Below are 61,093 nucleotides of genomic sequence, written 5' to 3' on the forward strand. Positions count from 1 at the left end.
CCTCTCTATTTGTAGTGCTTCGGGGTCTTCCCGAACGTGGACGATTTCGAACAGAATTCGTTGCTCAGTACCGTTGCCACAGTCGGCCAACGACACTCTGACTGACACCAAGTCTCAGAGCAACATTTCTTTGCATATTGCCATCCTGAAGCCAAGCAATAGCCCTTCCTCAATCTTCGATAGTCAGTTGAAGTCATACCATTGTCGAATTTGGAGTGTGCACCGTACACGAACGCAAGCTCCAATTATACGGAAATTCAGCATTGGGAACATGGAATACACGTGCGAAGTGCTTTGTGAAAAAGCAAGTTATGGGCACTTAGCAGACCTTTTGCTTTCGCCCTAATTTACGTGCAAATGTAAGCATGTTTTCATCATTAGAACTAGTCGACAGTGTCAATGACAGTGGATTTTAATTCATTTATGGGTTGCTTAGACCCACTTTCGTCAAAATGGAACAATGCTATGCGTGACATTATGGTCTAGCTAATATAATCGACATTCAGAAAATAATGTCGAAAATATCATCTGACCCTTAAATTCTTTGTAGTAGTATATATTGGTATTTGGTGTGTGAATTAGTTTATTGAGAGGGTTACTTTCTATGTGTATATGTTCCACCAATGTTTAGACGGGCAATAAATGTCTTGTTCAGTATATTTGTAGTGACGTAAGTTTTTTTCATAAAATTCCTGTTTTACCATGACTGGCATGTTCCCCATCTAACATTTGTGGGATAATCTTGACAGGGAAGGCGGGATTTAGCTCAGTCAGTTGAACGCTCGCTTGAGGTGCTTGCCTCACAGGATCAAACCACCACAGTGAATCCATTCAACTGATTGGGGGTTTTCTTGTTCCAACCAGTGTCCCACAACTGGTGAAAAGAACTGCAAACACCGTAAACTGTTAATAAATTAAATGTAATTGGGTAATGAACTGCAGATAGCGTAACGTTTTAATAATGTAATTGTGTTATTACTAAATTTTCCAACCAAAATGTGTGCGCATGGGTGAGGGGCTGAATCCAAAAGGTATTGGCATTTATCAGCAGTTTTTTTGATGAATTATACTTTTCACAATTTTCTATGAAATCGTACCCTTAGTAATAGTTAGAGGACGAGAAACAATACTTTATTGGCGTATAAAGGTAGTGTCGCACGAGACAAAGGCGTTAGCAGAGCGTTTTCTCGTGCGACATTACCTTAATACGCTGATAAAGTATTGTTCTCGTCCTCTGTCTTAGAGCAGAGCCAAAATCTCGTGCACCAACACCGCTTATAAAGTGAATGTCTGAAGTACTTTATCGGGATATAAATGTACTTCACGTGACCAAATATGAAGCTCCCATTGGACTAGAAATTCAACTGTGCTCTAACAGGAGTCTCGTCCAAGAATTATCAAAAATGTGTTATGTGTCCCCCCCCCCCCCACCCCAAAATCCAAGAGACAGAAAGAGGAAGACAAATTGCCTTCACTTCTGCATTAGTGAATATTAATCCAGTAAGCAGAAATGCACACAAAATTAAATACATTTGTATTTTTTTTTCATTTTTATTAACTTTGGATTTTTTTTACAAGCTCAGCTTAAACAAGGCGGTTGTAAAAATAAACATATTTAGACAGTTTTATTTATAATCAGACGAGAGAACAGCATAAAAGGTTTCAAGCACAATCCTCTTTCATCGTATAATAAAAATGCTAACTTAAAAAACATTCAAACATGAAGACAAACTACTGGCATGTATATGTTTTAACATTCTTAACTGCAACTTACTCAACCAATATCACAAAATATTTTTAGTTTTGTTTTATCCACATGTATTGGGTGTTCAAAATAATCATACATGTAATTACAGAAATGGCACGAAAGCATTACAGAATAGGTCAAAATATTAATGTCATGTTCTTTTGATTACCAAAATGTCTCAAATGTGAAGTAGAACTATGTCATAAATGAACCAAAGCAGGGCTAGTTCTGGGTAAGCAGAACATTTCATAAAATTATTTATTAAACTTCAAAAATAGCATAAAACCAGTTATTTTGTAACAAAATGTCAATTATTACATTAACTTATTTTCCCAAATTAAAATAAAATTTGCCAACTCCTTTCAAAATTCGCAATTGGCAATTAAGTGCTAGAGCTAGACCTGCAAAGTATACCAAAAATTATAGTGCACTACAAGACAAATGGCACATTATGTGACATATTTACAGCAATAATTGTCTTTCTGGGTGATAGAATATTATACATTTTTAAGCGGATATTATTTTAAGTTAATATTTTATGGACCATAAATGAAGGATAATAAACAAGTAACCCATTATAATAAAGTTTATATCCCAAGTGAAATGAACTTGATAATACTGGTTCTGAGTTTATTAGTCTATTTCCTGATCTTAAAATATTCAGTGTATAAAAACTGTAAATCATGATGCTACACACCATTTGCAGTACTACTATTTGGTACCTTTAGATGTACCGGTAGCCATTTTTATTTTCAAGCTAATTCTTAAAAACAAAATTCAATTTATTAAGAAATGACTAAAATAATTTTTACCGCGCCCCCTCCCCCCACAAAAATAAATAAAAAATCACCCACAGATTTAAAAGCTCAACCAAAACGTTTTGTTAGCAATTTAGCATTGGAAGTGTTATTTCAAATTCATGACTTGTTGGACGTTTACCAAATCATGATGTTTATTTAGGGCTGACATCATTACTTGCAGAAGAAAAGTATTGCTATGAACTTATTTTCAAATATTATAGTATATGGTTTCACAATCATTTGTACTGGTTGTATTATTTAAAAGTTAAATAAAGTTCTATTATACATACCATTATTGTAATGAGCATTTTATTATCAAATTAAATTCAAACAAAACTATAATTTCCAAATGTGTGGTTTTCACATGGTTGTGGTTGTTACAATGTAAAGTAAAAAAAAACCAAAACACTCTCCCACCCAACAACATAGACATGAATTTATTACTGGAAATAAAGTTTGTACAGATACCCATATATCCTTGTATGGTACATTAACTACTGCCATCTATGAGATGAATATTAGGTAATGAAATTACGTCCATGAATGTTAATTCAGTTTTGCTCCAAGATCCTATAACATAAATCCCTGCAACTGACCACAGCAATCAGCAATTTTGTGGAGATTGCCGTAGAGTTCAAAATTCTCAACTAAACATTTTTTTCTTCACGGCATATGTTTTTTTTTTGCTGTACACATTTTCTTAATTGCCCACAGCAATCGGCAGTGCTGTATAGTTTAAAATTCTTCACTGCACTTTTTTTTCCTTCGATCAACTATATTAAAAAACAATTCACGGCATGTTTTTTTTTTTTTGCTGTAGACATTTTTTAATTGCAGGGGTTGTAAGATTTAGTTGTCTATCAAGTTATAGTCAAAATGTTTTGATGCATCATACAAGTCTTGTGTCCATCTGTTTAGCATATTGCCCTACTCAAGAACTCAAAAGTCAATTTAAGTAGAAGAATGGTATGTCATAAGAAGCATAGACATGGATGATCAATTCTAAATATTTAATATTAAAAAATATACATGAGACTGTAGCTTACGTTAATAAATGCAGAGTAAAAGATGAATTAACATTTTACAGACCATGGTAAATGGGTTTCATCACCCATCTTGTTAAAGCATATTTCCTAAGTCAATAATAATAAAATATTTTACTTGTGTCCCAATGATGTAAACAATATTCCAGTATAAATTAATAACCTTGAAGTTCTTTTTGAGTTTTCACCTAAGGACACATAAAGTTGTTTTGTAGGTTGAAGTGAAGTTTCTTGATTTTATACGAAATAAAATTAAAATCTAGATCTGTTCACTCACAATATCCACTGGTCAAATATTCTTTCATTGAAGGGATTATACTAAGTTTTCAGCCCAAGCATCCTGGTTTTTTAAAACACTATTTACCTTTAAATTTTTTTTGATATAAAGCATTATACAGATCATATTTTTGGAATGGCCTTAAGCCAAATTATTTCAATAAATTTATTAGTACAAAATTATTTTCAGACAAAAATTAATATTGAGATGCTACAAAACAGATGTCCAGAAATGCACTGCTTATAGAGATATTTATATTCTAAGCTTGAAAATGTAAGTAAATTGTAAATTTAATAAATGTAAAAATATTTTATTTACAAAAAACCTTTAAAAATGGCTACAAACTCGGGATATATAGTCCCTTTAAAAATTACTAGATGCAAAAGCCTGCAAACAAAATGTACATGTATGTTCACAAACCTGAGAACGTACCAACTACACTTCACTACAAGCATACTGTAATAATACCAATGAACTAATAATGTCATGAGGTGATATAACACAACTGCTTTAGCATGTTCAGACAATCTGCATACAATAACGAAATCACTGCGATTCCCGTGGGCATACAAAATATACAAAACACACTTTGTATGAAGGATAACATTATATGACATGGACATTATCAAATAACATACGACACAGACAGTGGTTCATTGCCTTTTTGCAGTCCGTGTACTCCTTGGCCTAATAGTGTAAGGCATCACTAAACCCCTAAGGGGTGGGACGTAGCCCAGTGGTAAAGCGCCCACTCGATGTGCGGTCAGTCTGGGATCGATCCCCGTTGGTGGGGACATTGGGCTATTTCTCGCTCTAGCCAGTGCACCACAACTGGTATATCAAAGGCGTCGTATGTGTTATCCTGTCTGTGGGATGATGCATATAAAAGATCCCTTGGTCATGAAGTGGCGACAGCGGGTTTCCTCTCTCAATATCTGTGTGGTTCTTAACCATATGTCCGACGCCATATAACCGTAAATAAAATGTGTTGAGTGTGTTGTTAAATAAACTCTAGGTAGTCTATGTCCCAGGGGCTCAGAATCATTGCATTATCAGAAAACATTACAGAATTCAGATGTTATTACCTTTGTGTTTTTCCTATGATCAATATCAGGGTCCAGTTGTTCAAAAGTTAGTTAGCGTAACCATATAGTTAACAGAAATATTAAAAAACCAACGACTGAATTGATACAAATAATACTTGAAAATAAATGTTGAACAATCAAAGGTACCCATACATAGTGCAATTTAAAGTTTGTTTTGTATTTGTGCAATAATAATAAAAAGGAAAATTATTAAAACCAGGGTTAATTTAACTGTTTTGAACAACTGGGACCAGGTGTTAAGAGAGATGTTTTATTTAACCATACACTCAACACATTTTAATTACAGTGATATGCATGGTTAAGGACCACAGAGATAATTCGAGAAGAAACTCACTGCCATAGCAGACCTTTTCTCGAACACCGGATCAAGTGTCCCAACTGCCAATTATCGCACATTCAATATAAACAATGTGCTTTGTGCTCAACATAAAACATTTTCTCTGTCTCTCTCTCACACGAAACAATTCATATTCCTAGCCCAAGATACCAATAACACTGAAAACCACTGTTCTAATAATATACATACATTATCAAGTACAACATTTATTAGTCAATCTCAAATTATTCATCATCACAGTGAACAAGAAGGCACATCAATAATATTGGTTAATTGTAACAATAAAAACAAATTAAATAGTTTAAGGCAATCTCAGAAATGATCACAAATTCTGATTTTTTTTTGTGTGGAACTGATGAAGTTCCATTTTTGTGCATGTAGAGAGGACTGGCCTATGTAGCATCTTCTCCATTGAGGGTGTTGGTGTGACAGTCGTAATTACACAAGTAAATCTCATTTCCATGTAGAGTGATTTTATTTATTTTATTTCCCAATACATTTGTTTGGGTTGTTGCAAATTATGACGACGACAGACTCGGCTTTAAGTGATCATTTCTGGTACAGCTCCTATTACAAAGTTTTCCATTCGGTTGTACCCTGTGTCAAACAACACTTTAACTTAAAACTATGACATCAAAACTCAAACCAGAATTATTATTTTTTTAAATTACGGACTGAAAAAGGTTTACAAAAACTGTCACAATTAATAGCCAGTTAACATAACATGTATTCAATATTATTATTAAGAAATACCAGGTTGATGTAAATACAAACAAATCTGTTTCACAAGTTATGTTTTCATGACTTTCAGAAGTGTAAAGGTCTTCAGCATTTTGTAAGTGCAAGGGATGGCACGATTTTTGAGAAGATCTAAAATATACATTTAATTCAGCATAATAAACATCTGGTTATCGGTTATACAGTACACATTTCTGTTACTAGCATTACAGTGCGATTAGTTTTGAAGCATCTATGGCATGGAATGTGTGTATAGATACAGGATGTCTTTCGAGCCAGCACACTAGAACAACTATAACACAACACACTGTAGCAGTATTTAGACTATACACCATAGTGCTTAATCATCATTATCTTGTATTTTCATATAGGCTAAAGCTATGTTTCCATAGGTACATTTTCCATGTACGTATTACGTGAAGACGTGAATCTGCATCTGTGTTGACAATTTTCACACCGATGCACATATAACCATTCATGAAGACAGAATTACAGAAATTAATTTCAAAAGGACATGGTAAGAACATTGGTCAGCTTAGCTTCAATCAATCTTTTTGCTTCGTCATGGTTAGAAAATACAATCAAATAAAATATACAAACCCATTTTTCATTGTACTACATGTATGTACACAAGACTTCTTGCCTATATTGATGATGATGATGATGATGCTTTCTTCTGTACGACATTATTTCTTGCTGGATTCTACGCTTCTGTAATCTCGTGAAAAATTATTCGAAAAGCGATTCTAAATTTATGTACACAAATCACACGCAGTTTGCAGATAACATGGAAATACAGACACGGCAGACACACTATTCCAATAATTCAAGGATTTACGTATTTCATGTTAAACACGGACAGGATAAACGTACATATGGAAACAGCTTAATAGGCAGTGGCATATTATGTAACTCTTAACTGCCTGGAGCGACCACTGAACACCACTGAAAGCTGATGGATATAGCAGGTGGCCACAAAGGACAAGAAGCACCTGTGGTGGATTGAGAGACAAGGACTGGGAAGGGAAATAATACATCACAAGACATACTATTAGAGCAGCAGTAAAATTAATGAACCTCAAAGGAGAAAAAGAAAGGGGTAAGTGGGATTAAAACTAAGAAGAAACTAAAGTTATGAAGACAATACAAGGTAATGCATACAAAATGTTGGGAAGACTTTAAGACTTCATTTTAGTACACAACTAGAACCCAAACAGGATGCACCAAGGCAAACGAGGCACCAGACAGCAGCATGTTAATTAAAAAAGTAATGTTAGTGATTGTCGATGATAATAATTTTTAAGCTAGCTAGAAAGCACATGCATTCACCTACATCCATACATTTACAAAGCTAATTGTACGAATTCTGCAAACAGAATGAAAACTTATAAATGTAGTAGTGTTGGTATAAAGTGTTCCTACTGGCAGTAGCTAGTGGGACTTTTCCTATTAGCTCTGTTGGTAGAGTACTGGACTCTCAAACTGAGAGTCCGTGGTTCAAGTCCCCTCAGTGGAGGTTAATTTTTTGTTTTGTTACATAAATACTGTACATTATGTCATGGTATCTGATGTAAATCTTGCATCTGCGGATATACACATGTACAAGAGGCCTTGAACCATTTACTTGGCATTTTCCCCTTCACAGGTGAATTTATAGTTTTATTTACATTAATACCTGAGATGTCCCCCTCTTTTCTTCTTACCTAATATTTAAAATATTCCAATTCAAAATTAGCAATTTTTACTAATTGGCGAATCAGCAATCTGGATGTTCTTTTTTCTTATTTTACAATATTTGTTCACCGAGTTTTATTGTAGTTTTACATACAGAAAAGTCAAATAGTCTTAGATTTTATTTTGGGTAGTTTGAAAATTCTACGATAGATCAATGGGATACAATGAACAACCAATGCAAAATTTATAGACATAGTTATTTTTTTAAACAAATTTATCTTTAATTCTATTAACAAGTAACACAATGTTTTGGAAAAGTAGCCTATACAACTACAGCTAGATTTCATTCACCAGTAAAAGTATTGGGAATTCCAACTACACTGCTCACAACCCAACAACTTACAAGATACACATACCGGTATAAGCTAAGATTACATGTACCTCAGTCTTTGGTAATTAGAAGACACATTAAATGGTTTTATATTTACTAATTAGACTTGTAAATGACTAAGATACTGGCAACTAACTCTACAATATATCACTGGCCAACAAAATATTTTATTTACACATGCAACTTCCCTAACATTATTAAGACAAATACAATGTAAGGCTTACTAAATTGGAATAATATCAGTGTGTGGATGGCATGGGATGATGTCACTTATTTTTTATGTCTGCTGAGCTGTGTGGGTAGGGATCATTGTCATTCTTGGGTGGTTTTTGTTCTTGTTTTTATATACATATAAAGCCAATTACATTATTATACTTTCAAAGATGAAAATGACCTTTGACCAATAATCTGGGGAACTCTGCAATATCTTGACCAGTAATGGATTACTGTGAAGTTTTCATCACAAAACAAGAACATGCAAGGACATAGTTAATGAATAGAATGAACAGTTTTTGGGTGGCATTAAAATGTGAAGATTCCAGATAAATCTATAGGTTTTTCATTCATGTATTTGTATTTTCTGGGTGATGGGTGTATTTGGATCCCACTTCCTGAAATAATTATTTCTGAAACAGGTTTTATAAAATGTCATGGACAAATTGTGGGACTACCAAATGTTAACATGTAAACAATATTCCTGATATGGATTCCTTCTTTAAAATACAGACTTTCTATCATCGATTCCAGACCTCGACATGAAGAAAGTCCAGGAGAATGATTATTTGCTCCCCATACTGAGATTATGGGGAGTCATATTGATATCACATAAATTTACATGCTATATATATATATATATAACTTTCCTTGAACTAGTCTCAGGGGAGTGATAGGGAGGCAAAGAGTGACAACTTCTTCTAAATGTGGAGGTCTGCGATTCTATCTTATCAATAAAGCCTAGATCACATTATACGACGCGACACAACTCAGCTGTCAAGCTGAGTTGTGTCATGCTGTGTATATTGAAAAGCCAGTTATCTCAGATTGATTTTTAGTGACCAGACAGCATTTGACATGACCAAATATATTCGGTCACATACGATGGCCGCCATATAGTGTGGATGGGTCATGATTGACGACGAAATGCAACCATCCAGTTGAGTCGCATCATACAAATGAGTCATGTTGTATAATGTGATCTAGCCTTAAAGGCATATTGTCACAGACCACTGACCTATTAAATGGCCCAACAAAGTATTACGTGAAAGATATGTATTTGATTTGTCCCTAAATGTACTTTATTCAATGATCTATGTAACCAACATACACATGTACTCCACTTAGTAATGATATTTTGTAAAAAATTATTGAATTATGGCAATGGTCCATAATTTAAACATTAATATTGCCAAGAGGATTGACATGGATTTCATTCCATCATGGTTTAGTTATGGTGATTCAATAGCCAGATTTGGTTTCCAAACATTGATATAATTTTTTATTTATTATCCACTTTTTCGAGAAATAAGGTCCTTAAATCTGTGACAGTATGATTTAAGATGTTAGCCAAAACACTTGCATTGAACACATAGGCACCCTGTAACACAACGAGACAGCAGCAATAGCACCATAATGGGAATATAAAGCTAGACAAATAAACTGCAGGTTACTACAGGAGCCATACACGTTTCGTATAGCAGCAAACACGCTCGTGTAATAATTACTATTTATTTGTATAACCATGGGATGCTGAGCAGTAATCATAAAATAATATATACTCGTATACCATTTCCACTTCAGTGTTCGCATCATCTTCACAAGCCAAAGGTCTCATTCCATACTGATAATCAATACGAGGACAGAATAGAACCTTTGGCTTGCAAATATGGGTTCATGAATATGACATTAACAACGTCATTTGCTTCCGAATTCATGTAATGCATTAACTTCAAACTAGTTACATATAAACAGCATAGTATAAAGCATTTTAAAACATTCTTCTTCACAAAACAGTGCATTAAATGAAACATTATTTTTTAACATGTACATTTTAAACATTATATATCATAAATGTATCACAATATTTCACCAAACATCCTACATGTAATTTCTGAACACAAGAAGCTAAGCAGACTAACCGTAATACTATATTAAAGCCACTTGATGCCCTAGCAGTGGGCAATATGCATTAAATATGCAGCACAGTAGGGAGATAAATTTAATTTTATCATGACAAATACATGTACAGAATATTATACTTCAGTTTCATAATAAAATTTATCTAATGAAAACAAGAGCGGTACATTATTTATTACCTACATATACTTTTAAGAATGTAATATTTCCCCATAAATTTCAGCAGTTTTATTAAGCATAAAGATGGAATTGCAGGCCTCTGAGAATTTAAAATCTGCGTCATCTATTTATCGGTTATGCAGTAATAGAGGATACTCCCCGAGTGTCTTGTGATATCATAATTTATCAGCACGGATTGATAAAAGTATGCAATCCGAGGCTTGCCAAGGATTTTTATACTTTTATTAATGAGTGCTGATAAAATATGATATCGCAAGACACAAGGCAGGTATTCTTTTTATCATCCATTATCATTCTTTTCATTTGTGACAATTGTAAACAATGTCAGTAATGTGGGTTGAATGCCACTATATTTGGCAGTGGTAGACTCAGATAAATAAATCTATGTAACCCACTTCTCTTTACACAATATTAGATTTGCACGAGCAACATGCGAATGAAACAATTATATCAGAAGCCTCTAATCTACTCAGGGCTTCTAGAATTTTTTTATAAAATCCACTAGCCATGGGATCGGTGATTTAAAACATTTACTAGCCATAATTAAAAATTCACTAGCCCTACTTTACTTACTTTAGTTAATACAATTTTACTAAATAATAGTAACAATCACATGTCACTTAAAGAGGGAGATAGAGCTTGAAATCACTAACATTGGGGGTTTGAGGTGGGGGCATGATATTCATATTTACCAAATAGACTTAACTGCAACATTTGACAAAACTTTTTTTACTAACCGTCGGGCATGGCAATAGTAGTTATTTACGATCACTAGCCATGGGAGTGTGGTTACCACACTCTAGAAACCCTCTCAGGCATGGCAGTAGTAGTTATTTACTAGCCCAACATTGAATATCACTAGCCACGGGAGTGGGGTTACCATAATCTAGAAGCTCTGAATCTACATCAATTTAACCCAGTGTTGCTGGTCATATTTTACCGAAACAACGTTTAGAAATAATCTGTGGTTAAAACTTTCTAAACAATCACAAGACCAGCGAAAAATCACCAAAAGTAAACTGGCCCTTAATTAATTTGGTCGTTCAATATGCCTGTCTTGATGGATCACTTTTCAATACTTCCCTACAGTTAGGCAACTACTTCTATACAGGTTTCACAGTAGACGTTTTAAAACGTATAACAACATGACAATTGTTGTCAAGTCAGTAAAACCACATAGTAAAACAAAACAAAAATACCAAAACACAATAATAATAATGATAATTTAAAAAAAAATAAAAAATAGAAGCACCATCATTTCATGCATACATGTACATATGGAGGCAATGGAATATATAATTTGCTCCAATTACTCATACACATCTTGCTAAAAATAATTAATCATCAGCAAAGTACTAATTAAAACGAATAAAACTGAAATAACTAGAGAAGAAATCTGTGACATATAACACAATACTTGCCATTTTGTCCCTTTACAATCCATGTAGACACCATAATATTTTACATTTTAATCTTTGCATTGACAAGCATAAAATGTTAAAGATACAAAGTACTGAAATATGAAAACAAAAACACAACCTATGTTGAGAGGTATCTCTTACACTTTACAGAACCAGTCTCCAGAGTTCAAATATAACTTATTTCCAGCAATCAACATTTTTAAAAACACGGGATATGGACATGAGCCAGCTGTTCTGTTTCCATGTTTTAACATCACAGACTCTTGTTTAATTCTATTGTAACTTTACACACACGTGTTACAGGTTTGTTGATTAATTAATGATGCTTATGCGTTCATTTTTATGGGTTGAAACTAAGAGTCTGCCTTACTGAAAAGTGAAATGTACAGCAAAACTGACTGGCCGTGCCTAAAGTTGTACCTCCACATTGGTTTTATTTAAAAACTAGACAGAAAATATTTTTTTTAATCAGTGACTACAAACTTTTAAGTCCTGTATAATTATAGTAACATGGTCTAGAGATGAAAATGGCCCTTCTAAGTACAACTACCACCTATAGTTATATATCTGTACCTTGGAGACACTTCTGTCATTTAATGTTTAGTTTGCCATTTTGGTGATGCCAGAAATGAATCAAAACAATGTTTTTTAAATGAGTATGTAATAAATATGAAATTAATTATTTTTCAATTTGTGCTACATTATAAAAGTGACAAGTTCACGTGTGTGTGTTTGCACATTTGTGTACGTGTGTACATGTGTGTGTGTGCGTGCGTGAGAAAGATTGTATGTGTAGGTTATACTGTAAATGTACCATTTGTATATACATATATGAGCATGTGTGTATATCTAGATACAGGTATATGTACAGGCATGAGTTTGTGATTGGGAGAAGGTTCAGTTGAAATTGTTTGTTCTATATCGGTGGGTTTGTGAATACCAAAGTTAAATTTTATCTGAGGGTGGGCATATTGGGAAAATGTGGCCAATTCCCTCATATGCTATAATTTCTGGTACAGCATTAAATAAATGCTGTTAACATTGGATATTGGAAACAATACACAAAACATACATAAACACATACTAATTTAAACATACTACATGTGTGTACTGTTTTTGTGTGTGTTATATGTGAGTGTGCATGCGCATACATTCAAGTAATTACATGCGTACATGCATGTGTGTGTGGTGTGTATGCACGTGTGGTGTGTGCGTGTATGTGTGTGTGTGCATGTATGTGTGTGTGGTGTATGCGTGTATGCATGTCTGTTGTGTGTGCGTGTGTGTGCATATGTGCACTTGTGAATGTATAGATTGTAATCGAGCCATACAATACTGAAACACTATTATGCATAAACCAAAACAAACAATAAAAAGCAAGGCTCTGATGCTATAGTGGGTCTCAATGACTATGAAGTGTATACACAATGTAGGTAAATGGGCTAAATCCATTCTAAGAATCAGCAGCTCACTTTAATATATACATATATGTAGATAAGCAAATCAAATGTATAAATATATGTAATGCATTACAACTAAACACATACATGTAGATATATAGGCCTATATGAAACACTGACGATAAAAAACAATACCATAACCCTGACAACATCACAAAGTTTCTTCGTACAAAAACTGTAAAACGCCTGTAAGTCACTGTAAGTGTAAGAAAATTCAAACATCTGGACTGGTGCTTATAAAACTGTTAAGAGTCTAGACTAGATTAATAGAGCGTGAGACAGTAGTAATGTCATGACGTCAAGCAAATTGTATGTGTGTGACATTATTAAAGATTGAGTCTAGACTTTAAAAGTTTTGTAAGCACGGACTGTGTACTGGGCAGTGAGCCATTCCATATAAAAGTTTCCATTCAACCCATCCAGAACACAGTGACATATCGTGCCCATGACCCACATTTGAATTTTCTTATTAGTACAAAAGCAAAATAAATTACAACAAAAACCTAACATATTTTTTTAAAAACCCCAAGTTTTCACATATACTTTTCTGCTCTTGATAATCATACAAAGACTGTTCTCAATACAGTCATTATCGCCCACTTCTGTAATCTTACGAGCACATGATAACTCACGGTTGAGAACATATTCTTAAGACTAGTAATTGTCACAAACTATCATTTTTAACAATCAATATCTTCAGTTTAGTGGTCCACTCAACATCGAAATAACATTATTATTTTCTAAAAAAAAATTAAAATTTTAATCGAGTGGTAACATGATAACTGCTTTGCTTACTTTAACAGGTGTTTGGTGTGTTTAAAAAATACACTGATAATTTTGCTGTGAAAAATATTCATAGGGAGTGATTAAATGTTCCCTACACTTTTGTTTTCCAATTCACCTCGAAGGCGGCATAAATTTCTCTCTTTGAACTAGTCTAATGAGAGTGATGGGGAGTAATGGCTCTCCTTAAGTAGCAAGGTCTACAGCAACAAGACTCCATACATGTATAAAGGCTGTGGTATGTGCTATCCTGTCTGTGGGATGGTGCGTATAAAAGATCCCTTGTTACTAATGGAATAATGTAGCAGCTTTCTTCTCTATGACTGTGTCAAAATGACCATATGTTTGACATCCAATAGCTGATGATTAATAAATCAATGTGCTCTAGTGGTGTTGTTAAACAAAACAAATTTTAACTTTTTGTTCCATAGACAGTCCTGTACACACACAAAAACTTTCTATATAGCTATATTTTAGTCATTTTGATTAAAAAACGTAACCCTACTAATTTTAAAATTCACTAAGTCATAAAATAGTTTTGATTGATGAGACAAAAAGTTTTTGCTTTCAGAAACATTCTTTCAGCAATTAATTTTAAATAACAACTTTACTATGTACATGTACATATATAAAGCTTCGTTAATGTGACAAACACATCAGAATCAATGAAAAGGACGGATGCACAAAATACATATAAAACATTATTAAAGTGATCCTGCATTTCACTGTCACCAACCATAACCCACAATCAACATGCTATTCTCAACAGCTGCGTCGAAGACAGATTTTCAAGGAATACTTTTCTCCAATCAATAAAGGCATCAAGGAAACAGACAACTTAGTACATCATGCATGTACATATTTAGATAAGGATTCAGTTACTCTTAATAAACACAATTTGGTTTCCTGTGAGGTCAGGTCAGGTCATAGGGTTTAACGTGCACATTCAGAGTAAGCTGTTTTAGCGCACGCCTGTCATGGGTGCATGTGTCGGCCCATGCCGCCTCCTCCGTCCAGGACAGGAAAGGGTTTGGGGTGGGTGGGAGAGCAGACCGCCCATGCTGACAAATGCAAGAGAGCACCAGCAGCCTGACCAGGGTCGGTAGCGGGCGGGTGTATTTGTGGTGCTATTCAATTTTTAATGTCCTGTAGGATGAAGTCCAAAATATAAAGATTTGCACAGTTTTCATGAGGTAATTTTGGCACATAATTTGGATCAGTTCATCAAAAAGAAATGGAGCTATTCGAGTAATTGTGACTTGGTTTGCCGAAGTGTAGCTCATACTGGAAGTTTTCTGTGACCAAACACAACATTTCAGTCGGTCAGTTGAAGGAGATTATTTTATACAGAAAGATGTATGAACTGGCAGATTAATTTTGTCTTCTTTGATGTTTAACCAGCAGCTGATCACATTGATAATAAAAACATATTATATCAATTAATGATGAATAGATTAACATTGGCTACTTGTAATAGTTGGATCTACAATGTACTATAAGTGTATATAATCCCACATTTCGAGAGATGCCTTCTTGTAGGGGCATATAATTATTAAATACCTTTCTAACTCATTAGCATCAAACTAAAAAAAAAAATGTACATCTTTATGAAGTCCCAATTTTTCTTTATGATGGTCGATTTAAAGTACATCCATACTTCTTATTTAATTTAGAACTAATATAAACAAATTTAATTTCATTTAACCAATAATATTAAAACAAATTTAATTAAAATTCCATACCTGTAGCTCTATACTGTGCATACTACTATACACTATCTTGCACCTTTAATAGACTTCCACACCAAACAAACAATGCATTTCTTTAAAAGACTGACCATATAGTAGTAATTACATGTGTAGATCTATTTCAGTACCTGACACATTTTATAATGCTAATAATTAAAGATCCGAGTTGGTGACAGGTAAATGCAGGAATTCTTCTCAAAGATAAAATATGTACTCTAGCCATTTTTAAAGATACATACATGTACATACACAAGATTACCACAAACATTAGCCTATAAATAACTGTTGTCTGAGTATCATATATATATATATGTATGATTTACCTTTTAGAATCTGCAAGACTGTCAGCCACTGAATTTGTTTTTAATGAGATATATATAATTGAAATTTATTTTTAAAAATACATTTGAACAAAAGTGTAATGGCATGAGACAGATACAGTAACACATGACTTTATGAGCTCAGTCAAAACACACCATTAACAAATAAAAAATTAAATTCCAACCACTGTATCAACTCCCAGAGGTTACAATATTTATAAACCAGCGATGTTCAACATCAGTTGCCAATTCTAAAACATATTAAAGACATTTTATGTTTGTTCTCAATAGTAAACAGCAGGCCAAAGTGTCTGATGTTAAATATACTTAGTAGTAGATCTATGAAGTAACATACGCACTGTCATATGCGAAAATAGGCACCCACCCACCCACACGGAACCACACACATACACAAAAGTATGCACTCATGTACAGTAGGCTAAGAGCACACAAATGGATAATAAATTATCCTTTATATATGTTTATGTTATCAGTGTAATTAAATGAGTATTTGTGACCTATCACTTTGGGGGTAACAACACATGTACATGTATTCATTTTTTGAAGGCAAAAAATATCATCTTAAACGATATTTACAATTAAAAAGTCACAATATTATTAACCAGAAAAATCTATTAAAAAGACAAACAAAAACGGTGTCAAATAATCACATATCTATGATTCAGCATATAGTACCAAATATATTTCCATTTAAATAATAATATAATTTATTCCACTGAACACAAACTGGAAAATAAAAATATACTATCTGTTGATTATATATTAAAATACGACATACATGTACCGGACAATGGATGGATAAAGTATGTTTTTAAAAAGACGAAAACATGCATATTTGTTGAGCTAAATTACACTGTAAAAGGTTAAAGCTGGTTATCTTAGTGCCATGGTGCCATCTTTTCCCACTAGCAACTGCAGACCAGACGCTGAAAATACAAAGAAAATATGTGAAATAACATAATGTATAAATGACTTAAATGTTAATAGACATTACTGAAGTAAAGTGAGGGAATGAATGGATGGATGAATGACAGAAGAAATGAATGAAGAAATGACTGAATGAATGAAGAAATGAATGACACCTCAAGATGAACTAAAACACTGGCTATTAGATGTCGAGTGAAAGCACAAGAATGACTTCAATGTCAAGTTTTATATATAAAAAACATTTGAAAAGGTTTGCTTAAAAAAAATTGTTTGTTTTTTGTGTGCAGATATGTATATTATGCACTATAGTAATTTTAACATATTTAAAATATTTCAATCCTACATGTTTTAGCTTACATATAATAAATGTCTTGGATATATGCTTAACTATATACAAGTTGGTAAAATCATTTAATGCATCGTATATAATTTATCAAAGTTAACTGACAAGTTGACAAAAAACACTAGTACCGATTTTATCCTTTTAAATTAAGACTCTTCTAAAAAAAAAAAAAGTGACCTCATCTGCGAAAAAGAATACAGGTCTACAGATATGGCAAGCCATCATTTACAGAAAACATTTAAAATGAAGTGGAATTTTAAAATGGCAGTGTCAAACATGTTAATTGATGGAAATTATATCAACATCTAAGCATTTAATACAGAACACCAAAAGTAAAGCATGTTTTTGTTGCATATTGTGTTTATTTTATTTTTACTTAATGATAAATGATAGTTTGAGTATATAAATTGCTCAAATTACTGGCATTAAATTCTTTAAACTCTTTGTCTTTAAAAAAATAGAGACAACTACCATATATTATAACAAAAATATTTGCCAGTTTTCCGTATCTGTACCCTTTTTGGCAGACTCAGTCATATGGAATCAGAAGATGTTGGTTTTGTTTAACGACACTACTCTTTTCAATTAGCAGCAAGGAATCTTTCATATGCACCATCCCACAGACAAGATAGTACATACCACAGCCTTTGTTACAACAGTTATGGAGCACTGGCTGGAGCGACTGTTTATTACAAGTGAAAAGACATACAGATCTAGGTCAGGCAGTGGTTATCAATGGTTAAACCATAAGACATACAGATCTAGGTCAGGCAGTGGTTATCAATGGTTAAACCATAAGACATACAGATCTAGGTCAGGCAATGGTTATCAATGGTTAAACCATAAGACTTCAGGCTGGTAGGTGCTGGGTTCACATCCCAATACCAACCCAGAGCAAGTTTTAATGGCTCAATGAGGTGTAAATCCATTCTGCAACTGACCTTTCTATATTATATATAATTGTTAACCCACTATACTAACAGACAGCCCAGATAGCTCAAGTGTGTGCCCAGGACAGCATGCTTGAATATAATCATTAACTTTGGAATATAAACACGGAAATAAACATTTGGTAATTTTGACATATAGTCTCAGAGAGGAAACCTGCATTTTTCCATTAGTAACAAGGGATCTTTTATATACACCATCATACAGACAGGATAGCACCTACCACTGCCTATGATATACTGGATATGGAATCAGAATCATGGATTAAATGTTATTCATTTATTTGATAACTTCTTTTAAAATATACATCATAATCAGAATTTCTGAAATAAACTAATTAATGGAATAATATCCAGAAATACACTATACAATTAAATATATGTGTGTGTATACATGTTTTCATAGCTCCTGAAAACTCTGATAAAATGTATCAATTATGAAACAATGTAGAAGCCAGCAATTTGCAAGCAAGCAACTGGAGTTAGTAGTATACAGTTAAAAAAAATGAAAATATCTAGTATTATTCAACAACCCCCCACCCCCAAAAAACCCACAACAAAAAACAATTTTTTTTATTTGAAAACTGGTGTAAAATTAATATTTACAGATTTGTCAAGTATATTTGTTTAATATGGAAAATAGTCATTATTTAATTGTTAATCTATATTATTGCTTGAGCTTTTGACAAAATAAAAACACATTAACATGCCAAACATGTACTGGTTAAAATTGTCCATATTAAAAACAAGATTGACAAATTATATTTATTAATTAACTTTGTGTTCCATTAATCTTTATTAAAAGCATTTATAAAAATAAATAAATAAAAAAAAAAAAAAAAAAAAAACCCCCCACAGCAAATGGCAAACTCCTGTGACATATAAATATATATAAATGTATATTTATTATGTCAATTAGCTAATGTACTAGTTCCTAGTTTGTTACTAAAGTTCGAACCTTATTATTAACAACTACAATAATTTACTCTCCTACCTTTAATTACTGTTAGATTTTCTCCACTTTTTGTCCAAACATAAATCATGAAAAAAACTATTGACATGGATTCCACATATTAGACTGAAACCTAATCACTATTATCGAGTTTGTTAAAATCTCCTAGGACAGAACACATGCAATTTTTCACTGTCATTTTGCTTTTTTATGGAATACTCTTCAATACGGGTGGAAGCCTCCTAAGTATTTGATGTAATTAAGCATGATGAATGCATTATACCTTAGCGCATGTCATGATATTATTAGATTACGCCACATCGATATCATCCCTCTTGAAGAGTATTCCATAAAAACACAAAATGGCAGCCAGCAAAGTAAATTTCAGTAATTTAGGTGAGTCTGACATAGTTATAATCTAGCATATGGAATTAGTGTCATTGTAATGGAGTTTTTCATGATCTATGTTTGGAAAGGTGTGGTGAAAATCTAATGAAGGAAATGTTTTTATTTAACGACGCACTCAACACATTTTATTTACTGTTATATGGCGTTGGACATATGATTATGGACCACAAAGATATTGAGAGAGGAAACCAGCTGTCACCACTAGCAGCAAGGGATCTTTTATATGCACCATCCCATAGACAGGATAGCACATACCACGGCCTTTGATGTACATACCAGTCGTGGCACACTGGCTGTAGCGAGAAATAGCCCAATGGGACGGGGATCGATCCCAAACCGACCACGCATCAAGCGAGCGCTTTACCACTGGGCTACATCTGACTCCTGGACAATGTAATGATAATTAAAGGTACATGTAGGACTCAGAGAGTGATTTATCATAGTTGTTAACAATATGGTTCAGCCTTTACATGTACACATGTAGCTGTTGCTTTAACAAAAACAAATTTGTAAAACAAAATAATGTAACTGCTTAAATAAGTAGTTTGTAACAGTAACGTAACAATAACATGTGCAACTGTCTGTGAAAAAAGGTACAGATCGGAGAAAAATAAAGATTTAAAAAAAAAAATGGTGAGGGGGGTTTTACAGTTTTTGATAGTAAAAAGAAGTGTTTTGTTTAACGACACCACTAGAGCACATTGATTTATTAATCATTGGCTATTGGATGTCAAACATATGGTCATTTTGAGTCATAGAGGAGAAACCCACTACATTTTTTTCCATTAGTAGAAAGGGATCTTTTATATGCACCATCCCAGACAGGATAGCACATACTACAGCCTTTGATATACCAGTTGTGGTGCACTGGCTGGAACAAGAAATAGTCCAATGGGCCCACTCTATTTGTTAAAGTTGGCTTTAACTATACCACCAGAGCACATTGATTTATTTAATAATCAGCAGCAGCTATGGATGTCAAACATTTGGTAATTTGCTGACATATAGTCTTAAAATACTGTAAAGCTAGTGTTTCAGAATCATTACAAAAATATAATAAATTAGACAAGAAACACATTTTGTTTTTCATCTATGGTACATGTAATATACATGTGGTATTACATGCTTACATGTTGACAACATTTTCAAGGAACAAGGGTCCAAACATGTTACACTGAAATTCCATTATTTTAAATGTTTTCTATGAAAGAAATGTTTTATTTAACGACGCACTCAACACATTTTATTTACGACATATGATTAAGGACCACACAGATTTTGAGAGGAAACCCGCTGTTGCCAATATATGGGCTACTCTTCCAATTAGCAGCAAGGGATCTTTTATTTGCGCTTCCCACAAGCAGGAGAGCACAAAACATGGCCTTTGTTGAACCAGTTATGGATCACTGGTCGGTGCAAGTGGTTTACACCTACCCATTGAGCCTTGCGGAACACTCACTCAGGGTTTGGAGTCGGTATCTGGATTAAAAATCCCATGCCTCGACTGGGATCTGAACCCAGTACCTACCAGCCTGTAGGCCGATGGCCTACCACGACGCCGAGGCCAGTTGTTTGCTATGAATGACGTCATGCCGTATCTGTATCCCTTTTTGCAGTTACAGTCGCATATAATTGAATTAAACAATGAAATAGAAAATTTCCAAACAAGTTTTTTCTTGGTTTTCTTTTTGTTTTTTTCTCATAAAAAAACACATCATCATGCTTCTGTGTCACAAATAATATATCATAATTCAAACCCAGGCCACAGACTATGTAAGTCTGTATCTCTGTAGTAAGTGAAATTTATGTTAGAATTTTTTTTGCAGATTTGGTAATATTGCCTGATGTGAAGGAAGGAAAGGAGATGTTTTATTTAACAACACACTCAACATATTTTATTTACGGTTATATGGAGTCAGACATATGGTTAAGGACCATACAGCTATTGAGAGGAAACCTGCTGTCGCCACTTCATGGGTTACTCTTTTCGATTAGCAGCAAGGGATCTTTTATATGCACCCACAGATAGGATAGTACACACAGCCTTTGTTACACCAGTTGTGGAACACTGGCTGGAACGAGAAATAGCCCAATGGGTCCACTGATGGGGATCGATCCTAGTCCGACTGCACATCAAGCGAACATTTTACCACTGGGCTACGTCTTGACCCCCATACATGATGAGAAATTCCAACACTGAGACAGTTTGATGTGCAAATTTCACAAGTACACAGTGTAATACTAGTACATAACTCTCACAAGAACAATTTAATCAATGACTGACATTGCCTGAAGCACACACTAACCTGCAAAATAATGCATGTGTATCACTTTTACAACTTGAGGTTGGGCATGAACAATGCAAAATTACGGTAGTACACTTTATGTATTTTGTTTTCTGGCTTCCAGTATTAACCTCTATCCTGGACAGATATATGAAACAGCTGATGTGTGTGAGTACAGAGCCCTGTTAAATGAACCGGTCTTAGTGTTAAGATCACCTTAAGTGTACAAAGTAGTCATGCACTTAAGGTGATCTTAGTGCAATAAAATCACTTTGTGGAATGGAGCCAGGGACAGCATGCTTGAACCAATAAAGTTAAAATCTATTTTATAAAATAGCTTGTTTGGAAATCAGGAAACCAAAATTTTTTAATGTTGTTTTATTAAGTTTACTTCATAAAATTATCTTCTTCCTCTTCTGAACTGTTTACCTGCTGCCTTTTCCTACTCATTGTCTCACTGGAACCCCATATCAACACAAATACTTAGTGCATACCGGTATATGTGTGTGTGTGCTGTATGTATGTGTTGTGTGTACATGCATGCTTGTGCAATGAGTTTGTTTCCATGTATACAGTCATGACTATGTACTGAAATATAATTAAGACATCAATTACTGTAAAATACTTTATTTTTGCGGGATCAAATTTTCGCGATTTAATGAAAATGGGTCAATTTGCGAACATTTATGTTCGTGAATCCCCCAACCCCCATCAATAATAAAACGAAGTACAGATGTCAATAATTTTGTTTTAAAAACGGAACTTAGTTTTGCCGGTTGTTACGCTAATCTGTAGAACTAATCCTACATGTACACACGAGTGCTATACACAGTAGAGATCTGCTGTAATTAAACTGTGAAACCATAAACCAGTTTTCCTGCTTTAACCAATCAAGACTTTATTGTTTACAAGTTAATAAGCTTACAGAAGCTGCTTACCACGTGCAGTTTTTCTTAATCCGTATAATTGTTATAAAAACAAAAACCGAAAACAAACGAAACGAAATTTGAAGGCACAAGCTACTAGTACTCAGTAACTTAAGTTTGATTAAGTTTGGTTTTAGGCTTGCAGGCCTTTGCGAAAAATAAAAATAAAATTGTGAAACATCTGAACATAGCCCAGTCCGGATTTTTTCACTTCCACATTTTTAATATACTTTGATAATGCATGTCCACTTCTGTCGTTAAACACGTGTAGACTGTCCGATGAACTGATCGCTAGCACATGTGAAGGAAAACGGCATAAAGCTTTTTAGTGTTAGTATTGTTTTATTATCATGTATGTACTTATCATCATGTTCTTGATTTAAAGGAGAGGACAATTAAGGCATTTGGCCTGGTATGCATATTCAATGATATATAATGCACATTATTGCTTAATATCAACATGTATAATCGTATAGTTAATTAATAAAACGGTTTAATGTGACGGCTATTATATATAACGGGTGCAGCCATTTTGTACCATCTCAGTGAGTACGCCCTCTGGCGAGCTGGTGGTTACATAATACTTAATGCGTAACGTCAGGAATGAGCCTTAGAACTAGAGAAACACAATCTACCTGGTTTTTGCGGGATGATAAATAGTCATACATTGCAATGTTCTGTAATAATACACATCCCAGAAAGCCAGCAATAAGTATATCCAGCACTATAGGCCCTATATATTATTTTTCAATACAAAATAAAATACCATTTTCTAAGTGGCTACACAACAAGTCGAAACAATTAACAATGTTTTGCCCATGCATTAACCTACGTACTGAAATGATATACGGAGTGTTTTCTTAGTTAATTGGTCTATGTTGTTAGTTGCTTCTACCTGTGATTCCTGATTGGCAGGTGTGTATTTGATTGGTAACCAGACAAGCCAATTAACTGACGCTGTCTAGACACAAAAATACATACCGGTATTGTGGAATATTTCATGTCTCCCCTAAAATTGTAATGGACATGGTTTATTACTGTAAATAGATCTGTAAAACTATTGATTAAGTAGACTTTTCCATCTAAAACCACAGAACTGACCAATTACGTAGTCCCAAAGAAAAGAAAATTATGACTTGGGTATCGTGGGTTGTCGTTTTTGCTCCAACGTAGCATATCAATAGGCCTAATAGTGTACATTTTTCCTTTGGATTATTAAACAGAGAAACATACTATAACCCCATTTTGTTCCGTTAATGCAACTTGAAATATATTTAGTTAAATAGTTTATTATATTACCGTATTTGACCGGAAATAAGCCCATGTCTTTGAATAAGCCCCCCTCCGTTTTGATAGCATTTAAGAAATTAGGCCCTCATTTGTAAATAAGCCCACCCCCAACTTCGTCACCTTATAAATAACACGAAATTGCAAGTTTGCTCAAAGTTCATTTAAAAGGTCATACCTCCTGCAGATAATTAAACACAAATGTAACTCAATATTTTACCACCAGTGAGATTTAGCAGTCTAACAATAACAGTGTGTAACATTGTTTTCAATTTCATGCCTGCAGTATTTCTTTGAAGTATCCAAGCCCAAGTATGAACTAAAAACCAATGTCTATTTTTACCACCACACTGGGTCCGCAGTTAATGCTAATTAAGCAAAGACCATATTCTGATTGGCTAAGAACAATGACCTTAGATTGACAATTTTTTGTAGAGTAAGCTGGCTGCCTGTGTCAGAAACGTGTGTATACGCTATTGAATTTGTTGTTAATTGCTGTTGTTTTAAGTCTTCACAGCATTAAATTTTGGATGTAAATAAACAGCACTGGTAAGTAATTGTAACATAGAAGGTGTGTTTCTGATAATTAGATACTAGTAAAAAACCCACAATTTAATTAATAAACAATTATTATTTATTAATAACAAATGGAACACTAATTAAAGCCGCACACCCTAGTTCCATCCAGCGAAAATAAATTATAATTTGGTTAATCTACAAACCTGTAACACACTTAGATCACGTTTTTATCAAATGGAGTGAAAAAGCAGGTTTTATATCGATAAATACCATGGGAATCCCCATGTCCCAATTGCTTGAAATAATTTTGAAAGTTAGTATTCTGATGTCACCGGTAGAAGCACAACAATGCCTACGTCACGACAAATTTCACAGACTTGGGGTGCGTTCGTTTCACCTCTCCTGGACATGTTCCAACTGTTCTGTCCTGGTTGTATCCCCTCTCCAGATATCGTAAGACTTAGCAAAATTATTGGTTTTAAGGGTTTGTAACGTTTTGTATTGAGACACTTACTTGTCTGAACTTTATTGTTACTGAAAATGTTCACGAACTGTGAAGAAAAATCTCACAAATGAACAACAACAAATCGGATGTTGATTGCGCGAACCGTGCACGAGAAAACAAACCGAACCAAAATGATAACGGTCACGTGATATACCAACGTCTGTGACATTAAAAATAGATTGGACCTCGCTTGCTTAACGTTTTTTCTCGACAACACGTTTTGTGAAAAAATGCAAAAAATGCATTTCGTGGTTCTACAAACATCAGGATTACCAAAAAGCACTTCAGGTGAATGGAAATGTGTATTCTAAATAATAAAATGTAAGTAAAGTGCAATTTTATTTGTGAAAAATGGGGTTTAATAGCGAAAAACAACGCCGTAATGGTTAACAAATAAACTTAACTAGGGTGTGTCCCTTTAATAGATATGCTACTGAACGTTTTTTGTTTTCTTCCTAGTTCATTTAATTATTATTATTTATTTTAATTATTATCTTCTTTTTATTCTCAACAAAACTGGCCCCTTGTCTGGGAATAAGCCCACTACAAGCTAAGCTCACAATGAGTTGTCTTGGCCCCCTGGGCTTATTTCCGGTCAAATACGGTATTACTACGTCATTTATGCTGTTTTACAAGTCAGGTTGATAAAAGAGAAGTGCCGTGTCAAAAATTACTGCTTTTGTTTACACTGTACATACAGAAAATGGTCAGGAGCTGCCGTCACAAAAACAAAACAAAATGGCTGTCCCCAGTTAGCAGGAATAATCATGTTTTTTTATTAACTCTAAAATTACGCGTTTTTCATTTGCTAAAGTGTCAGTATGTGTTGGTGGTCCGGGTATGCATCTTTCCAACACATAAAGCTCTTGTTTGAGTTGACCCTACCTTTAAAGTTTTAAACAGCTTTTGTGTTTTGTGGTTTGTTCCGTGACAGGAGGGAGCACCGCTTTGTTACTACTTAGCCTCGTACATAGGAAACTAATGTGGTATAGTTGAACGAGACTACATATTTTTATTATTTTTTGTCGGCCTTTATTTTCGCATGAAATATATTTTCACGAATTTCATTCACAAGCGAAAAACACGAAAATAAATTCCACGCGAAAATAAAGTATTCTACAGTAATCAGGACTGTGCTCTTTTGTCTACGATAGGCCACATTACTGCTTTTCCATAGTATGAGGCTTTTTCCATAGTATGAGGCTAAGTATGCAATCATACATTAAACTGTGTTCATTGAATCTGCCCCCCCCCCCTCCCCACCACCACATGTAGTTAAAAATATGTTGTATACAAATAAAACAATTTAACAGCTGTGTTTCATAACACATCTGCAATTACAGACTATCTATTTAAGTAGTTGATACAGAAGATTTTTTACATCTTGAGAATATAATTTTTTAAATATCCACTTTCATTTCCAAAATGTTTTAACATAACTGGGCTAAATGTAATTGTAAAACTTTTATCTTTTTAAAGGCTCTAATTTTTTAACATATAATATATTCTTTTCATGGGTCAGCTAGGCATTACCATTAAAATATTTGGTGCCAAATCACATGAACTTATATCCTGTAAACATCTTATATAACCAAATAACACCTGATGTTCAAACATTTATTACCATAAATAAATAGTCATACTTACATTAATTATTACAAAAATAAATGCAACATTATACAAGAACGGTAACCAGCTTACCACATATCAGTGAACAATTAGAAATCGCCATGAGTTAATGGCAAGTGTCAATCAGTTGACTAATCACAGATGGATGGGTTCAGAGCAAGTTATTCTGATGTCTGACTTACGAAATAAAATCCCTAACATAAAAAAATCATTCTTGCTTTCTTTTAATAAACTGAAAATTGTATTTTTTAACTTTTAAATTATTTTTGCCACTTTGTAGATCTAAAGCGACAAAATTTACTGCAAAGATACTTGCCTATATACCTTTTAATAACTGAAAATACGATTGTTTGATTTATCATTACACAGAGAGTTTAGCTATTACTAATAAATCAATTTTGTCAAGTAATACAGTTGATTATGAATTAACATCACTTGAAATATTTTAAAGGTGCAATTCCTCTCTGACTTTCCCCATCTAACACTTATTACTACAGTCACAGTATTTTGAGGGATGTGATTTGTTCGTCTATAAACATCTTACAAAGTGTGACCTTTCACCACTTCCCTGGTTTTTTCAGCAATAAACGTTTGGAACTTGCTATTGTTCTTTGACTGTCTATTCAATATTCAAGTCAGGATCTCTGAATTAATACTCAATCATGCATGTCCACATTGACAAGGTCTCTCAGCAGGGTTTTTTAACAAATTTTGACTTGTATTTGATTGAATGTGACTGTTTCCAACGCTGACAATAGCACTGATCTGGTTAAAAAAAGAAAAAGAAAGAAGAAAAAAAAGAAAAGAAAAAAAAAGAAAGAAAGAAAATAAGCATTACCTAGAATAATTATACGATGAGAAGTAATATGACAAAAGTAAAAAAAAAAATTGTTTTGTTTAACGACACCACTTGAGCACACATTGATTTATTAATCATCAGCTATTGGATGTCAAACATGCTAATTCTGACAGTCTTAGAAAAGAAACCCGCTACATTCTTTTATATGCATCATCCCATAGACAGGGTAGCACATACCACAGCTTTTGATATACCAGTCGTGGTGCACTGGCTGGAGCAAAAATAGCCCAATGGGCCCACCAACAGGGACTGATTCCAAAATGATGACCCTGTACCACTGGGCTTAACATGACAATTAATTTAATATAAGCATTAGTTAACTCTAACAGCAATGGAATCCTATATGGACATGTATGTACACTGTTCTCGCTGGGTGATAATTAATGGGGGGGTTGCAAACCCCTGCCCCTCAAAAACAGTGACAAGAGGTTTGTTTCCTTTGACGTTGACTGCAAAAAAAGAAGAGGTGCACACAAAAATAAAGGGGGAGGCAAACCATGAAAGAAGGTTGGGAAAACATGAATGTGGGACACAGTGCCTCCTTATAAAGGATGGGCGAAAACAATGAAAAATTAAGAGTTTTTGAGTTATTAGCAACTGCAGTATAACATGTTTGCAATAAACATCGTAGAATTAATTTTATAATAAGTAACCAGTAGAATATTAACATAGCAAACATACAGATGTTTGTAATAGCATAATTTATTATCAAAATCATAGAAATTATATACCAAAATTGTAACCGAGAGACAGGAACAAGAGAACACTTGGTACTGTAGACCAAATTTCAGTGACTATTAGCAACATGATAGTGGATGAGGATTTGTTTTTAAGATCAAAATTAAAGGAATTTACAGAACTGCCAGTTAATACACTTTTTAAGCTATTTGACTCCATATTATTACATACCTATTCAATCTTACTATAGTAATAAAGACATTTTCAAACTGTGTGATAAATTTATTTTGTATCACACATATGTGCGATATGGACCAGAACTTTTAAATGGGGAATTCCCTTTTTCTTTTTACTGCAGTTAGCGCCTTTTATTTACTGATGTCATATATTATTTACAAATGACGTTGTGACCTGCAGAACGTTCAGAAATTAAAACTTGCAAACTTCATGATTACAGGAAGTTTATTATACAGATGAGTATTGTAATTTCGAGACCCTAAAGTTTGACTAGTATTCGGACAAATGTTTTAGACTGATTTTTAAATACTTGATGCGCAGCAAACCAGTAGACGTTATATTGGAACAGTTGTAACTTGCGATCAGTCTAAATTAAATGCTCAGTATATATAGAGTCGAGCCAAAAGTTTTAAAGAAAGGAGCGGCTAAATTATCTACTGCTATTTTATTTCTAGAGGAATATATATTAGACATAATATTTTACAAATGCTGAAAATTATTTAAAGGAATATATATTAGACATAATATTTTACAATGTTGAAAATTATTTTAATGTAAACAGGAATCCAAAAGTGTCACAAAAGTTGAAAAATACTAACATCACATAATGAGGTTTAAAAAACAAACATTTGGAACATCAATGTAGTATAGAAGTACCATCGATAAAGTGAAAGTAACTTGGCCACTGGAAAACAAGAAAAAGGAATCTGGAAGTGTATCTATTTTGTTTCAGTACTAGATCTGATATTTAGTCCGTTTACAATATTGTTAACTTCAGCAAGCATTAAAGAATCTGTTTTATATACTAAAAGGCAAAAGTTATTGTGACATGGATTGTTTGGAGTAATAAATTTGTGAATGGATTTATGGATGTAAACCAGAGAAAATGTGCATGAAACATGGAATATTCGGGAGAAATCCTGTCCAGTGTTCACCATAAAAGGCCAGACATTCAGTCGCATATCATTGCTACTCTGTGCAGCCTTCAGAAGTCCAAAAGTAAAAAAACCCACCATTAGTGAACTGTTTGATGCAATTTTGTCATGCCACGTCTCAGTGAAAATGACAGATGGCGAGTTATAGGGATGCTTGAATCTGAGACCTCACAGCGTGATGTCGCAAGTCAATTCAACGTCTACAGAAACACCATATGGCATTTATGGCAATAATATCAACAAAACAACCAGGTCAGGGATCATCCCCACAGCGGGCGACCACCTGTTTAGCGCTGAAACCATATGCAGTGATGTAACAAAAGAAGCGATATCTCCTAGGAGAATATCGCAGATTATAGTGCCAACGATATCTCCTACAAAAGCCTTTAATGGATGATAAACACACTTAATTTGACATTGTCATTTCAATTTTATATTCACTTTTAACATTATTGTTAATTAACAAGATGTGTATTTATGTATATCATATATGCATTGTAAGGTATTTGTGTGTGGAACATGCTGTGAAATGATTGGCAATCCAAATAAACATTTGTATTTGTATAAAGATGTTATGTGGGGCTGATAAATGTCAGTAATATGAGACTGAATGTCAGTAATGTGAGACTGGATGTCAGTAATATGAGACTGAATGTCAGTAATGTGAGTCTGGATGTCAGTAATATGAGACTGGATGTCAGTAACAGGATTAACTTTCTGACACAATAGATGAAGATTTCTGCTGCAGCCACTCTCTGCTGTTCTGTGTTGGTATGATCCCTTATTTCTTTCCATCAGAATACACACATGTATGTCGACTAGTGTTGGGAATCGGTTGGTAGTTCACCACCAATCATCGCTTATAATCCGTTGGCACCAATCGGTCAACATTCCATTATAAACTTGGTTACAAAAATGTGAATTATAAGCACCGAGCACCTATTGTCGTATTCATTGGGATATATAATATACTCTTTTCAAATCGCTAATTTTACAATTAATAACCATTTAATATAATTTTTCTTTACACACACAAAATCAAACCCCAACATATTTTCATCATTTCCATCAAATAAAATGGACGAAAGATTACAGTTACATTTCCCCACACAATCGATTGAGGATGTTTATAGCTGAACACCTAATGGGTAAAACCAAATCGATCAACTTTTGTTGTAATGATTGAAAGAAAGAAGTGTTTTATTTAACGACGCACTCAACACATTTTATTTACGGTTATATGGCGTCAGACATATGGTTCAGGACCACACAGATTTTGAGAGGAAACCCGCTGTCGCCACTACATGGGCTACTCTTCCGATTGGCAGCAAGGGATCTTTTATTTGCGCTTCCCACAGGCAGGATAGCACAAACCATGGCCTTTGTTGAACCAGTTATGGATCACTGGTCGGTGCAAGTGGTTTACACCTACCCATTGAGCCTTGCGGAGCACTCACTCAGGGTTTGGAGTCGGTATCTGGATTAAAAATCCCATCCTCGACTGGGATCCGAACCCAGTACCTACCAGCCTGTAGACCGATGGCCTGCCACGACGCCACCGAGGCCGGTCCTGTAATGATCGATCACTGGAACATCACTAATGTTGACATTCAGCCCAAGTACTCTGACATTGTTTCTGCCAGAAAGAAATGTTTGGGTATGGGGCTATGGAATTGAATGCAACCAGTCAACAGAGGGTATGGGGACCTCCCCCAGAAAGAAAATGGGTTAAATTTAGGGTTAGGGTTAAGAAAATCATACAGTAATGTTAAGTCATTAATTTTGACAAAAAGTTAACTTTAAAAAATTAAATCTGCAAAAATATTTGGGTATGGCACCATATCCGTTTTACCCTCTGGCAGAAACCCGGTAAGAGAGCTAGATGGACATTTGGATAGTTATCAACACTCTCTAACCTTTAGCCTGAGTATTCTGACGGTAAGAGAGCTAGATGGACATTTGGATAGTTATCAACATTCTCTAACCTTTAGCCCGAGTATTCTGACGGTAAGAGAGCTAGATGGACATTTGGATAGTTATCAACACTCTGGGCTAGTTGACATCATGCCAAAGGACAAAGAGTTTGTTTTGTAAAATAAACTCACTTTCCTCCTGGCTGTCATCTAAACCAAGGTCCGTGTCTTTGATGAGCTCCTCCACCAGATCTTCAGCATTCACGCGCGTTTCTCCCACCCTCCGATCCTTGACACTTTCATCAATCTTCTGAACAAAAATAAGATTTTTTTTTTTTATTATTACTCTTCTGTTCTACTTGATGTGACATCTATTGACTCAGAATATAATTATTGTGATGTAGTGAGATATAATGCTCAAATTAACTCAAAATATGTTTGCACTGTGGTGACAGAAATGTTCAAACCATAAATATGAACTCAGAATAGGTTTGTGCTGTAAAAAAGAGAATGCTCAAATTAGGAATATTAATCAGAATCTGATTGTGTTGTAGGGAGATAATCCTAAACTCAGAAATATCCACTCACAATACAATTGTGCTTAGTGAGAGAATGCTCAAATCAAAAATACATACACTCACAATACAATTGTGCTATAATGAGAGAATGCTCAAATCAGAAATATTAACTCTGGATATGATTCTGCTGTAGTGACTTAATGTGCAAATCGTAAACTGATATGATATGTTGCATAACACAGCTTGGTTATGAACAAGTCAAAATAAGGGCAAGAACAGTCACAATTAATCATCTTTTTGGGTGTGTTTTTTGTCATTTCAGAATATAATAATGTGACCTAATTAATGACTCCCAATTAATCATGTTTTTGGGTGGGGTTTTTTTTGTTGTCATTTCTGAATATAATAATGTGACCTAATTACTGAACAACATTGTCTACCATGGTAACTGAACATTGTTTCAAAAGCAATAATGTTCCATTATGTTTGTTACCCAATTCCTACAATGTCAAGATTTATGGGCATTGAGTGTGCAGTATAAAGACCATAACTTGATAGAATTGATTTCAAATATCAATACCATCCATGAAAGGATTCAAGAGTTGTAAAGTAAAAAATGCTTATCAAGGTTGAAAATGATCTGCTGATGGTTGGAGACGCTTTTATAACAGTACAATGTATTGGTTCTGATTACATAACTGATTTAACATGCATTGCTAAATAACAGATGTTTTTAATAACCAATTCCCATTACATAAAATTTACATTTCACAAAACTAACACAAAAGTCAACTTGATTAACATTCAATAATGCAAACAAAAAACACCAACAATACAATAATTCCATGGAATTAGATCTATGTCTCGGTTAACAAATTTATTTATTTTTGGAGTGAAATTAAGATTTTACTTTTTTAAAATCTAATTATCTTTATTTAAAATTAAAGCAAAAAACAAACAAAACAAAAAACAACCAACAACATGCACTGTGGTGAATATAGTTATGACTAAGTTTCACTGATTTTGGATCGACTATTTGTGAAAGAGAGCCAAATGCTAAAATTGAAGGTAGAGATAAACGCAAAAGTTGATGTCACCTCTGGAAAGATAACTTGTACTTGTATTATGGTCCTCGATGTAAGATAACTTGTACATGTGTATTATGGTCCTCGATGTAAAATAACTTGTACATGTGTATTATGGTCCTCGATGTAAGATAACTTTTACATGTGTATTATGGTCCTCGATGTAAGATAACTTGTACATGTGTATTATGGTCCTCAAGGTAAGATAACTTGTACATGTGTATTATGGTTCTCGATGTAAGATAACTTGTACATGTGTATTATGGTCCTCGATGTAAGATAACTTGTACATGTGTATTATGGTCCTCGATGTAAGATAACTTGTACATGTGTATTATGGTCCTCGATGTAAGATAACTTGTACATGTGTATTATGGTCCTCGATGTAAGATAACTTGTACATGTGTATTATGGTCCTCAAGGTAAGATAACTTGTACATGTGTATTATGGTCCTCGATGTAAGATAACTTGTACATGTGTATTATGGTCCTCGGTGTAAGATAACTTGTACATGTGTATTATGGTCCTCGATGTAAGATAACTTGTACATGTGTATTATGGTCCTCGATGTAAAAAAATTTTAGGATTATTTCATTTCATTTCAACTTCTTTTCGTGCTTGTATCCAATTAAGATTCAAGCACACTGTCCTGGGTGCACACCTCGGCTGTCTGGGCTGTCTATCCAGGACAGTGGGTTAGTTGTTAGTTGGTTAGTGAGAGAGAAAAGGGTGTAGTGGTCCTTACACCTACCCAGTGAGTCGTTAAAACTCACTCTGGGTGTGGGGTGGGGCGGGACGTAGTTCAGTGGGAAAACACTTGCTCGATGCATGGTCCAACTAGAATCGATCCCCGTCGGTGGGCCTATTGGGCTATTTTTCGCTCTAGCCAGTGCACCACGACTGGTATATCAAAGGCTGTGGTATGTGCTATCCTGTCTGTGGGATGGTACGTATAAAAGATCCCATGCTACTAATGGAAAAATGTAGCGGGTGTCATCTCTATGACTGTGTCAAAATGACCAAATGTTTGACATCCAACAGCCGATGATTAATAAATCAATGTGCTCTAGTGGTGTCGTTAAACAAAACAAACTTCACTCTGGGTGTGAGCCGGTACCGAGCTACGAACCCTGTACCTACCAGCCTCATGTCCGATGGCTTAACCACGACACCACTGAGGCCAGTGGATTGATTAAAGCTCCTCTAACTTAGATTATGGGGAGTCATTTAAGATATCACCATATTGATACAGGGATAGCTCTGCCACTCGACAAATTTGCAAATTTAGGAACTGGCAAAATGTTTTGCATTTTTTAGATAATTTGGTGTAATTTTCTGATCACCCAGAGAGCAAGCCCTGTGATACCATATAAATTCACATGTTAAGGGGAGCCAAAAATTAGTCTTTTTGAACTAATTACAGCGAAAGTTTCTCTTGTTTAACTACACCACTAGAGCACACTGATTTATTAATCATCAGCTATTGGACGTCAAACATTTGCTAATTTTGACATATAGTCTTAGGAGATGAAACCTCTTACATTTTCCCATTAGTAGTAAGGAATAATTTCACAGGAGATATGGAGAGCGAGAGTGAAAGATCCTCAAAATGGAGAGAAGAAATTTATTTTTTTTAATTAAAAAACAACAACAAAGAAAAAAAAGAGAAAAAATCCTAAAACAACACGAAGCAAACACTAGACAATGAATGCAGACCATTAGTCCATCGAGTGGTAATCCTGCAACGTCACGAAAGTAGACAAGGTGAGGTAACTCTCGCCCGTCCTGACAGACAAGAAAGATTAACTTAAAGTCAGTATTTTGTCTCGTTTTAACGTTAAATCTCGAAAACCTATGGATTAATTATAAGTTTTTCTACTCACAGTTAAAAAAAAATAGGAAGACAGGAAATGATACATAGGTTACAACATTAAAAACTACAGAAAATAATTCCAGTTTACACCAAAGAAAGAATTCTTTTTTAAAGTATTATATTATTGCTTGAAATTTTAATTTTATTAGCATGTTCAATATATATTGTTAAAAAATATGGATTCATTAACGGTTTTACTCCACAGGGCTAAAAAAAAAAATAATACAGAAAACTACATACATGTAGGTTATGACATTATAAACTAAAGAGAAAAAATTCAAGTTTACACTAAAGAAATATACCTGTATGTGTGTGTGTGTTTGTGTGTGTGTGTGTATATATATCTATATATATATATATATATATAAAAATTAAATTTAGTTTCTCAGTAAATTGCTAAAGGATATAAAGAAACACATTTTGTGCAGTAAAACAGAAAACAGATGATTCTAGGTTATAACATATATGACATCAGTCTTTGGCATCCAAGGTGCACGATCTCATTCGGATGTACAAGAGCTTCTTAATTTCATCTCAGAAGCATTATTTATCACCCACCTAACAATATGTTAACAGTGTGCCTTCCGTTGACCATTTGAAAAGAAGCTGCTCTGACCCCAGTCTGGCCCAGTATTGGAATATCATTATACTGAATCAATGATTGTTAAACGTGTTATTCTAAATTTCTTTTTGTCAATATGTGCAAGCTTTACTGAAGATTTTCTCTATGGCATACAGGTTATGGTCTTGTATGACACACCTATCAACATGACCTTCATGTCGGTACTCTTTGCTGACTCCCAACTCATCAGCTGGTAGGTAAATTCAGGGCAAAGAAGCGGTGGGCACATCTAATCTGTAGTTCTGCCCTATTAGAGCTTACATAACACAGACAAGACAGTCTTTCACCTGACTACTGATTTGACCATCAAGTCTATGAACAATTAATTAGGTAATGAAAACTTAGCATTATTAAGGCGACGCCAAATGACACAAGTTCCTCGTATGAGAACAGTCATGAAAATAGCTGACTGCATAGCAACCAATGAAATCATAATGCTTGTCTTGTCAATTGGCTATTCTCGTACAAGACACTTGTATCGTATGGTGTTGCCTTTATACAAATACCTGAAGGTATGGATAATCTAAAGAAATCACATACACCACTGATTTTTAGTGAACAAAATTTATTTATTAGAAATAATTTGCCTAAATGACTCACCCTTCTTCTATCTGACTTGCTATGGTCCCCTAGTGATGATCCTAAACTTGGGGTTCTGAAATGAAAAGGAATTCAGGGTACTTTTGTACAAGGCATTCTTGCTGCCAGGACTAAAAGTAGACAGAAAATTTACTTATCAGGCAGCAATGATTTAAACTACATACCGGGTATGCCAATTTTAATGTCTCTTTTTTATTATTATTATTATTTATTTTTATAAATCAAAACATACTTCCCTTTTCCTTTTTTTTTGTTATTTTATATTCACTCTCATTAAAATCCATTGAAGCAACTTTTTATTGCTCAAGTTTAGAGCCGACAGCAAAAAGATTCCAGGCAGCATTCCAATCGCATCCTGGAACTGTTCCAAGGATTCATCTCTCAACTTGTTAAAGCTGAATATATTCCATGACATTCCTCAAGCAAAAAATATAGTTGGTTCATGGTTACAAGAGATAAGCAGGTGTTGTAGCTGGACAGACCAGCACCATGATGTGAATAACAAATGTTTTTAAACATGTTGCTAGATGGGGAAAAAAAGGAAATGGAAATTCAAAGGAAAAAAAAGCAATGGGGGATATTGGATGAAAAAAACAATGAAAAACAGATATTTCAGCAGATGCTGAAATAAGTCATGAATGGTCGATTAGGTTACTAGGAAAAAATATTCTTCAGTGATTGGTAGATTGCTGCAACTGCACCAGTAGGACAACATAGCCAACCACTTTAATTTGAAGTCCATGTCAAAAAAGAACTGCTTAGACCCTAGACAAATACCAATTATCATAGACTCGGTTGATATTTTCCATATTAAAAAATACTCATGACGAATCCTCTACATATTATATATTACTCATTGTGACAGACACAGCCGTCTGCACATTAACTTTTGACTGGGGTCTGAAACAACTGGAGTAGCACTTTAATGATCAAAAGCCAGTGCATGGAGTAATTAACCCAAGAAGGTTCCCCTATTAGTTAGATGGTATCTGTATTGTTGGTAGTTTTAGAGAATTAGTGTGGCCATTATTTCGCCACTCGTCCATAAATGGCAGGACTGCCAAAGATGGGACCCAGCTGCCAAAAATCCAAATAGGGGATATAAGCTGAGAGTTCGTTCTGTATAGGGACTTGGGTGGCCAGCACGTATAGAGAGGCGGTGGAAACGCTGTCTGCTGGGCGAACTTTATTAGTCCAATGGACATAGGTAACTATATTTTACTGCTCTGTAGTAACTGAAAAGTATTTGGTTGTGGCATTCAAGTATTATAATTATGTGTATTCTTGTTTTGCTTAGTGGGGGGAGGACAGCTGGTAATCTAAGTCAGACTGACTAAAGTAAACTGTAGGCGTCGCTTGCCCAAAATATATATAGAGAGGTTATAATATCTATAGGTGGTAATCCTAATATCATGACCAGTTAAATTGTAGGTCCTCTGAATATTGGATGTAGGGAAGACTGAAGATAATAATTATATCTATAGGTGGTAATTCTAGTATCATGACCTGGTAAATTGTAGGTCCTCTGAATATTGGATGTAGGGAAGACTGAAGATAATAATTAATTACCTCTATAGGTGGTAATCCTAATATCATGACCGGGTAAATTATAGGTCCTCTGAATATTAGATGTAGAGAAGACTGAGGATAATAATTCCTTATTCTACAGTTGGGTGAGGTTTTAACTGTGAGGGGTAGCGATGTCCCTAATTGTCAAGTGATTATGTTTACGTGTGGTGCTCAGCCTAGAGGTGGTGTGACACCGGTTTTAACAGGCCATGTAAGTGCTGTAACACTTGCCTGGTATTATATAATACATATTAGAAACTAAACTTGTGTTGTTGTCTTTCTAGTGAATTTAACGTTGGTTAATAGTAAATATAAATATATATACGATCCTGTTCCCTGAATACCTCTAGAGCCAGCCACTCCGGTAGAAAACTACCAGATACAGGGAGATCTATATGTATAGGCTAAAATTATCTAAAATAAATAAATGCATAAATAAATAAATAATTAAATGTATAAATAAATTAATAAATAATGGAGGGCTATATACCTGGTGTGAGAACAGGAGGGATCACCAACACTCGACTGACGACTGTGGTAGCCTGATCCCCGCGACAATTCACTTGCATAACTAGAATTTCTGGAATGACTTTTTTCAAATTCCTTTTCTTGCTGCTCTGTGTCTAATGGTTCTGGGAAAAACAAAACACACATTATACACCTGCAAGAAAAGATTAAATTGTATATTGGGCTCCAAGTAAATCGTAAGGACTGTGACGTTTTAACATTTTATGATTTGTGAGTAACATGTTAATAACAATTATTGAAATACTTAAAGGAAAAGATTTTCTTGCAGGAAGGTGACTTTCCCCATTCAAGTTTCAAGTGCAAACCCTCATTTTATTAAAAAAAAAAAATTAAATTGAATTACACCATCAGAATACATCGATTTATTAATCATTGACAATTAACAATTCTTAAACAAAATCCACTAAATTTTTTCATTATGAGCAAGGGATCTTTTACGTGCACTTTCCCACAGACAGGAAAGCTTGCTATACTAGTCATGAGCCATTTTAGATTGAGAAAAAAGGGTTTAACATCTTTGTGAGCATACTAAATGTATAGCAAGCACTAACTTATTTTCACTTCAAAATGTAGAACAATGTAAAAAAAATATATATATACCTTTTGCAGGAATGGGCATTTTGTCTTTTCTTGGAAGACTACCAAAGCCGCTGCTGTTCGAAGCTAGACTGCATTCACTGCAACCATCATGAATGGGAGTTTCCGCTACGGTCAGAGTCACCTTCTCCGAGCTGACGGTTAGTTGACTAGGCCTAAATGGAAACACAAGAATGAAAACGACTTTAATTACACTTCCATTTTATTTCAAAAAGTGTAAAGGTAGTACTAGACCAAATAACTTCCGGCTGGGTCAAAGTTCGAGGTGCACCGAACTTTTGATAGAGAAGTGAACACCACAAGTCCTGTGATTGGTTATAAATGTGAGTGTGTTGGTTGTAAAAAATAATAGTTTTATCTGGGTTAAAAAAAAATGCAATTTTATTTCATCTAGTACCAATGTGTCAATTAGCCTTGTGCTTGAAACATCTATGGGGTACCTGTAAAAAAAAGTACTCAAATTTTGTGCGGAACTAGGGTAGTCATAGACGCTACCCGTGATCTCAGAAACGAGCAGCTTGACCCCCATTTTTTTTTTTATTCACTTTAAGTGTGAGGGGTGGTAGTATTTATATCCGTGGCATTTATGTCGGTTGATACGTTGCAGGTAGGAGTTTTAACCACATATGTTACTATTGTCGTCTATGGGATTTGATTTGGTAGTATACACCCTATAGCACATATTCAGTGCATAATAAAAAATATTATGATTTTGTCATTTTATTTAATTAAACTATACTGGTTGATTAATTAGCCATCACTCGACCATGCAAGTTCACAATGACCTTGACCGTGACAATAATCTCTGTACATGGCTCTGAATGGTGAATGGAGTTTGAATCAAAGTTAGCACTGAAGAAAAGTTGGTCTTGGCCTATAATTCATACTGTAAAGATTTCAATAATTTATTTTTACATGGTATTTGACTTGCCATATACAACTGCTCTTAAATATGGTATTATATATAGGCAACCTGAACTAAGATTTTAATAGCAATTTATTTTTATATTAAAAATAGCATGTGCCAATAGTGTGTTAATGTCTTTAGTTTCCATTAACATTGTTAATTTTTTATGTATGAAATTCTGAAAACTCAAATTTGTAAAGAACTTGATTTTTATTGTCATTTTGACATATTTATAGGATGCTAAGTTATATTTTAGACAAAATAGTAGTTTTATGAAAACTTTTAAGTAAATTTGAAGAAAAACTTTACCAAAAACATAATTAAATTTGTTGTCACTATTGTGCCTTCTATTCTTATTTGTACATAACAATAAGGTTGTTAAATATATACTTAGATCTCCAGATCATTTTTTTTTCTTAATAATCACTTAGTTAGCTCTCATGAAAAGCATTTTGAGTTTATACTAGATTCAGAACCAATTGTTTTCAGATTTGATTATCTGCCTTGGGTTAAGTTGATAATTTATTTTATTGTTAAAGCTGTATTACCTAATGTTACTAGCTAAATAAAATGCTGGATTACAGATTGTAGGAATACATCTAATATACATATTGTATTCATCCGGATTAGAAAATAATGCAAGAAAATAGATGTTCGGGTAATTTTGTCATTTAAAAATAGTTTTTTTCAGTAATTAATCAAAAATAAATGTGTGAAAGCTGCATGATAATTCCAGATATCACAACTATTAAAACCTCCAACTACAGTAGGCTATAAATAAAATATAGTCAGGAATATTGGTGGCTGCCAATGGTTTTCATGGTTCATTATGAAAATCAGCATGGCCGATGGATTTGAAATTCCCACACCTGGTAACTTGAAGACACCCACACCCAGCATACAGGATTTCCTCCCAACACTAATGTTCAGGACATTAAGTCATTACTTCATACAGGTACAGTCATGTTTGTGTTTCCTTCCTCAGACAGTGTATTTTTTTAATACTGATATTTCTTTGATGTGCCTGTTAAGGTCTTCATAATCTAGGGGTCAATCATGTGCATGTGTTTTATGGAATTCTTTAAAGAGGTAGAGGTACTCTGACTATCTTTGTTGTCTCTATATATATACCTGAGTACACACACTCAACTGAAAGTAAATATCTTCAGGAGTTTTATTTTAAAACATTTTGTTGTTTAATATGACATATTGCACTTGTACAAAACTATATGCAATATATATGTTTTTTGAAGTGTACATTATATTAGGTTGCACTGTAGAAACAACAGTTCCAGTGAGGTTGTCAGTTTATGTCAGAATACACCAGATCCTGGTTGTCATAAAGACACATAGCTGGACACTTTTTGAAAAATGTATGTTATCAGTATAGGTAGTACTAAACCAAATAACTTCCGGCTGGGTCAAAGTTCGAGGTGCACCAAACTTTTGATAGAGAAGTGAACACCACAAGTCCTGTGATTGGTTATAAATGTGAGTGTGTTGGTTGTAAAAAATAATAGTTTTATCTGGGTTAAAAAAAAATGCAATTTTATTTCATCTAGTACCAATGTGTCAAGTAGCCTTGTGCTTGAAACATGTATGGGGTACCTGTAAAAAAAAGTACTCGAATTTTGTGCGGAACTAGGGTAGTCATAGACACTACCCGTTATCTCAGAAACGAGCAGCTTGATCCCCATTTTTTTCTCATTCACTTTAAGTGTGAGGGGTGGTAGTATTTATATCCGTGGCGTTTATGTCAGTTGATACGTTGCAGGTAGGAGTTTCAGACACACATGTTACTATTGTCGTCTATGGGATTTGATTTGGTAGTATACACCCTAAAACTAGAAAACTAACAACAACTTTCTACTGCCTACTGTGATGTAGACTTAAAGGGACACACCCTAGTTACGGCTAGTTGTTAACCATTACAGCGTTGTTTTTCGCTATTAAACCCATTTTTTCACAAATAAAATTGCACTTTACTTACCGTTTATTATTTAGAATATACATTTCCATTCACCTGAAGTGTTTTTTGGTAATCCTGGTTTTTGTAATACCACAAAATGTATTTTTCGTATTTCTTAAAAACGGACGCACATTTGAGAAAAAAACGTTGAGCAGACAAGGTCTAATCTATTTTTAGACGGGATATTTCCATTTCAATGTCACAGACGTTGGTATACCACGTGACCGTTATCATTTTGGTTCGGTTTGTTTTCTCGTGCATGGTTCGCGCAATCAACATCCGATTTGTTGTTGTTCATTTGTGAGATTTTTCTTCACAGTTCGTGAACATTTTCAGTAACAATAAAGTTCAGACAAATAAGTGTCTCAATACAAAATGTTACAAACCCTTAAAACCAATAATTTTGCTAAGTCTTACAATATCTGGAGAGGGGATACAACCAGGACAGAACAGTTGGAACATGTCCAGGAGAGGTGAAAAGAACGCACCCCAAGTCTATGCACACTCTGTGAAATTTGTCGTGACGTAGGCATTGTTGTGCTTCGAGCAACATCTACCGGTGACATCAGAATACTAACTTTCAAAATTATTTCAAGCAATTGGGACATGGGGATTCCAATGGTATTTATCAATATAAAACCAGCTTTTTCACTCCATTTGATAAAAACGTGATCTAAGTGTGTTACAGGTTTGTAGATTAACCAAATTATAATTTATTTTCGCTGGATGGAACTAGGGTGTGCGGCTTTAATAAGGCTGGTATCTACTGGGTTTATCAGGGTTCATAGCCTTAAAGACCAAACAAATTCAAAGATTTTCTAAGACTTTTACTTACCATTTTCAAAGACTTTCACACTGTAGCGGTCAAAGACAATAGAATGCGATAAAAATACCAAATCAGTTTGTTTATGTTGCTGTCCATGGCCAAAATGTTTGCTTTTTTATAAGCATCATGACAGATTAAACCTTGTAACTGGAAAATATCAAATGTATGCAGCTGTAAAAGATATCATCATTGCTTTGGCTATGATTTGTGAGAATTTAAAGACTTTTAAAAACTTTTATTACAATTCAAAGCCTATCATAGACCTAAAAATTTAGTTTTCAAATTCAGACTTTCAAGGAATTTAAAGACCACTATGAACCCTGTCTACCTCTTGGTACCGGCTCCCACCCAGAATCACTGTTAATGACTTATGGGTAAGTGAAAGGCCACTACTTCTTTCTCACTAATAACTAACCAACCATCCTGGACAGATAGCCCAGACAGCAGAAGTGTGTGCTCAGGACAGCATGCTTGAACCTTGGATATGTGTTAAACATGAAAATGGGTTAAAATGAACAGAACTTGAAGTTAAGAAATATGTATTATTTTGTGGAAATACAATCACAAAAAAGACAAGTTGTTTAATGACATGTTGGTGCATTGTTGTATCAGGAGCATGTGTGTGTCTAATAATAGTATTATATGGTAATTATGGCAACTGTTAGAGCATTAGTTACCATGACAACTGATTACAGATTTCATAATCAATCATCACATTACTAGAACCCAGTGATCTTCTTTTTTTCTAATTTTTTTTTATTGCATGTCTCTGCAAAATTGTAAGAACAATGGTTTCATTCGCATATCACTTAAACAAGTATAGATGTGCATAAACCATTTTGCGTCTGCATATTAAATTTAGGACATCATTTACATGATCATGGTGGATAATATAAAAACAAAATGGATTACCTGAATTAATGTTTTGCCTAACCCATAAATGGATTATGCTGTTTCAATTCTCAGAGGTCTGTATTGTGATCAATTATAGGGGTACACCATTATCTCATACCCACCAAATATTTTCAACACCAGTACTCTTTAAAAAACTATAATCTTCTCTTATTGTATCACCTTTTTACTATGCCAGGGTTTCTGCCAGAGGGTAAAACGGGTATGGCGCCATGCCCAAATTCTTTTGCAGATTTTATTTTTTTAAATTGACCTGTATGATTTTTTTAACCCTAACCCTAAACCTAACCCATTTTCTTTCTGTGGGAGGCCCCCATACCCCTTATCGACTGTGGTTGCATTCAGCACACACATTGTAAATATACAATTGCATAGCGCCATACCCCAAAATTTCTTTGTGGCAGAAACACTGTATGCCTCAACAGGCAGAAAAAACAAAAAGTCTTACACTTTGAATACAGGATCACCCGAAATGAGTGACACTTCAATGAGGACTTTAAGAGTGGAGTTGTCCTGGCGGTGTTTGGTGTCGTAACCTTCGAGAAGATATCGTCGGCACTGCTGACCTGAACCAGCAAACTCAGCCAGGTCAATATCGGCAAAGCCTAACCTCTGGTATGAATGGCCGCCTCGCACTTCCTGCAAAATTAAAGAAATGCAATAAGTGTGTATTACTAATCAGCAGAGTTGTAGTCAATTGGACATCGAAATGAAATGAAGAATATAAAATATCATGTCATACACATTATATATGTATTGTGCTATATAATCTAACGACAAAACCATAATACATGATCAGGGACATATTTCTGCACAATGCAAGCGACTGGGCATTTGGCAAAATAGTACTCAATTCCATGAATGTCTTTACTGGAGATTTCAATGCTCTTGCACAGCCACAGAGGACTGCCACTCCCACTGGTTTACTAAATCAGTTTAAAGGATTTGTGAACAGCGTCTAAATATTGTAACTGTGTAAATATATGATGCCAAATATGACTAAAAAAATAATTTACAAAATATATAAAAATTATTTCACAACTTAAAAGCAGTACAATTCGTAATTCTGACATCGTTGGGAAATATGCATATTTTACCGGCAAAGATCGGCAATTTCCGTGATGACGTCAGAGACGCTGTCCAACCGTGAACCGCTATTCAGTAGCCTATTGTTTGCCATTACAAAAGCGTGCTTTCTTCGAACAACACTGAGTTAAATTACGGAATTATCCTTTATAATATGGTTTATTGTGTGGCATGGGGGATGTCAAAACCAATCAAAAAAGGGATCAGGAATCAGCTTTTTTAGGTTTTCCGCCGGAAGGTGATTCTAGAAGGAACATTTGGATCCATCGGTGTCAGAGAGGTGCCTGGACACCAAAATGTCAAGTCGGTTGTGTTCGGCACATTTGCTGCTTTCGCTCGGGACCCGGTTGAAATGGCTAAAAATACAGCAATGCAAGAATCTCGTTAAAATGTCCCGAATTTACCAACAGGGAGTTTGTTGAAAATTCGGTAGAGATGCCGATTCGCCGCCCTAGGTCCGCTTTTCAGAAAAGACGCAATGCCGAGGTAAAACATTCATTAGGCCCTAGCCAAATGACTTCCACCAAATAGTTTTACAACCAGCAAACGTATTTATAAATATATATATATATATATATATATAATATATATATATATATATATATATATATATATATATATATATATATATATATATGGGTACTTGTTTTTTGGCTAAAAACCCTCCCCTAAATAAAACAAATTAAATCCCATCCAAATAGCAATCCTGACCGTAAAACATATCGCCATACATTGTATTTTCGCAAAATGCATAAGCATGACATCCCATTACAAGATTGTGGAAAAAAACAGTACATTTCTTTTTTTTTATAGAAATACGATATTTACTGCAACAAAATATAATGACATACATGGCCTTGTAGAAATAAGTAGTTAATAAGAACGTCATAAAAAAAAATTAATAATAATTTCTACCAGTTTATGTTTCCAACACGGTTTTCCATACCGTCGTTGGTTTCGTGCTCGCTATCACTTTCATCTTCGCTCTCAACAGCTCGTTCGTGGGCCAAAGGCTCGAACTGGTACGGCTGTATGTCCAGGTAAAAGTTTTCTTCCCACCATTTTGCCATTCAGAAATAATCGCGGAAATTAAAGTGAAACTAACACACGCGTACGAACTGGCTTCTCACTTCCTCTGGCTGGCAGTAGCGTCTCTGACGTCAGCAGACCACGTGACAGACCAGCTCATTAAAAGTCGGGAAGGATTTGGCACTGCCTTATTATTTTGTTGTTTTAAGCTATTTAGCCTAAATTAAGAGTAAAAAAAAAAAAAAACTAATAGTTTTTTACTATGGCAATGCAGAACAAAAAAATGTTTTTGGTCTGTTCCATCTTTAAAAATGTTTTTGCCATCATATGACATCATTTCTAGTTTATAGATTAATTCATGGATTACAACCACAAAAATCCTTGAAATGATCATGCATAGTACTGTGAACGAGAACTAGCTCAATGAACCACCAACCGGGATCGATCATCAACCGGCTGCACATCTGGAGAGCATTTTACCACTGGGCTATGTCCCACCCCCTTTCCTATTGAGTCGCTCTGTGTAGTAGCTGGTAATGGGATATGAACCCAGTATCTACCAGCCCCAAGCCTGATGACTTAATCACTATATCCCTTAGGCCAGCCATATCACACAGTAATATTACACACATGTACATGTGCAAGAGATCAATATAAAGACATCTGATTAACTGCTTTATGGTGATGACTGTGTAAGCACAAATGCTCTATAAATAAATTGTAATTGAATAAGATCTTTTAAACCTGTTTTTGGAGGATAAAAAAGTATGTAGAAAATGAAATACTACTCCTGATAAATGGCATCTAATGGCCACTGATATAGTATTCTCTAAATATTAGTGTATTTTATAGAAAAAACAATGGGAATTCTAAACTTAGTACATTTATCATAACCTACATACATACAATGTTAGTGGTGCAGAAAGTACTTGCCTGCTTGCCAAATGAGAGTAAACATTCTGACGGATGAATGAACAAATGCAACTGACTGATTTTTTTTTCCTGCATTGAATACGCAACTCCGCATCAGTCATGCGACAATTCCAATTCCAGTCATTTGATGTGTATATTACAATATTGTTAAACAATAATATATTGTGCTATTGGTTAGAAGACTTAGAAATTCTGGCAAGTTAATAAATTTTAGTTGGTTCTGGTCTAGCGGTCTAGTGAAATATTTTCCATATCTGCATCCCTGAATGTACATGTACCAAAGTTTGTTTTGTTTAACAACACCGCTAGAGCACACTGATCTATTAATCATCGGCTATTGGATGTCAAACATATGGTCATTTTGACATAGTCATAGAGAGGAAACCCGCTACACATCAGACAGGTTAGTACATACTGCAGCCTTTGATATACCAGTCGTGGTGCACTGGCTGGAACAAGAAATAGCCCAATGGGCCCACCGACAGGGAACAATTCCACACTGACTGCGCATCAAGTGAGTGCTTTACCATTGGGCTACATCCCGCCCGCGTACATGTACCATGCCACTGAACACAAGTATCGAAGTAAGCATGGTGCCTGGTAACGGTTAAACCCATTTACAGGTTACCCGGGGCTCTCATTAACAGTGGCACTGATAGCAATTGCCGGAGGAGCTGCAATACCACAGGTCAGGGGATTTACTGGTGGCAGGGTTTTTCACTTAACAAAAATTACTGCGGTCAGTTGAAGGTATAATTTTTGGCTTTTAATTTCGTTTTTATTTGTTGCAAAAATTAACTGTTTAAAATTTATGTAGGCAGACTCAAAATTGTCATAGGTGATCATGTTGACAATAACAAAAACCTATCAAAATTGCTACGGGTAACAAAACTCTTACGTTCAAGCCCTGGTACTTTCACACTTACGGTTATCTTAGTGCTAAGATTGCTTTGTAAAACGAGGCCCTGATACGGTAATGTATAGGTTACAACACATTTACACTTCCCATTATCATTCCTTCACAAACATGGGGATACTTTGTTATTCATTCATAGTGCTGTGTACATAACTTATATAATATATATATATACAAACAAATACATGTTAATCAAAATTGAAGTGGTGGTGTTTTGCTCAAAACATTTTGTGGAGAACACAGTACCGTTCTCGATTTTCTAGACTTGTGATAACCTGAATGACTGTTTCCACTCATTTCAATTCCTGTGAACATGATGAAGATTTGCAATGGTGTGTGTGTGTGTGTGTGTGGGGGGGGGGGGGGGGGAGATCACCCAAAAATATCCACCTTAGTAAGTCATGTTGGGATTGTAAGACAGGCCAACATACAAGATTCATAGGTGGGGAAATGTGATTGGGGGGGGCAGCATGCATGTTTCCATGCTGTATTTCCTTTCCTTAAGAGAACAAATTCCAATATTTTCCGTTGTAAAGAATTTTCAATAACTTTAAATACATATTGAACCTTTTTTAACATTTCAATACCAAGTCAATTATAATTTCTACAAATATGCTCAAAGTTATTTTTATTTTATATAGTAATTTGAAACACTTTCAAAGACAGGGAATATTTTGTTCTGTATCGCAAGTTTCTGAGATCATTACACAATTTTAAAAGATTAAACAGTAGTTGATAATCAATTTTCAGTTGACACAAAATGTTCACTGTAAGATACATTGTACGATTAAAAACATATACATATGTTATATCAGTGGAAACAAGGTCAGTCAACAATAACACTAAACAACAACATATTTCCTTGGAAAATTAGTTGCTGATCTTGAAATGTCAAGTGCTTAAACTACATGTACAATGTAGGTTGTGTGCCTTTAAACTAATGTATAGATCAAAGGCTTCTTACTTTATCAATCTGTGAGTGTATGAGCAGTGCACTTGAAATGTACCAAGAGACCAAAGAAAGCTTGTGATAGGCGACTCCCACAATCGGACGACTTGCTAATTCTATCAACCGGTGCTTGAAAAGCACTTTTAATCACTACCGATAGGAAATAGCACAAGTATTTTAAAGGGAAACGTAATTCACCATTATAATAAATGTACAGTGAACTCTGTTTACACTGGAACTTATGGAATGACATCTCCACTGAAATCACATCGAAATCAGCTATATAGTAACATGGCACTAAAACACTTTACTGATAATGTGAAAGTACATGCCAGTGTTTCTGCCAGAAAGGAATTTTTTGGGGTATGGCGCTATGGAATTGAATGCAACCACAGTCAACACGGGATATGGGGGGCCTCCCCAAGAAAGAAAATGGGTTAAGTTTAGGGCTTGGGTTAAGAAAATCATACAGTAATGATAAAAGTAATTAACTTTGTCAAAAGGTTAACTTAAAAAAATAAAATCTGTAAAGAAATATGGGTATGGCACCATACCCATTTTACCCTCTGGCAGAAACCCTGCATGCACAATGTAGTGTTACTGATAAATATGAAGTAAAATTTTAAATACAAAAGTTTGTACATACGTTTGCTGTGTAAAATAGTTTTATATTGTGGTAAAGCTTTTCAGCTAGTGATCTAAAAATAAAATTTGTTACCCAAGAATAAAGAGAGAAAAGCACAGAAAATAATAAACTATGGACAATGTGTGATTAACATCTACATTGTAACTGTTAGGATAATCCTACCAAATAGCAGAAACTACCTTTTATAATATATATACTTTTCCATAGACAGGACAGTACACACCAGTGATTGATTGAACAGGTAATGACCACTAGTAAGAATGGGCAAAACACTGAATGGCTCCATTGAGGGCAACTGAACCCATGACCTGTTATACCTCAAGCAATTAAGAGCTCTGCCAGTAAGCTACTTCGATCTCATGTTTTCAACATAATTAACAACAAGCATGTATGCTTTTATCACAGGATTCTTGCACTAATATCCCCCTCCCAACAACAACAACACACACACGCACGCACACACGCACGCACGCACACACACCCCATCTGAACCATTTTCAGGATGTCAATTTAGTGTGGTTCAGTGCTTCCGCGAATCCCAGATTTGGGTCAGAAGGGTAACATTATGAGATGGAATGCCAGAATATCTATATTAAAAAATGTTTATAACTCTGACAGAATCCTAAAAACAATGCTTGATTTTAATTATAATCTATACAATAAAAAACAATGAAAACAGTGTTTATAAATATCATACAGTCATATATCACTCATTCTATAAAGATCTCACACACACATGTGACATTACTACTCGAAAGGATATTGTAACTTACAATGTGTGTGCTTTACAAATGGTGAAATTAAAATAACCTTGATGTATCACGAACATCAAAAGACTTTTGTAGTCTTTGTTTTTACACTGTTCTTGGACATCCAGACATTTATTAGTTAGAACAGTCATTCAGGTTACAACAAAACAGTAATGTTAGGAACAGTATTTTATTTTGAAAAATAACTAATTAAACAAATAGCCACCCCCACCCCCACAAAAATCTCTTTTTTTGTTAATTAATTGTGTTATTTAAATACAAGATTATAAATGTTAATACAATATGAACAGTGATATGAATGTGAGAATAACACAGTCATTTAAATATTAATGTGTCTGTGAAAGGTTTTAATAATAAAATTAATCCGAATTGTACAGTCGATAAACTTGTCATAATCAATAGGTTGCCCAATTTTGATTTTATGCTGGCCAGGTAACCTGAAAATGGCTTATCAGACACTGTGCAAATTCTGATGCCTGGATCTGCATTATGATCGATCATAAATAAATAGCATTGTATGTATTAAATAAATAAATAAATAAAAATAAATAAATGCTACATGATTCAGGTGGGAATTATCTTATTCATTTCGATCTCACATGAGGAAAAGAACAATCAATACATATTTTTCATACATTTTGTATTGCACATATACTAAGATGATTATCTCTAGTGTATACATCACTGGTTTTGAGACAATATTGGGACAATAAAATCAATGTAGATGTGGACATCTGACTAAAAACCCTGCTACCTATAGTTTAGTAGCACAGAGCAGAGTGGGATATATAGAAAATAATACATGAGTGGCCATTAGATACCATTTATCTCACGGGTGGTTTTAAAATGTATCTAACAAGCGAAAGCGAGTTTGATACGTTTTTAAACAAGTTGTCAGATAAATGGTATCTAACAGACATGAATATATTATTCTATTTCTTACATATCCTCAAAAACCAGGTTTAAAAAAAAAATTAACATCTTTTCCGACTAAAAAGTATTTACAGCCATTGCGCTTGTAGCTGACTTGCACGTCACAGACACATGAATGTCAGGTTAACTATACATCATAGTCTAATTGATTTCCATTGTGTAGTTTTTCATTGGTTGTATGGCACTGGTAACCTGGTCATCACCTAGGAGCAGCCAGTCGTATGTCTTGAAATTGTTAACACACGTACATGTGTTAACAACCATGTGTAACCAAAAATAATGCATGGTGTTCTCACCAATGGGTGTGTAAGGCATATACTGTATGCATAATCACTTAGCATCGTCCCAGCCTTGGTAGTGTAGTGGTTATGCTGATAGATACTATAAACCTTCCCACAGAGAACACCTTTTTTCATACTATGGAATTTACTACAAGATATTTATTTCTGAGCTAAATGTTCTCTCAATTGCACACAAAAATACCGGTAATATGTGTTTATTATTTCCAAAATACTTTTACTTTTCTTCTTACATCAAACAAAACTGAAATTATTTTCAAAAAAACATTTTTGTAGGAGGATGGGACGGACTATAGGTTCACATCTATATATACTGGCTCCCACTATAGCGAGTTTAACAACTCAACGGGTAAACATAAGGCTACTATACAGACTTCTCTCTCAGTAACCACTAACAACTAACTCACTGCCCTGGACCAAGTGCTTGAACCGTAATTGAATACAAGCACGGAAATAACTATAAATAAATTATATGAAATGCATGGTGCTTGCTCATAGTGTGCCAGACCTCGCCATGAAATGCTTTTAGGGGAGTGCTTATTTGCTCCCCTATATGTAATTTAGATTAAATGGAGATCCATAAAATACCAAATTGATATCATAGATATAAATTCAGATGCTAAGGGAAGCTAAAATTATTGTCTGTGAACTAGTCTGGGGGGAATGATACGGAGCAGGAATAATAGCTCAACATAACTGGTGAGGTCTGGTGTGAATGGACCATGTTATCAATTCCCCATAGTTCATGCACATGCTGATATTCTACACATGTATAGTTAGGAAATTAGATCTGATTACTTTGGGCAGGGAACATTTTGTTTTCAAAATCTTGATTACCAATATTTTTAGTTAATTAAAAATGGATTAGCAACAACTGTTTAATGTTTAAAAATTGAGTAGCGATCTCTGAAACTTGCGTAGTGAACTACAACGTGATACTGCACACAATCTGCCCTGCAAAGCTATAAATGACTCTCCTTAAACTACAATGTACACTGTAACCTCAAGAGGAGTGATGGGCTAACAAAAGTGATACCTCCCCTTAATCAATAAGGTCTATTATCTAAATGATGGTAGTGAGTTTCTTCTCTAAGACTTTTGACCAAGCATCATAAGTTCTATATTTACAAGTGTTTAACATCTAATAGTCACCGATAATACCATGTTCAGGGGTTTCACCAAAATAAAATAACAAGCATTCTTGTCATGCTAGACATACCTGTATTCGTACAAAGAATGTACACATCATACTGTGTACCATGTAACTTAATATTTATCACCTTGTATTGTTTATCAAGAGGATCAATGGGAAAACAACAGGTTAATCTTAATGTTTTAAGATATTAGTCAGTATTATCATGCTGTGATGCATGTAAGCCCACACGTAACCCAATCATGATAAATATCACAATTTGAACGTATTATCTTACACGTACAACTTGTTCAGTTTAAGTACATGTATGTATTATTTGGTTTGTTCTGCAATGTAATTTTTTTTACAAAATATAACTTCGATATAATGCCAAACACATGCAATGCCAAATAATCTGAAATGGATATGGTGATGAAAACAATTTATGGTTTATATACAAGACTTGGATTGTTCTTGTTTACATTGATACATATACCTGTACATATATTACATGACATACAGGTACAGTGGATTTGTCCTTGGAAACCGGTATCTGTGTAATCCATATATATAGGTATCTGTGTAATCCATATATAGGTATCTGTGTAATCCATGTATAGTTATGTGTAATCCATGTATAGGTATCTGTGTAATCCATATATAGGTATCTGTGTAATCCATGTATAGTTATGTGTAATCCATGTATAGGTATCTGTGTAATCCATGTATAGGTATCTGTGTAATCCATGTATAGGTATCTGTGTAATCCATATATATATAGGTATCTGTGTAATCCATATATATAGGTATGTGTAATCCATATATATAGGTATCTGTGTAATCCATATATATATATAGGTATCGGTGTAATCCACGTATAGGTATCTGTGCAATCCACATATAGGTATCTGTGCAATCCACTTATAGGTATCTGTGCAATCCACGTATAGGTATATGTGCTATCCACTTATAGGTATCTGTGCAATCCATGTATAGGTATCTGTGCAATCCACGTATAGGTAACTGTGTAATCTACATATAGGTATCTGTGTAATCCATGTATAGGTATCTGTGTAAACAAGAACAAGCCGAGTCTCATCTAGTGACAGATCATTTATTATAATGAACTACAATTCCAGACAGGAAGAAATGGTTTATTTAATGACATGTTCAACACATTTTAATTTATGGCTTCGGACATGCATGTATGGTTAAAGATTAAGGACCATACAGACAACGAAAGAGGAAAGTCATGGACTACTTTTGAACTAGCAGCAAGGGATCCTTTATATGCACCATCCCACAGTCACGACAATACATACCAGTCTTTGTTACACTAGTTGTGCAGTACTGGCTAGAATGAGAAATAGCCCAATAACAGTCCACTATAACAGGAATTGATCCCAGACCAATTATGCATCAGGAGATCACTTTACCCCTCCCCCGACAGGAGAATGTTTATATATAAATTAGCCCTGTCCATACATGCACCAGCTTCAGTGTCACGGGCATTAACAGTGTGTCTTTGGTTAGTTGCCATACAATGACAGGTATGTGTGACTGGATTTCTCAATAACTTGGCAGCTCTATTTTCTTTCATGGCTGAATAAACAATATCCTGTACTTCTTACAAGTTGGTGTATTACTTATATTGTACACACCTAGATGTAAATAAATTCTTTCTTAATAAAGGTAAACTACATGTACATGTAAATAAATTCATTCTTACCACAGGTACATGATAAGATACATGTATGCACATAAATTTGTGTCTAGTCAGCACAAACGTCTTACTCAATTTATTATTACATGTATTGATTATTGCAATGACCTACATATAGTTCTTGGGGAAATTAAACTTGTCGATTAAATAAACTTGTAAGAATACAATAGGACAATGTATTAAAATGAACATAAAGGAAACATTTTGTTTTCTAAATTTTGAAATCGATTATCAGCTATTTAACATATATTAGAATAATGTAGTGACCTCAGAAACTTGTACAGCTAATCGCGATAATAAACTGAACAAAATGTTCCATGACATCTGTTAAGACTAGGGACAGGACGTAGTCCAATGGTAAAACGCTTGCTTGACGCGAGGTCGGTTTAGGATCGATCCCCGTCAGCGGGCCAATTTTTCGTCACAGCCAGTGTACCACAACTGGTATATCAAAGGTCGTGGTATGTGCTATTCTGTCTGTAGGATGGTGCATATAAAAGATCCCTTGCTACTAATAGAAAAATGTAGCAGGTTTCCTCTCTATGACTGTGTCAAAAATGACCATATGTTTGACATCCTATAGCCGATGATTAATAAATTAATGTGTCGTTAAACAAAACAAACTGTTAAGACTACTTTCTTAGCAGGTTGTATAAATTTATTATAATCTAGATTTGGCAAATCATTTAAGTGGGTTCTTATCCAACACTGTAAATATGTACATATCAGGCTTTTTGCCAGAAAATAATCTGAGGGTACATAATAAAAACAAAACAGAACATAAGTGCCCCTACTTCAGTGTTTGAAATCTTTTGAAATTAAACATTGCATTTCATATACATCCACAAATTTTAAACTGAAGTTATCTTACTATAATCTTTCTAAAAGTTATGAAAATGTATCCATTAATTTCCAAGATTTTAGGGTACGTAATTTTACCCTTCTTACCCTTTGGCTGAAACCCTGCATGCGTTTACATACATGTACACTGTATACATGAACATGAATGTATATCATGAATTGTTTAAACTCAGACAAAATCTGCCTATCAGACACTATGTGTATGCCAGCAAATTTCATCAGCTCTATCTGAATCTGATTTAGACAGAGTACAGTGTTATTGAAAGTTCCAAATATACTGAACTCCACTCAAAATGCTCCACTCAATTTTCAGTTATTATTCTATACGTGTGAAGTTCATACAAAACACACAATAACCCTTGGACAGTATACAATTTTGGACTTAGTTATTGTCTACCAGAATACACATCCAGTTATACAAATTTAAATCAGATAAATGTATTATTTTTTCTTGTCATATCTTCTTCAAAGACTACAGATCTGACTGGTGCATTTTTAGTGGAAGAAGTTTGTTTTGTTTAACAACACCACTAGAGCACACTGATTAATTATCAGCTATTGGATGTCAAATATTTGGTATTTCTGACTCATAGTCATTAGAGGAAACCTGCTACATTTTCCTACTGCAGCAAGGTATCATTCATATGCACTTTACACAGACAGGAAAGCACTTTACACAGACAGGAAAGCACATTCCATGGCCTTTGACCAGTTGTGGTGCACTGGTTGGAACGAGAAAAAAGAACAATCAATTTAATGGATCCATCAAGGTGGTTCAATCCTGGGACGCAAGCATCTCAATTAAACACTCAGTGGACTGAGCTAAATTCCACCCATTTTTAGTGGAGTTCAGTATGTAAACAATTTATACAAATGTACAATTTATGTATGCATGAGCCAGAATAAATTAACAATGACATCCCAACATACAAAACATCTGCTATTGGGTAATAAATAATTGTAAGTTAGCTTACATACACAGGCACATTTTGTACATGTATACTTGAATGTCTAGACATTATGTTATTGTCAATTCAAAATATGCAACTGAAACCAATAGTATCGATGTTTAATGGTAAACAGATGTCAGACTCCAAATCTTGTTTTACGAAGAATCATGGCAATCAAGCACTTGCTGCCTTCTAGTTTTTTCATCTGAATTCATTAAGCAAAAGTAACGTCTTTTAATAAATTACCTTCCTAATTACCCAATCTCTTTAAATTAAATTGCAGGGATTCTAGATTATGGTAGCCCCACTCCCATGGCTAATGATATTCAATGTTGGGCTAGTAAATATCTACTATTGCCATGCCCAATGGCTAGTGAAAATGTTGGGTCAAATGTTGCAGTTAAGTCTATTTTATAAATTAGAATATCCTGCCCTCACCCCCACCCTCAATGTTAGTGTTTTTAAGTTCTATTTCCCTCTTTGGGTGACACACATTGTATCCAATTATTACTATTATTTAGTCAAATTGTATTAACTTAAAGTAAAGTTGGGCTAGTTAATTTTTAATCATGGCTAGTAAATTTTAAAAACCACTTATCCCATGGCTGGTGGATTTTACAAAAATTCTAGAAGCCCTGAAATTGTTTGCTTTGATTCAGCCTATCAATTTAGTAACATACCAGTTAACAAGCATTTTGCGAGTATTACTAAAAGAATACATGTCTCCTACTAGACTCTACAAAGTTTTTGTATCTCAAAAGTTCAAGAACCATAACTGTCAAAAACGGGTAATTCACCATGAAAGTCAAACTTCATTTGTAACAATACACGATGAAGCAATACACAAAAATTTCAGCTCAATATCTTGAGACCAATTGGAAAAAAAACCCAACATTCCTATCCCCTAAGTACAAGGGCCATAAATTTTGTCACAAATGGGTAAATCGCCATAAAAGTCATACTTAATCTGTAACAGTGCAAGATAAAGTTATATACATAATTTCGGCTCTATATTTTGAGGCACTGTCACTGTGAAAACAAAATCCAGAGACCTATATGTGGGATGGATGGACAGACAGAAAGGACGACAACAAAACATTTGTAGGGGTCTAACAATACACTGATTTTTGAAGATACAAATAATGTATTGAGAAAAACTAAATACAAGGTACCTTACCTTTCTAACTGAGATCCGGCATATACAGTTTTCTAGAACCCCTGTGATGGCACTGGCTGTCATCTTGCATGGAAAACTGAACTTGGCATTCCACCGTACACGGTTGTTTGACACCTCCTCCCTGAATAGAAATTAAAAACAAAATAACACAATATCATGTACTGGGTTAATTTCAGATTGTGTGTGATTGTGTGTGTGTGTGTGTGTGTGTGTGCGTGCGCGTGCGCGTGCGCGTGCGTGCGTGCGTGCATGTGAATTTGTAATTATAAACTATGACTTTCCAAGCAGTGCCCAACAACTCTTATTTAACTGTTTTTTGGTTGGGTTTTTTGGTTTGCCCTCAAGACTTACATTGCAGCAGTGATTTCATGTAGTTTCCCCACAGATTAAAATATATATGTATTAAAACAAGCATTCTGAGAGTACTGCTAAAGCAATTATATGCATCCCTTAACAAACTTTGTCAAAAATAGCAAAATCATCATTAAAATCACAATTTATCTGCAGATACATGTAATAATGTTATACACAAAGGTTCTACTCATTATCTTGAGGCAAGTGAAAATAATTCTGAAAAACTATATATGTGTGACAAATGGACAGATGGACAGATGGAGACAAAACCTATAGTGCTCTTAACACCGAGTATTCTCAAAAAAGGCAGCTATGTTTTAATGTTATGCTAATTACCGTAATCAGAGAGTTAGTCACAAGCCTCAGAGAAATGAAAATTTGCATAAACCATTTATGGGTCACACAAAAATAAATTCAAGTAACTCATTCTATTTATGAGTAATCTCTTATCTTGACTATGCAAATTAAGTCTTAAATTTAATCCATGGATGTAAAAAAGGTTATGCAAATTTATACTTGTGTGAGCAATTATCAGAGGCCTGTACGTGGTCTCCTAGCTGCATGCACACCCAGCTGTGCTAAATTCAATGATCAAAGTATGTTATTAAGTACTATTGATGTACATTTAGGTTTTTTTCCAGCCACATCTTCATTAATATGGATGTTTTGTTTTCTTATGATCATATACATGTATTTAGAGTGATATGACTGTAATCTTGTGGGTGAATGTTAGTTTAATGGATAAAATAATAACGGTGAATGTTAGTTCAATGAATAAAATAAATACCATTAACAAACACTGTTTAATTAAACTCTGTACAAATCAATATTGCTGAAGATGCAGTGCAAAATTATTTTTTTTAAAAATTGGAATTTTCTCTTTCTAATAAAGGTCAACTCTGGAAAGACTAAGCCTATGGCCTTTTCAACCATGATAATACGTTTAGTGAAAGCACTCACTTTCGAAATGATTGGATTCCAGCCTAGTAATCTCAGCTTGTGAGACTGAATTAATTTATCTGGTGCTCTGTTCTGTAGAAGATTTTGACAGAATACACCAAATGAACATGCTGACCAGTACACGAACTCTTGATTCACGAATGTTATGTTGTTCTATTTTTGTAAATTTCATAAATATCAATATGTGATAAATCTGCAACACCCAGCTGCATGTAGATCTATATATATATAAAATTAATACTTGTAAACAGACCAAAGCTGCAGAGCGATACTAAATCCTGATATCAATCAGATTGTGTCTTCTATTTCTAGCATTAACCTGCATTTCATAGTGGATGCAGGTCAAATGTAGACAATTTGTATTAAATATACTTTATTTCTAAAGACAAAAAATATTTGGGCAATTTGGTAAATTGTAATATGTACATTGGCTCATCCTGTCATTGTCAATTTAGTCAATTGCTAATTTTGATATAAAGTGGCTACAACTTTTAGTCTAAAGTGTCGGCTAATAACATAGTCCTTAAATGAACAATGTTTTAATAATTTTCAAGTAAATACTCTACATATATATAAAATAATCAGAAAATTGGCTAAACAAAAACTGTATATGAATTAGTACGGTAACCAATTTACAACCAAAATATTGCTGCAAAATAGATGCATAAGCAGCATTAAAGGGACTCTCCCGAAATTGCAACATTTACATGTATTTTCAAATAATAAATCTTAATTACAGTTTGTTTATTGAATACATCAGTTTTGGTATATATTAAATGTGTTTCTGGTCGTCCTAAAATTGGTAGTTGTTTTAAAAGAGACTGTCATTACTTTGCTACCACTGTAACAGGTTTCTGACTAATGTAGCTTCTTTAATGACTATACAACTGTTTACACTTTACATTGCATAGGTTTGAATATATCAGTGTCAGACAGTCTGATTATACTTTGCAATAATTTTGTATGCACAAACCAAAAAACAAAAAGAAAATACTGTTAATCATAAGCAAGATAATAATGTGAAAACGCACCCGATCGGGAATGTATTGGCACAATAATTACTTGACATACTGCATTTTAACCAAGATCACCACTACATGTACAAACTATAATAACTGCCATTTCAGATGCATGCAAAGTACAATTTTAGAAAGTAATCGGGTAATGAAAAAAACTATTTAAAAAAAAATGCATTTTGAACAAGCGAAACAAACAGATCATGATTTAATGTTGTTCATGCACACTAAGCAGGTTTTATTGTATAATATATTAGCTCCTTGTCCACTCAATCTGCAAAAGATGTCAAGAAAATTACTACCAATTAACACAAATGGCTAGCTTATACTCGTTTAACTGTTAAAAACAAATATATACCAATGTATTTTAGTGGGTACTTGTCCCAACACATTAATATCATGAAATGTATTATTTTCCTGATTTATGGCTTAGAAAATAAAATAATGTTTAAAGAAGCACTACATGTACATGTATGCATGTACAAACATTATACTGTTCCATGTACATGCATGCATAGATGTGTTACATTGTGTACATATTTTATATGTATTCAAGTCAGTCTCTTCAGAGACCAACTGGTACTGCAAATTATTATTCTTACCTAGTGGAATGTTCAAGGTAACTGCCACCATCACGTAATTTTATCTTCGCAAAAAGTACTCCACTAACAAAGGGAACTGATGACAGTTCTTCCAGCTCAAGTTGTACTTGAAATCTGTACTTCTTTTTCTTTGACATGAATGACATCATTTTGTTAATGGACTATAAATATGAAGCTGCATTTTACAAGTTTTGACTAATTAATCACACTTTTCCCAATAAACTGTCAAAAGTGAAAATTTTGTAAGTAAGCTTTCGGTTGGTACTAGTAGGTGTCTGAAAACACCTATTCCAACACATAGCCCAACCAGTTAAACCACCTGTCGGGACGTTCCGCTCCAGTGGCAAAGCAAGGATTTCTGGAACTTAATTACCAGAGATTACCAGTTTTGACGCAGCTGTCATTTCAAACACACGTCGCTGTTATTGTAATAATAAATCAATCAATAATGTCCTCACACATGATCAAAATTCGGCAGCCGTCATAGGTGTCAGGGTTACCGACAGTCAGTCTTGCAAAGTTTTACACTGGACAGGACGGCTGTCATCGTCGTGGGTGAAAAATTAACGCAAAACAAACACTTCAGTCGGTTTAGACGATAACGATCAGGTTTCCAAAACAATGAAAATATCGACGTTGTTTCGTAACCAATTGGCAACATTTATCGGTTCTGGAATTTGGTTATCTTAAATCGAGATTGAGATTGAAACTTGAATAAACATTAGTTTGGGGGGAGTCAAGACGCATGCGTATTCGTTATAAATACTTCCGTTTCCGTTGATGTAGTTACTTCCCTTTGGGTGTCACACCACTGTTTATACGTTTGCCTACTAAAACAAATGTATCCTGGCAGATGAGCACAGCCCTTGTGACACAACCACCCCCCCCCCCCCACACACACACACACACACACACCACACCAAACTACTGATGTGACATTCATTTCTCTGTTTTGTGGATGGGTTGCAATGGGCACATAACTGGGGGTGCCTGCCCATGACTGGGTAGGGCTACAGTTAAACTTAATTACATTTTTACATAATACATGTAGTTTTGTCACTCATCAATGGGGAAAGTGAATTAAATATAAAAAATCCCTTGCAGCTTTATCAGGAGTAACCTATGTAGCAGCAGTAGGTTTTCTTTCTCTCCAACAAATGTTACTCCCAAACAGCTTTAGTTTAAAAATGTGGTACGGTGTTGTTACACAAATATTCCTTT

The 61,093-nt window shown here is 34.4% G+C and overlaps 1 protein-coding gene across 2 annotated transcripts; it reads right to left on the reverse strand.

Annotated features, from left to right (window-relative positions):
- Nucleotides 1–26,881: 26,881 nt before the first annotated feature.
- LOC121384644 (protein FAM102B-like) lies at nucleotides 26,882–60,615 on the reverse strand. 2 transcript variants are annotated; one of them, XM_041515118.1, is made up of 9 exons: nucleotides 59,873–60,615; nucleotides 56,941–57,061; nucleotides 43,985–44,175; nucleotides 38,926–39,077; nucleotides 38,288–38,429; nucleotides 36,229–36,283; nucleotides 34,850–34,918; nucleotides 31,722–31,839; nucleotides 26,882–27,672 (listed from the first exon to the last, which is right to left on the reverse strand). In XM_041515118.1, the coding sequence occupies exons 1-9, from the start codon at nucleotides 60,019–60,021 to the stop codon at nucleotides 27,596–27,598; spliced, it is 1,074 nt and encodes a 357-aa protein (XP_041371052.1). In that variant the 5' UTR covers nucleotides 60,022–60,615; the 3' UTR covers nucleotides 26,882–27,595. The 2 variants fall into 2 exon arrangements, with proteins under 2 accessions (XP_041371052.1, XP_041371053.1); XM_041515119.1 differs by lacking the exon at nucleotides 34,850–34,918.
- Between the last annotated feature and the right edge of the window lie 478 nt (nucleotides 60,616–61,093).

The sequence above is a fragment of the Gigantopelta aegis genome, chromosome 10 (assembly GCF_016097555.1).
Source record: "Gigantopelta aegis isolate Gae_Host chromosome 10, Gae_host_genome, whole genome shotgun sequence".
Lineage (NCBI taxonomy): Eukaryota > Metazoa > Mollusca > Gastropoda > Neomphalida > Peltospiridae > Gigantopelta > Gigantopelta aegis.

Coding starts and splice junctions, on each gene's coding strand:
- LOC121384644 (XM_041515118.1), bottom strand. CDS start 60,021: ATGATGTCATTCATGTCAAAGAAAAAGAAGTACAGATTTCAAGTACAA. Junction 57,062..59,872: donor TACCTTGAACATTCCACTAG/GTAAGAATAATA, acceptor ATTTCTATTCAG/GGAGGAGGTGTCAAACAACC. Junction 44,176..56,940: donor GCCGGATCTCAGTTAGAAAG/GTAAGGTACCTT, acceptor TTAATTTTGCAG/GAAGTGCGAGGCGGCCATTC.